The sequence below is a fragment of the Ovis aries genome, chromosome 25 (genome assembly GCF_016772045.2).
Source record: "Ovis aries strain OAR_USU_Benz2616 breed Rambouillet chromosome 25, ARS-UI_Ramb_v3.0, whole genome shotgun sequence".
In the NCBI taxonomy this organism is placed as follows: Eukaryota; Metazoa; Chordata; class Mammalia; order Artiodactyla; family Bovidae; genus Ovis; species Ovis aries.
In genome coordinates, this window is record NC_056078.1 from 38,857,792 (window position 1) to 38,929,880 (window position 72,089).

Below are 72,089 nucleotides of genomic sequence, written 5' to 3' on the forward strand. Positions count from 1 at the left end.
AGGCTTCCCCGCAGGCACTAGTGGTAAAGAACCCACCTGCTAATGCAGGAGATGTAAGACATGTGGGTACGATCCCTGGGCTGGAAAATCCCCTGGAGGAGGGCATTGGAAAACTACTCCAGTATTCTTGCCTGGTAAATCCCAGGGACAGAGGAGCCTGGTGGGATATGGTCCGTAGCGTCACAAAGAGTCAGACACAAATGAAGCGACTTAGCACACATCATGCATAGCCAATTAATGATGTTATGGTAGTTTTTAGTGAACAGTGAAGTTACTCAGCCATACATATACATGTGTTCATTCTTCCTCAAACTCCCCTCCCATCCAGGCTGGCACATAATATTGAGCAAAGCTCCATGTGCTATATGATAGGTCCTTGTTGATAATCCGTTTTAACTATAGCAGTGTGTATATGACCTTCCAAAGCTCTCTGACTATCCTTTCCCCTCAGCAACCATAAATTTGTTTTCTAAGTCTGTGAGTCTCTTTCTGTTTTTAAGGAAGTTCATTTATCATTTCTTTTCAGACTCCACATAACAAGGGCTGTCTTGCAATATTTCTCCTCCTCTGTTTGACTTAGTATAACATCCTCTAGGTCCATCCATGTGGTGCACGTGGCCTTATTTCATTCTTTTTAATGGCTGAGTAATAGTCTGACGTATATATATACCACTCTTCTCTTTCCATTCCTCTGTCAATGGACGTTTAGGTTGCTTCCATGGCTTAGCTACTGTAAATGGTGCTGCAATGAACATTGGAGCCCATGTATGTTTTCAGATCATGGTTTTCTCCAGATATATGCCCAGAAGTGAAATTGCATCGTCATACAGTAGCACTATTTTTAGTTTTTTAAGGAAATTCCATACTGTTCTCCATAACTGGCTGTACTAGCTTACATTCCCACCAACAGTGTAGGAGGGTTCCCTTCTCTCTGTACCCTCTCCAGGATTTGTTGTTTATGGATTTTTTTAAAATGATAACCATTCTGGCTGGTGTGAGGTTGTATCTCACTGTAGTCTTGATTTGCTTTTCTCTATTAACTAGCACTCTTGAACATCTTTTCATGTGCCTGTTGGGTATCTGTATGTCCTCTTTGGAGAAGTGTCTGTTCAGGTCTTCTGCCCATTTTTTTGAATGGATTGTCTGTTTTGATGCTGTTAAGTGTAATAAACTGTTAGACAATTTTTAGTTTTTAAACTTTTGTCTTTCTTTTTGTTCTGATTAACTGATTTCCATTATTCTCTCTTCCAGATCATATATGCATTTTTCTGTATCACTTAGTTTACTAGTCATTCCTTCAAGCGTGTTGTTTATTCAGCTATTGAATTTTTCTGATTGAGTATTTTTTAATTTTCTGATTCCTTGCTAAAATTCTCGGTGTGTTCTTTTATTCTTTTCCCTAACTCATTTCCCCCTAGTTAGCATATTTATTTACCATGTGTTGAGTTGCTTATCTGATAAATTTTATTTCTGTTTCATTATTTGTTTTGTCATTATTTGGTATTTCCTTGTTCTTTCAATTGAGAACAGTTCCTCTGTCTTTCCATTTTAATTTTCTCTGTCTCTATGAATTTAGATGAATTTATGTTAAGAATGAAAATTCCTAGTCTCTACTCCCCTGAGATTCTGTTCTATTAATATTTGACCTGAGTAGAGACTAGACATCTACAGTTTAAATAAAATTTCAGAAAATTTTGATTTAAAGTAAGTGATTACCCAGACTTAGAGAAACTTTTCTTTTATGTGGTTTCCAATGCTTTTAGGTCATTATTATTATTATTATTATTATTATTTTGTCATTCAAATGGGAAAAAAATCAACATACTCAAATTAGAATTTCTCTCTCATCCTTCAAAAAGGCAACTTTTGCCTTTACCTTTTAATTCACTAATAAATAAATAAATAAAAAGGCTTACAAGATCAGGAATCGTAATCTCTTGTTTACCTCTGATATACCTGTTTAAAACAATGTGTGGTACCTCTCAGTATTGCTAAATGAATACATATATGCCTAGTAAATGAAAGTTATTATTGTAAAAGGTATTTTTGGAAAGTTATGGCTTCATATGATTCATTTTCTTTTTCCATTAAAAGTCCCCTGCCCCAAGATATTCAGAAAGCATCAGCCCCTCCTTTACTGAATTTGAGATATACATGGTACAACAGCTTCATGGCCTTGACCGTCTCCATAAGAGTGTGAATTTTTCTAAATAAACTCAAAAAAAAAAAAAAAAGGAAAACTCATATTTGATCATGATTGAAAAATCATCTCGTTTACCTTGGTAGGTATCTTATAATAAATGATAAAAAATTAGTTATTTAAAAATAAAAGCTAGATCATAGCACAGTTTGTGAGGATAATATCTCTGAAGTCTTTATTTCTATTATTTACAAATTAATTGTACATCATCATCTTTCAGCTGAGGAGGAAAAAATAAACCACTTGTTATTTGAAATGAAAACACAGTATTCCCAGCTAGCTAGAGTATTGTAGAGAAAGAAATTAAAACTTAACCTTGTCTATCCATTCATAATAGTATACATCACAGACAGACACTGCTCCTCTCTGCTTGTCATAACTTAAAATTTGATCCATGGTTCAGTTTCCTAAACGAACATCTGGGTTCCTTTTTTCAAGGACAAATATTGTTACTATGTGTTTTAGATACATCATAAACATAAAAGAGAATCAATTCAGTTCAAAGGCTCAGGTGTGTCTGACTCTTTGCAACCCCATGGACTGCAGCACGCCAGGGCTCCCTGTCCATAATCAACTCCTGGAGTTTACCCAAACTCATGTCCATTGAGTTGGTGATGCCACCCAGCCATCTCATCTGTCATCCCCTTCTCTTCCCGCCTTCAATCTTTCCAGCATGAGGGTCTTTTCAGATGAGTCAGTTCTTCACATCAGGTGGCCAAAGTATTACAGTTTCAGCTTCAGCATCAGTCCTTCCAATGAATATTCAGGCCTGATTTTCTTTAGGATGGAATTGTTGGATCTCCTTGCTGTCCAAGGGACTCTGAACACCACAGTTCTCCAACACCACAGTTCAAATGCATCAAATTCTTTGGTGCTCAGCTTTCTTTATACTCCAACTCTCACATCCACATGACTACTGGAAAAACCATAGGCTTCATTAGACAGGTGGTCTTCCCTTATAGCTCACTTGAAAGAATCCACCTGCAATGCAGGAGACCCTGGTTCAATTAATGGGTTGGGAAGATCCACTAAGAAGGAACAGGCTGCCCACTCCAGGATTCTTGGGTTTCCTTTGTGGCTCAGCTGGTAAAGAAGCCACCTGCCATACGGGGGACCTGGATTCAATCCCTGGTTTGTGAAGATCCCTGGAGAAGTGAAAGGCTACCTGCTCCAGTATTCTGGCCTGGAGAATTCCATGGACTGTATAGTTCATGGGGTTACAAAGAGTTGGACTTGACTGAGCAACTTTCACTTTCACCTTTGTTGGTAAAGTTTAGTTCAGTTCACTTCAGTCGCTCAGTCATGTCTGGCTCTTTGCAACCCCATGAATTGCAGCACGCCAGGCCTCCCTGTCCATCACCATCTCCCAGAGTTTATACAAACTCATGGCCATTGAGTTGGTGATGCCATCCAGCCATCTCATCCTCTGTCGTCCCCTTCTCCTCCTGCCCCCAATCTCTCCCAGCATCAGGGTCTTCTCCAATGAGTCAACTCTTTGCATGAGGTGAACAAAATACTGGAGTTTCAGCTTTAGCATCATTCCTTCCAATGAACACCCAGGATTGATCTCCTTTAGGATGGAGTGGTTGGATCTTCTTGCAGTCCAAGGGACTCTCAAGAGTCTTCTCCAACACCACAGTTCAAAACCATCAATTCTTTGGCGCTCAGCTTTCTTCACAGTCCAACTCTCACATCCATGCATGACCACTGGAAAAACCATAGCCTTGACTAGAAGGCCCTTTGTTGTCAAAGTAATGTCTCTGCTTTTGAATATGCTGTCTAGGTTGTTCATAACTTTCCTTCCAAGGAGTAAGCATCTTTTAATTTCATGGCTGCAATCACTATCTGCAGTGTTGGCAAAGTTATGTCTATGCTTTTTAATATGCTGTCTAGCTTGATCATAGCTTTCCTTACAAGGAGCAAGTGCCTTTTAATTTTGTGGCTGCAGTCACCATCTGCAGTGATTTTGGAGCCCCGAAAATAAAGTCTGTCATCATTTCCATTGTTTCCCATCTATTTGCCATGAAGTGGTAGCACCAGATGCCATGATATTACGTTTCTGAATGTTGAGTTTTAAGCCTAATTTTTCACTCTCCTATTTCACTTTCATCAAGAAGCTCTTTAGTTCTTCACTTTCTGCCATAAGGGTGGTGTCATCTGCATATCTGAGGTTATTGATATTTCTTCTGGCAATCTTGATTCCAGCTTGTGCTTCATCCAGCCCAGTGTTTCCCATGATGTACGCTGCAAATAAGTTAAATAAGCAGGGTGACAATATACAGCCTTGACATACTCCTTTCCTGATTTGGAACCAGTCTGTTGTTCCATGTCCAGTTCTAACTGTTGCTTCCTGACCTGCATACAGATTTCAAAAGAGGCAGGTCAGGTGGGCTGCTATTCCCATATCATTCAGAATTTTCTACAGTTTATTGTGATTGACACAGTTAAAGGCTTTGGCATAGTCAATAAAGCAGAAATAGATGTTTTTCTGGAACTCTCTTGCTTTTTTGATGATTCAGCAGATATTGGCAATTTGGTCTCTGGTCCCTCTGCCTTTTCTAAATCCAGCTTGAACATCTGGAAGTTCATGATTCATGTACTAGTGAAACTTGGCTTGGAGAATTTTAAGCATTAGTTTATTAGCATGTGACATGAGTGCAATTGTGCAGTAGTTTGAGCATTCTTTAGCATTGCTTTATTTAACTTGTATGCAGAGTACATCATGAGAAACACTGGATTGGAAGAAACACAAGCTGGAATCAAGATTGCTGGGAGAAATATCAATAACCTCAGATATGCAGATGACACCACCCTTATGGCAGAAAGTGAAGAGGAACCAAAAAACCTCTTGATGAAAGTGAAAGTGGAGAGTGAAAAAGTTGGCTTAAAGCTCAACATTCAGAAAACAAAGATCATGGCATCCGGTCCCATCACTTCATGGGAAATAGATGGGGGAACAGTGGAACAGTGTCAGACTTTATTTTGGGGGGCTCCAAAATCACTGCAGATGGTGACTTCAGCCATGAAATTAAAAGACGCTTACTCCTTGGAAGAAAAGTTATGACCAACCTAGCTAGTTTATTCAAAAGCAGAGGCATTACTTTGCTGACTAAGGTCCGTCTAGTCAAGGCTATGGTTTTTCCGGTGGTCATGTATGGATGTGAGAGTTGGACTGTGAAGAAGGCTGAGCGCCAAAGAATTGATGTTTTTGAACTGTGGTGTTGGAGAAGACTCTTGAGAGTCCCTTGGACTGCAAGGAGTTCCAACCAGTCCATTCTAAAGATCAGTCCTGGGTATTCTTTGGAAGGAATGATGGTAAAGCTGAAACTCCAGTACTTTGGCCACCTCATGTGAAGAGTTGACTCATTGGAAAAGATTCTGATGCTGGGAGAGATTGGGGGCAGAAGGAGAAGGGGACGACAGAGGATGAGATGGCTGGATGGCATCACGGACTCGATGGACGTGAGTCTGAATGAACTATGGGAGCTGGTGATGGGCAGGGAGGTTTGGCGTGCTGGATTCATGGGGTCACAAAGAGTCAGACACGACTGAGCAACTAAACTGAACTCTGTATTCTTGCTTCCTCTTCTTAGTATCTTCTACTTCTGTTAGGTCCATACCATTTCTGTCGTTTATTGTGCCCATCTTTGCAAGCAATGTTCCGTTGTTATCTCTAATTTTCCTGAAGAGATCTCTGGTCTTTCCCATTCTATTGTTTTCCTGTATTTTTTTGCACTGATCACCGAGGAAGGCTTTCTTATCTCTCCTTGCTATTCTTTGGAACTCTGCATTCAAATGGGAATATCTTTCCTTTTTCCTTTGCCTTTGGCTTCTTTTCTTTTCACAGCTATTTGTAAGGCCTCCTCAGACACCATTTTGCCTTTTTGCACTTCTTTTTCTTGGGTGTGATCTTGATCCCTGCCTCCTGTACAATGTCACAAACCTTTGTCCATTGTTCTTCAGGCACTCTATCAGATCTAATCCCTTGAATCAATTTCTCACTTCCACTGTATAATTGTAAGGGATTTGCTTTAGGTCATACCTGAATGGTCTCGTCATTTTTCCCTACTTTCTTCAATTTAAGTCTGAATTTGGCAATAAGGAGTTCATTATCTGAGCCACAGTCTGCTCCTAGTCTTGTTTTTGCTGACTATACAGAGCTTCTCCATCTTTAGCTGCAAAGAATATAATCAATCTGATTTCGGTATTGACCATCTGGTGATGTCCATGTGTAGAGTCTTCTCTTGTGTTGTAAGAGGGTGTTTGCTATGACCAGTGTGTTCTCTTGGCAAAATTCTAATGTAGAATAATATGTAGTAAGTAGCGAAATTCTATAGTGTGAATCACATTTAGTGAACAACAAAGTTCTCAGATAACAAAAAATTTTTACCACAAATAATTCACTGTTATATTTTCCATGATTTTTTTTTTTACTTGCTAAAGGCTTTTGTCAGGTGTATTTTGCCTTATTTTAATCAGATATTGGTTAAAAAAATTTTTTAAATTCATTTATTTTTTATTGAAGGATAATTGCTTTGCAGAATTTTGTTGTTTTCTGTCAAGCCTCAATATAATAGCCATGGGTATCCATATATCTCGTCCCTTTTGAAACTCCTTCCCATCTCTCTCCCCATCCCACCCCTCTAGGTTGATGCAGAACCCCTGTTTGAGTTTCCTGAGCCATACAGCAAACTCTTGTTGGCTATCTATTTACATATGGTAATGTAAGTTTCCCTGTTAAATTTCCGTACAACTCACCCTCTCCTCCCCTCTCCCTATGTCCATAAGTCTAGTCTCTATGTCTGTTTCTCTATTACTGCCCTGTAAATAAATTCTTCAGTACTGTTTTTCTAGATTCCGTTTATATGCGTTAGAATACAATATTTATCTTTCACTTTCTGGCTTACTTCACTCTGTAATTGGTTCTAAGTTCATCCCCCTCGTTAGAACTGACTCAAACGCATTCCTTTTTATGGCTGAGTAATAATTCATTGTGTATATATACCACAACTTCTTTATCCATTATCTGTTGATGGACATCTAGGTTGCTTCCATTCTAGCTATTGTAAATAGTGCTGCAATGAACAAGGGATACATGTGTCTTTTTCAGTTTTGGTTTCCTCAGAGTATATGCCTAGGAATGGGATTGCTTGGTCATATGGAGGTTTTATTTCTAGTTTTTAAGGAAATCTCCATACCGTCTTCCATAGTAGCTATATCAATTTACATTCCCACCAACAGGGCAAGAGTGTTCCCTTTTCTCCACACCCTCTCCAGCATTTATTGTTTGTAGACTTTTTGATGAGGGCCGTTCTGATCAGTGTGAGGTGATATCTCATTGTAATTTTGATTTGCATTTCTGTAATAATGAGCAATGCTAAGCATCTTTTCATGTGATTATTAACCATGTGTATGTCTTTGGAGAAATGTCTGTTTAGGTCTTTTCCCCACTTTTTGATCAGATTCTTTACTTTTCTGGCATTTCTGAATTGTATTAGTTGCTTGTGTATTTTGAAAATTAATCCTGTTTCATTTGCTATTATTTTCTCCCATTCTGAGGGTTGTCTTTTCACCTTGCTTATAGTTTCCTTTGCTGTACAAAAACCTTTAAGTTTAATCGGGTCCCACTTGTTTACTTTTGTTTTGATTTCCATTACTGTAGGAGGTGGGTCATAGAGGATCCTGCTTTGATTTATGTCATTGAATGTTCTGCCTATACTTTCTTCTAAGAGTTTTATTGTTTATGCTCCTACATTTAGGTCTTTAATCCATTTTGAGTTTATCTTTGTGTATGGTGTTAGGAAGTGTTCTAATTTCATTCTTTTACATGAAGCTGTCCAGTCTTCCCAGCACCATTTATTGAAGAGGCTGTCTTTGCCCCATTGTATATTCTTGCATCCTTTGTCAAAGACAAGGTACCATAGGTGCATGGGTTTATTTCTGGGCTTTCTATCTTCTTCTATTTGTCTATATTTCTGTTTTTGTGCCAGTGCCATATTGTCTTGATGACTGTAGCTTTGTAGTATAATCTGAAGTTAGTGAGAGGGTAACAGGCAGGAAGGCCAGAGGTCTCCAAATGGAGAAAATAGGCTGCAAGTGTCAGACATTTTTTATCTCTCTTAAGCAGCAGGAGGAAACAAACTAGTGATATTTCTTTTCCCTTCTCTATACAAATTTAAAAGGAGGTTTCTCTTAAAATACTGGATTGCTATAATGATACCTGGTTCCATCTGAAGTTAACTATTCTCAAACCTTGAGTTAACTAATGCATTTTTCTTATGGAAATGTTTGTCTTAAGCTATGTTAATGTACTACATTTACTAATTAGTACATTAACTAATTAGTACATTTACTAATTAGTTTATGTACTAATGCATTTACCCCAAACTCTGTCTTCAAGTCAGTTCCGCCTAATGGCTCAGAACCTACTTGACAAACCATTATGTTATACTTAGACAATGTTCCCCTAATCTATGTAAACGAAACTATTTGTATGGTAATCTGCCCTTTTACAAGATTCAAGTCAATTGTTTTATGGCATGGGATGACTCGTCTGGTGCCAAGATGATCCCAAAATACATCTTATAGATGAGAGGCCTGGTGCCATTCTGAGTTTTAAGACATTCCTTTCTTTCATTAACAAACTGCTAGTGACTATATAACATCCAGCTGAAGACTAACAGGGGGAGCTACTCTTTCTACTCCCTTCTGATGCCTATGCCAGAAGCTTTCTCTATCTCCTTTATACTTTAATAAAACTTTATTACACAAAAGCTCTGAGCTATCAAACCTTGTCTCTGGCCCCAGATTGAATTCTTCTCCTCCAGAGGCCAAGAGTCCTGGCATCTTTTCCTGGTTCAGCAACAACTTTTCATTAGGAAGGTTGATACCTCCAGTTCCATTCTTCTTTCTCAGGGTCTTTTGTGTTTCCATATGAATTGTGATTTTTTTTTTCTAGTTTTCTGAAATATGCCTTTGGTAATTTGATAAGGATTGCACTGAATCTGTAGATTGCATTTGTTAGTATAGTCATTTTCACAATATTGATTCTTTCTACCCAGGAACATGGAATATCCCTCCATCTGTCATCTTTGATTTCTTTCATTATGTCTTATAATTTTCTGTAAACAGTTCTTTTGTATCCATAGGAAAGTTTATTCCTAGATATTTAATTCTTTTTGTTGCAATGGTGAATGGGATTGATTCCTTAATTTCTGTTTCTGATTTTTCATTGTTAGTATATAGAAATGCAAGTGATTCCTGTGTATTGATTTGGTATCCTGCAACTTTGCTAAATTCGCTGATTAGCTTTAGTAATTTTCTGATACTGTCTTTAGGGTTTTCTATGTACAGTTTCACATCATCTGCAAACAGTGAGAGCTTTCTTCTTCTATTCCAGTCTGGATTCCTTTAATTTCCGTTTCTTCTGATTGTTGCAGTTAGGACTTCCAGAACTATGTTGAATAACCGTAGTGAAAGTGCACACCCTTGTCTTGTTCCTGATCTTAGGGGGAATGCTTTCAGTTTTTCACCATTGAAAACAATGCTTGCTGTAGGCTTATCATATGTGGCCTTTACTATGTTAAGTTCCTTCTATGTCCATTTTTTGAAGAGTTTTATTCATAAATGGATGCTGAATTTTGTCAAAGGCTTTTTCTGCATCTACTGAGATAATCATATGTTTTTTATTTTTCCAATTTGTTAATATGGTGTATCACATTGATTGACTTATGTATATTGAAGAATCCTTGCATCCCTGGAATAAATTCAACTTGATCATAGTGTATGAAAAAAATAACTGAAGTTTTGTTTCAAATTCAGTTTGAGAAACACTGAATTTTTGATTCAATGTTGCTGAATCTGTTTGCAAAAATTTTGTCAAGGATTTTTCATCTATGTTCATCAGTGATATTGGCTTGTAGTTTTCTTTTTTGTTATTGTTGTCTTTTTCTGGTTTTGGTATCAGGGTGATGGTGGCCTCGTAGAATGAGTTTGGAACTATTCCTTCCTCTGCAATTTTTTGAAGGAGTGTTAGAAGCATATGCATTAGCTTTTCTCTGAATGTTTGATAGAATTCCCTTGTGAAACTACCTGGTCCTTAGCCTTTGTTTTTTGGGGGATTTCTGATCACAGTTTCAATTTCAGTCCTTGTGACTGAGTTATTTATAATTTCTATTTCTTCCTGGTTCAATCTTGGAAGATTGAACTTTTCTAGAATCTGTCCATTTCTTCCAGGTTATCCATTTTATTGCCATGTGGTTGTTTTGATAGTATCTTATAATCCTTTGTATTTCTACATTGTCTGTTGTAACCTCTCTTTTTTCATTTCTAATTTTGTTGATTTGATTCTTCTCCCTTTTTTCCTTGATGAGTCTGGCTAAAGGTTTGTCAGTTTTGTTTATCAAAGAACCAGCTTCTAGTTTTATTAATCTTTCTATTGTTTCTTTCATTTCTTTTTCATTTATTTCTGCTTAGATCTCTATGATTTCTTTCCTTCTACTGACTTTGGGGTTTTTTGTTCATCTTTTTCCAGTTGTTTTAGGTGTAAAGTTAGGTTGTCTATTTGATTTTTTGTTTGTTTGTTTCTTGAGGTAGGATTGTATTGCTATATAATTCCCTCTTAGAACTGCTTTTGCAGAATCCCATAGGTTTTGAGTTATTGTATTTTCATTGCCACTGTTTCTAGAAATTTTTTGATTTCCCTTTTGATTTCTTCAGTAACCTGTTGGTTATTTAGAAACGTTGTTTAATCTCCATGTGATTGTGTTTCTTACAGTTTTTTTTTTTGGTAACTGATATCTAGTCTCACAGCATTGTGGTCAGAGAAGATGCTTATACGATTTCAAATTTCTTAAATTTACTGTGTTTTGATTTGTGACCCAAGATGTAGTCTATCCTAGAGAATGTTCCATGTGTACTTGAGAAGAAGGTGTATTCTTCTGCATTTGAATGGAATGTCCTGAAGATAGCAATGAGATCCGTCTCATCTAATGTGTCATTTAAGACATGTGTTTCCTTATTAATTTTCTGTTTTGATGATCTGTCCATTGGTGTAAGTGGGGTGTTGAAGTCTCCTACTATTATTGTGTTCTGTCAGTTTCTCCTTTTATGTCTGTTAGTGTTTGTTTTATGTATTAAGGTGCTCCTGGGTTGGGGGCATAGATATTTACAATTGTTATGTCTTCCTCTTGGATTGATCCCTTGATCATTATGTAGTGTCCTTCCTTATCTCTTGTAATCTTCTTTATTTTAAAGTGTATTTTGTCTGGCATGAGGATTGCTACTCCAGCTTTCTTTTGTTTCCCATTGGCATGGAATATATTTTTCCATCCTCTCACTTTCAGTCTATATGTGTCTTTAGGTCTGAAGTGGGTTGTTTGTAGACAGCAAATATATGGGTCTTGTTTTGGTGTCCATTCAGCCAGTCTGTGTCTTTTGGTTGGAACATTTAGTCCATTTACATTTAAAGTAATTATTGATATGTATGTTCCTATTGCCATTTTAAAAATTATTTGAGGTTGATTTTGTAGATCTTTTTTCTTCTCTTTATTTCTTGACCATATATTTCCATTTAACATTTGTTGTAAAACAGGTTTGGTGGTATTGAATTCTCTTAACTTTTGCTTGTCTGAAAAGCTTTTTATTTCTCCATCCATTTTGAATGAGGTCCTTGCTGTGTACAGTAATTTTGGTTGTAGATTTTTCCCTTTTGGTACTTTAAATATATCCTGCAATTCCCTTCTGGCCTGCACAGTTTCTGCTGAAAGCATACTTTCCCTTGTATGTTACTTGTTGCTTCTCCCTTGCTGCTTTTAATATTCTTTCTTTGTGTTTAGCCTTTGTTAGTTTAATTAGTATACACATTTCTCCTTGGGTTTTCCTGTGTGGGACTCTTTGTGCCTCTTGGACTTGACTGACTATTTTCAACTATAATCTCTTCAAAAATTTTCTTATACCCTTTCGTTTTCTCTTCTTCTTCTGGTACATTTGATATTGTCCCAGAGGTCTCTGAGACTATTCTCAGTTCTTTTCATTCTTTTTACCTTATTCTGCTCTTCAGAAGCTGTTTCCATTATTTTATGTTCCAGCGCACTGATTCATGTTTCTGCTTCAGATATTCTGCTATTGATTCCTTCTAGAGTATTTTTAGTTTCAGTAATTGTGTTGTTTGTCTCTGTATGTTTATTATTTAATTCTAGGTCTTTGTTTATTGATTCTTGCCTTTTCTCCATTTTGTTTTTAGGTTTTTTATCATCTTTACTATCATTATTCTGAATTCTTTTTCAGGAAGTTTTCCTATTTCTTCTTCATTTATTTGGGCTTCTGTGTTTCTTAGTTTGTTCCTTAACTTTGTAGTATTTCTCTGCCTTTTCAGTATTTTTTTTTTTAACTTATTGTGTTTGAGATCTCATTTTCCCAGGCTTCAGGGTTGAATTTGTTCTTCCTTTTGGTTTCTGCCCTCCTAAGGTTGGTCAAGTGGTTTGTGTAAGCTTTGGATAGGGTGAGATTTGTGCTGAGTGTTTTGTTTGTTTTTCCTCTGATGGACAAGGCTGAGTGAGGTGGTAATCCTGTCTGCTGGTGATTGGGTTTGTATTTTTGTTTGGTTTGTTGTTTAGATGAGGCGTCCTGTACAGTGTGCTACTGGTGGTTGGTTGATGCTGGGTCTTGTATTCAAGTGGTTTCTTTCATGTGAGTTCTCTCTATTTGGGTTAGTTCTCTGGTAGTCTAGGGTCTTGGAGTAAGTGCTCCCACTCCAAAGGCTCAGGGCTTGATCCCTGCTCCTTGTAGAAATGAGATGACCCAGAAGCTGAAAAGAGAACCCTTCAGCCCAGGCTGAACACCTAAGACCTCATCTCCCAGCAGGCTGGTGGTTGTCCTTATTTTTTATCTGTTTCAGGCATGTGCTCATATGTGTATGGTTTTACCAAGTACACCTTGGAACTCTTGGGCTTTTATCCTCTTGCACACTTCCCCTGTGGCTGAGAACCCATCCTCAGGGTGAACTGCCTTCCATGAATTTTTTACATAGCTGAGATTATATTATATATATAATTTCACATCCTGCTATTTTCCTGACAGCTTAATTTAAGAATAACTCCTATTAATAAAAACTGTAAACATAGCTTAAGAAATAATAAATATTGTGCTAATTCATATTAAAGTGAATGGTTTTGATGTTATATGCCTCATGCATGCATTAATTAAAATGAAATGTCAAGGTCAATTGCTTTTTGGAGGTACTCTTGGCTTATACTAATTAAAACTAGTGACCATGTTTATCTACCATTGCCATAGAATGTTGTATAATCATGTACTCAGTAGCTTGCAACAGCAAGTATTTAAAAATTTAATCTCAGAAGTGATACACTGTTAATTCCAACTCATATCTATATTGAAAAAATGCCACAGGGTAAGTTCAACTTCAATGGGAACAAAGTAGAATTTCTCCATAGAGGTTGGGATGAGCAGAGTAAGAGAGAATGCTTTCTGAACTGTAATCTTATTTCTATAGTGGCAAATGTATTCTTTTATTCACTTTGACAGGAACATACTCTGAGTTCATGTAAAAGTGGTTTGAAATTATTAAGGAATCAATTTAATAGAGGAGGTGCTAAACATCTCTAATTTATAAAACTCGAAATTATTTGATTTGCCAAAAGGATTTTGCTGCATTCCCAGAATCATGCAAAAAACATTCTGTGAAGATTTTGTAAAAATGGTAATGCAGAAGAAATTATGTTATGTCTGTAGCATTGAGGGGTAGTAATATTGCAAATATTCTAATAGTTCAGATCTATCCATGTGCTGATCAATGGGACATTAGTGTTATTGAAATCAGACTTTTCTTTGATAAGATTTTGAAAGAGGACTCTATATCTGAAAAGAAAACTGGATGTTTGAGGAAATATTTAGCAAACTAATGCTCTTTTAAGGGAAAGTTTTTCCTCTGTGGAAATGAGATAGACTGTCATTTGAGTTGATCTAGGCTGGCTATGGTTTTTCCAGTATTCATGTATAGATGTGAGAGTTGGACTGTGAAGAAAGCTGAGCGCCGAAGAATTGATGCTTTTGAACTGTGGTGTTGGAGAAGACTCTTTAGAGTCCCTTGGACTGCAAAGAGATCCAGCCAGTCCATTCTGAAGGAGATCAGCCCTGGGATTTCTTTGGAAGGAATGATGCTAAAGCTGAAACTCCAGTACTTTGGGCACCTCACGCGGAGAGTTGACTCATTGGAAAAGACTCTGATGCTGGGAGGGATTGGGGGCAGGAGGAAAAGGGGATGACAGAGGATGAGATGGCTGGATGGCATCACGGACTCGATGGACGTGAGTCTGAGTGAACTCCGGGAGTTGGTGATGGACAGGGAGGCCTGGCGTGCTGCAATTCATGGAGTCGCAAACAGTCAGACACAACTGAGCGACTGAACTGAACTGAACTGAGGCTGGGTGATGTGGCAGGCTGAACAACATTCTCCATAGATACCCAGGTCCTACTCTGGAACCTGTGACTGTCATTATATATGGTAAAAAGGACTTTACAAATGTGATTATGGATTTTGAGATGGGAATACTGTGTTATGGATTATCTGGGTGAAACCCTAAATGTGATCTCAAGTGTCCTTATAAAAGGCAGGCAGAAGTGAATATATGATTTACTTCCTAGAGAAGAAAAGGCAGTTTGATTATGACAGCAGAGATTGAAGTGATAACACTTTGAAGGTGGAGGAATGTATCACAGCTGAGGAATGCAGGTGACCACTAGCAGCTTTAAAAGTGAAGGAAATGGATCCTCCTCTAGACCCTCTAGAGGGAACACAGCCCTGCCAGTACCCTGATTTCAGCCCAGTGAAACCCATTTCAGACTTCTGGTCTTCAGAACTGTAAGGGAATACATTTATATTGTTTAAGCCACCAAATTTGTGGTGATCTGTTACTTTGAGACAATACATTTATGCTGTTTAAGCCATCCATTTGGTGGCTTTGTTTCAGCAGCCCTGAAAAAATGGACACACAGATATCAGTGAGAATTTATTCATCACAGCTTTTTACCAAACCATATCATGGACAGTTTCACACTCTCAGGGTCCTCTTAGTTATTAATCCTAAAAGCTAATACCACGAATTCCCTCTGGAATTAGTTTTAATCAAAGTTTTATTTTGATTTTTGTTTATATTTAAATTTTAAATACATGAATTCCTAAGTAACTAATTCTGTGTTTAATTTGGCAAGCTGCCTTGCTAACAGATCTAACCAAATTTTTCTATTTCTATGTCTCTTTCTGTCTGTCTGTCTCCATGTCTGTTTGTGTCTATCTGTCTTTCTCCCTGTCATTATCTCTCTCTTTCCTACTATAACACTAAAGTCCAGATTTTGTGGAATATGGCATAGACTGGATTGCTTTTTAACAGAAGTTGATTGGAAAGGGCTATGAGTGAAGCTTCTCACATGACCCAGTGAGAGCACAGCCCATCAGATAATCAGATCGCAACAGTTTAGTTACAGAGTTAGAAAGCTCTTCATTCCAACTCTTCATTTCCCATTCACCTCTCTGTTCCCCCCAAAGCTGAAACTGAAGTATTTATATCCTCTGTAAGTAGCTGAGTGGGCTCCTTTGGTATGCATCGAGTCTGCTGAGTGTTATTTCTGTTAAGAGGGCTTGAACACAGCTGATTGCACAGGGGCTGAGGGACCTGCATCCTCAAGGACTGCTATGAGGGAGTTCTGTGGGTTGTGCTCCTTCCCCTTGCATCTGTTTCTTCACAGTTCTCTTTTCAGAAGGGCGCCTCCCAGCCTAAGGTCTGGAGGTTGGGGGCTTCCCTCTAAGGAACTTCTGAAACCTGGGCAATGAGGTCTAAGAGGAGGCACTCAGAGCAGCTTTCTCCTGGTAGTGCAGGGAATGAGAGAGGGTCCCTGGCCCACTTACTCCATCTACCTTTCAGAACATGTGGGACTGCAAAGGAGGCTGTGGGAAGGGCTGGCTTTTCTTTCAGTCTCTGGCTCCTAGAGAATTTATTATTGAAACAGAAGCTGGTGAGGTGATGCTGGCTGGAATTAGAGGTGGGCTAGTGAATGATGGGGAGAAGGCAATGGTACCCCACTCCAGTACTCTTGCCTGGAAAATCCCATGGACAGAGGAGCCTGGTAGGCTGTAGTCCATGGGGTCGCTAAGAGTCAGACACAACTGAGTGACTTCACTTTCACGTTTCACTTTCATGCTTTGGAGAAGGAAATGGCAACCTGATCTAGTATTCTTCCCTGGAGAATCCCAGGGATGGGGGAGCCTGGTGGGCTGCCATCTATGGGTCGCACAGAGTCGGACATGACTGAAGCAACTTAGCAGCAGCAGCAGTGAATGATAGAGAGATATTTATTAGTTTGGTTTCTCTGAATTGTGTAAAATTATTGTCACCAGTTTTTAGTTACACCTACTGCTGAGAAATGACATTTTTTGGAAGGTGTAAAGAATAATTTGATGGGATTTAGAGTGGAGAAAGGTTCATGTTGTCTTATACACTCTATCATTGTTCAGAAGTCAGATAATCACAATAGCTAACAGAATTTACCATGTGCCAGATACTGTTCCATGTATTTTTCCTGACATAATTCACTTAATCCTCATAAAAACCTCTTAAGGAGGGTGTTATTATTATAACTACTTTTATAGGTGAGAGAACTGAGTGAGAGAAGGTTTGAGCAACCATTGAGCCTGCAAATTAGAGGCAAATACGGCTTAAAAATTTTGCCAATACAATAATGGCTTTAATGCACTTTTAAAATTCTGGGACCCTCTTTACAACTCTTGCGAATAAGCTGAAAAAGAAAAAGGCTGAGAAACAGTATCACGATCAGACTAAGAACACATTGCCTAACACTTTCTTCCATATCTAGAACATCACTGTGTTTCCTGCACCTAGAACTGGTGTGTGTGTGTGTGTGTGTGTGTGTGTGTGTGTGTGTGTGTGTGTGTGTGTGTATTTGATGGAATCTATTACCAATTATGACCAACCTGGATAGCATATTAAAAATCAGATATATTACTTTGCCAACAAAGGTCCATCTAGTCAAGGCTATGGTTTCTCCAGTGGTTGTGTATGGATGTGAAAGTTGGACTGTGAAGAAAGTTGAACACCGAAGAATTGGTGCTTTTGAACTGTGATGTTGGGGAAGACTCTTGAGAGTCCCTTGGACTGCAAGGAGGTCCAACCAGTCCATCCTAAAGGAGATCAGTCTTGGGTGTTCACTGGAGGGACTGATGCTAAAGCTGAAACTCCAATACTTTGGCCACCTCATGTGAAGAGTTGACTCACTGGAAAAGACTCTGATGCTGGGAGGGATTGGGGGCAGGAGGAGAAGGGGACGACCCAGGATGAGATGGCTGGATGGCATCACCGACTCGATGGCCATGAGTTTGAGTGAACTCTGGGAGTTGGTGATGGGCAGGGAGGCCTGGCGTGCTGCGATTCATGGGGTCGCAAAGAGTCAGACACGACTGAGTGACTGAACTGAACTGATTACTGATTAACATCGTAATAATGAGTTTGTTTTCTTTTTGTATCGAAACTGTTCCCCTAGGACTAATTTATTTATTTGCTTACTTATTCAGTATATACTGATTAAATACATGCCTACTATGCGGAGACTTGTGCTAGTTGTTGACCCATCAGAAAATGAGACACACTCGTACTTTGCCATCATGGTCTTTCCAGTATAGCTGTATTTTGATGTTACCTGCTGTAGTACTAAAGTGAAATTCAGTATTTAAGCACCAGGGAAAGAATAAGAGGGAAGACAAGGAGGAAAATGATAGGCAGTCCTCTAGGGAGCCACCCCTGATGCCCCAGAAATCAGGACCGGGGCTCTGCTGGGTCCAGTGCTTGCCTAAGCTGTTCTTTGTCCTCTTTCCTTCTCTTCTTAAGCCAGGTGAACAGACACAAGTTGTCCCCAATTAGCTCCGTCAAAGAGATTCCCTAAAAGCTGTGAGGGGCAGAACTTGGATGTCTGCTGGGCTCCAAAGGTCACTGGCTTCTTTAGGTAGCTGGTGAAGGGTCCTGACCCTTTGTTGGTCACAGACTTTGCCCCAAGCAGTAGCCGCTGGCTTGTATGAATGCAGATGGAAGGCTTTATTTTTTCTCTCCATCCTCCTCTGAAACACAATTAAAAGGTCAACCCAGGATCCTGAACAAATTGTGTTGGGTTTGAAGGGAAAGCAAGCAGAGGGAGCACTTTGTCTGTGGATTAGCTTGTTTACGACAGAGCAAAAAAACCATTTTGTTTCAAGCAGAGTTGTATGCCTTTGTCAATAAAACCAGGCTTGGAAAGGACAAAAGTCAGCCTGTTTGTCAGAGTCCCCACATGCTTAAGAATCCAGCCACAGCAGAGGGGCTTGCAAATGTCGGTATGCGCAAAGTCACTTCAGTGGTGTCTGACTCTTTGCAATCCCATGGGCTGTAGCCTGCCAAACTCCTCTGTCCATGGAGTTCTCCAGGCAAGAATACTACAGTGGGTAGCTATTCCCTTTTGCAGGACTGAACTCACATGTCGTATGTCTCCACCATTGTCAGGTGGGTCCTTTACCACTGGTACCTCCTGGGAAGCGCTGTGAATGTGTATACCCAGCCCTGGTAGCTCAGTTCATAAAGAATCTGCCTGCAATGCAGGAGACCTGGGTTTGATCCCTGGGTTGGGAAGATCCCTGGGAGAAGGAAATGGCAACCCACTCCAGAATTCTTGCCTGGGAAATCCCATGGACAGAGGAGCCTGGTGGGCTGAAGTCCATGGGGCCACAAGAGTCAGACACGACTTAGTGACTAAACAACCACCAGCCTAATAACATTGCTGCTCTGGTCATTCAACAAGAGGAAGCATAGGATGCTTGTTACAGGGGTCTCTGGAAAGCGAACTGAAGTTCAAGTATTTGTGTCAGTAAAGGATACACCAGTAAAGGACAGAGGTCAATATTTGGCTCAGATAGAGAATCTGCCTGTAATGTGGGAGACCCGGGTTCAGTCCCTGGGTTTGGAAGATCCCCTGGAGAAGGAAATGACAACCCACTCTGGTATTCTTGCCTGGAGAATTCCATGGACAGAGGAACCTGGTGGGCTATGTAGTCCATGGGGTCACAATGAGTTGGACACGACTGAGCGACTGACACACACACAATGAATGAGTTATTACTGTCGGCTGTAGGGGCTCAGTCTGGCTAGGAGTCTCTGGGAGACGGTGTGGAAGTTGCTTCAGAGTTTTCTTACCCATGAAGTGATGGAGCTGCAGTACTTATGCACCAGCTCACTTTGTCATTGACAAAGGACTGTTCCCAAGGGTTCAGATTCTGCAGTCTTCTAGCGGAGCCCTCTTTTGCATGCAGGGACAGCTTTACGACAGAAAACTGCGGTGCGTGCAGTAGGAAGTGGTATGTGCAGAGGGTATATATACAAGACTACCAACCTTATTGCTGCAAACTCTTATCCTGATGGGAGGAGGGGAGCAAAGATCTGGTGATCTCATCACACCCTAAGCCAAATCATCTTGTCTGAGTTATGAGGACCACGGTCCAGGAATGAGTCACTAGTTACCCTCGAACAGTGACCGATGGGAAAAGCCAGACGACCTGAGAGGGCCTGAGAATACAGCTTCTGAATCAGATCTTCCTAAAAGCAGGGTATGCGGAACACCTGTATTAGAGGTTGGAGCCAGCAGCCCACAGGCCTCAAGTTACATTTTGTTTTGCCTGCAATATATGTGATTTGTGTGCTTAAATAAATTGCTTGCCAAATTATACAAATCGAGAGAGTTCAAATAAAATTCTGTATTTCTAGCTTTTATTAAAGAAAAAAAGAAGAACCTGGAAGATCTGACAATGCTGGGATTGCTTTTGTATATGGCCACAATACCCGGGAAATAAACAGCAACTTCCCTCTATGGATGGAAGTGCCCAGTCTCAATCAAGCTGTCCCCGGGCCACTGAGACCAAAAGTCAGTCGCATTTACTAGAGAGTTTGTGTTTTGCTTTCTTATGTCTTGCTTCACTCATTTGTATTCACTACCTGGACACTCTAAACATTTCAGTGGGTAACCCATGATTTTTATAACCTACTCCCTTCACAACCACATTCTATGGGCCACTAATGGACACGGGTTTCCAAGCATTTTACTGGCCCTCTGTGACCCCATCCTCACAGTCAGAAAAGTGTTCAAACTCTTAACTCTCTTATTTAAGACATTCGAGAACCTCTCATTATCTTGACCCAAACTCACTTGATTCACATCTCACCAGTTTCAGGCCAAAAATACATTTTTAGGCAAGCTGACCAAATTGTAATATTTAGATTGCATGATAGGAATTATGCTTTCCTATCCCAAACCAAATTTCTTATTTTCACCCCAAACTTATTGTCCCTTCTTGTAAGTGGCAAATTGTGAAAGAGTAGACTCACTCTCACTCCTCTATGTGACTGAGCACATTCAATCTCTCAGCAGATTTTTTTCAGCATTACCTTCAAAATCTACCTTTGTTCCAAGTGCTATACTCCATATTAAGCTCCAAAGCCATTGTCATTTCTCTTTTAGATTATGCTAATGATCTCCTAAGGGGGCTCTCTGCTTCCACCATTGCTTCCAATAGTCTGTGCTCAATACAGAAGCCAGTATGATTCTTCTGAGACCCAGCTCCTATCACGCCATCCTGTGTTCAAAGCCCCACTGCCATTTCATCTTCCGTCGTCTTCTACTGCCCTTGAGTCTCCCACCCCGATCAACCTGCCCCAGCTGCACTTACTTCCTTACTTGTCTTAGAAAACCCTAGACTACTAATTCCTTGGGCCCCATGCACATGCTGTTTCCTCTTCCTGGCATGTTTTTTCGCTGTATATCTGCAAAACTTACGATCTTCTCTTCTTTCAGGACACATATCAAATGTCATCTTCTGAATGAGGCCTTCTCTGACCATCTTTTTTTTTTTTTTTTTAACATTGCAACCCACTCTCCAACCCCCAGAAATCCCAGTTTTAGTTTATTTCCAGCTCTTACCGCCTTCTGACAATATTTTACTTTTTCGCTCATTCCCTGTTCCCTTGAAGGAATTTTGTCTGTTTTGTTCACAGATGTATCCTCATTTTGCAGAATGGGACCTGACTCTGAGTAGCTAGCTGCTCAATCATATTTGTTAGATGAATCAATCAGTGTTTTTCCTTGCCCTGAACAGGAAATTTCCTCTTAATATCTAAGTCTAACCCCTTTTTAGAAGTTGCACACTTCCCTACATCTTTGAAGAAACCTTTCTGATTATTCTTGTTTAGCCTTACCACTATATTTACTGAAGCTAAAATTATGGATGGGGAAAAAAAAATGATTGTGTTTATCCAGAAAATTAAGGAGGGAATTATGAGGTCTTCCTGGCATCTTCAATAAGTATATGGAGCAGAGAGGGTGACCATAAAAAAAAAAACAAACCTGTGCTATCCTTCCATCTGTGCTGCAAAGCTGTTCTATCTGGGTTTGCAGCGCCTTTCTCACAGACTCCACCAGGCTGGAGTTAACATATTCAGGGGTTCATTGAATAGTGAAGGCAGACCAAGATGCAGGAAAAAAAGTGAAAGAAAGTGAAAGTGAAGTTGCTCAGTGGTGTCCAACTCTTTGCAACCCTGTGGACTGTAGCCTACCAGGCTCCTCCGTCCATGGGATTCTCCAGGCAAGAACACTGGTGTGGGTTGCCATTTCCATCTCCAGGGGATCTTCCCAACCCAGGGATTGAACCCGGGTCTCCTGCACTGGAGGCAGACGCCTTACCGTCTGAGCCACCAGGGAAGAAAAGAAAAGATGAAATAACCATAGCTTTTAGTGTATTGGTTATCTGTGACTGCATAACAAACCGCCCTGGCACTTAGTGGCTTAAAACACCAAGTGTTTATGATTGATCATAGATCTATGAATGAGCAGTTCTTTCGATCTGGGCTGCATTTACCTGATGTCTGCTGGGTTTGCTCAGGTGTTGTCATCAGCTAGTGGCCTCACTCTCATTTCTGGTGGTTGGCTGGAGCATGGGGAAGATTGGGTCATGTGTTTTCCAGCATGGGATTGTCCACTTGGGGGTGCCAGCGTTCCCAGAGTGTGCTTGGAAACTTGGGGGTGGGGAAGCTTTCAGTTGGGCCATGTTAGCATATATATTGCCCTAAGAGTTTGCATTTTAATATTTCAATTCTCATAGAAAAGTTTGAGACAGAAGATTAATTGTAACATGAGCCTTTGCATTTTACAGATGTATTAGCTGCAACCTTCAACTGTAGAACAAAAGAACACTAAAGAACAATATCCTGCTTTGCTTAGGAAGGGCTTGGAATGCATTTAGCCACCTTCAAGCTCAAGAAAGGAAATCATGAGCGTGCGTAGCAGTCTGTTTCCCTCATTAGTCAGAGCCCAGAGGGGTCTCCAGGTTCTCTAGATTCCAGGCTTGGGGTAAAGAAAAGGCTATGTCCTGTCCTTTGTGCAGTTAGGCAAAAGGAAGGGACTGGGATGAACACAGGAGAATGTGACATGAACAGAGGACTGCTAATGGACTTGAGGACATTTCGGAATGAAGAAATTCAGTGCAGGTCAGCTGGTGAGGGAGGAAGTAAGGTTGAGCCCCAGTATGTGCAGAGCTTTTTGGTACTGATGCTACTTGGTCTTGCTCTGTGAAGATATTGCTGAAACACAATTGCTTATTCTACATCAGTGGTCCCCAGTCTTTTTGGCACAAGAGACTGGTTTCATGGGAGACAGGTTTTCCTCGGACTGGGACTGAAGAATGGTTTTGGAATGATTTCAGCATATTATGTATTTTGTGCACATTATTATTATATGAAGATATATACTGAAATAATTACATAACTCACCATAATGCAGAATCAGTGGGAGCCCTGGGCTTGTTTTCTTGCCACTAGTTGGTTCCCTCTGGGGGTGGTGGGAGATAGTGGCAGCCACTCCCCACTGCTGGAATTACTGCCTCAGCTCTACCTCACATCATTGGGCGTTAGGTTCTTATACGGGGCACACAACCTGGAGCCCTCACATGTGCAGTTCACAGTAGGGCTCCTGCTCCTCTGAGAATCTAATACCGTGCCAATACTGGTATGATAGGCGGCAGAGCTCAGGCAGAAATGTGAGCCATGGGGAGCAGGTATAGATGCAGATGAGACTTCATTTGTTCACTGCGGTTCTTCTGCTGTGTGGTCCAGTTCCTAACAGGCCGTGGACTGCTACTGGTCCATATCCTGGAGTGTGGGGACTTCTGTTTGTCCCCAAACTTTGTCAAGTGGGGCCAAATCCTAGGTGGTAGAGTAGGATCCTAACAGGGTGAATTTGGGAAAAGGTTTTCCCTCTCTTTCCCACACTTGAATGAGTATTTTACCAAATTGCTTGCTATCAGTAGTTTAATTTTCTTCAAAATTAGCATGTTTCACTGTGTTTTCTTTACTTACTGTTTTGGAGCCTGCCTGGTTAAAACCTTCCCACTCACTAAATTGCTAGTCAAAATATTTTAGGAAGGAAGCTCAAACATTCATTGTTTGCCTTATTAAAAATTAACTCAGCCAGATGGAGAAGAAGACAATGTGTGTTCTTCTCTGACACCTGCTTGTTATCTTCCCCTATGTTCATCTGCATACCAGGTCTCACACCATGTGGCCCATAAGGCCAGGCACAAGAGTGCTCTTACCTGCATTTTACAGGACGAGGCTGAGGTTAAATGTCTCGCTCACACTTGTGTGAGATGAGGAGTGAAATCAGAGCTAGAACAGAGGCTATTTGGGCAAGACCAGGCAAGAACAGTGTTGTTCCCAGAGAAGGCACTGGTGACCCACTCCAGTGCTCTTGCCTGGAAAATCCCATGGACAGAGGAGCCTGGTGGGCTACAGAGGAGCCTGGTGGGCTATAGAGGAGCCTGGTGGGCTGTAGTCCATGGGGTCGCGAAGAGTTGGGTACGACTGAGCGACTTCACTTTCACTTTTCACTTTCATGCATTAGAGAAGGAAATGGCAACCCACTCCAATGTTTTTGCCTGGAGAATCCCAGGGACGGGGGAGCCTGGTGGGCTGCTGTCTATGGGGTCGCACAGAGTCGGACATGACTAATGTGTCTTAGCAGCAGCAGCAGGTTCCCCAGGTACCTTAGAAAGGCCTCATAGTTTCTTTTGCAGAATATACCAAAATAGCCTGTCTACTGTAAACCCTAATAAGTGTTCTAGAAACATGGGGAAAAGAGATCAGAATCCAAACTAAAATCAGAAACTTGCCTTTCTTGTTACTCTGCCCTCCATTTCTAAAAACACTGTTTTGTGTATTGTCAACACAATGCGTTGACATATATATATATAGTGGAATAATACCATGGTAAGTTTAGTTGGCACATTCACCACCTTACATAGTTACATCATGTGTGTATGTATGTGTGATGAAAACTTTTAAGATCTACTATCTAGCTACTTCACATGTATGATATAGTATGGCTAAGTACAGTCACCATGCTAAATATTACACGCTCAGGGCTTATTTATGCTGCGAGTTTATTCCCTTTGACTCTCTTTCCTCACCTCTCCCAGCCCCCTTCCTTTGTTTCTGACAGCTACCATCTTCCATCTGTTTCTATGAATGTGTTTTTTTTTAGACTCCACATATAAGTGATTAAAGAGAAGTTGTCGTCTCTGACTTATTTTATTTAGCATGATGCCCTCAAGATACAGCCATGTTGTCATAGATGGCTAGATTTCTTTCCTTTTTATGGCTGAGTGTTCATATGTAGCGCATCTTCTCGATGCCCTCACCCATCAATGGACACTCAGGTCACTTCTCCGTTTGTTTTTGGGTCTCTGGACTATGGAGTCCCTTGGACCTTTTGCTTTAACTCAGTCATGCATTCATTTCTACAAAGGTCCATTGTGCCAAACTTTCTCCTGGTGGTGGTACAACAGGGAAAATTACATGTCTCCTACCGTCAGAAGTCACAGTCTCGCAGGGCTCTGGATTGTAAGAACCTACTCTAGCGATAGGTTTATTGTGGCAAAACAAGTCCTGTGACGAGGCAAGTGCAAGCTGTTACGGGAGGAGATAGGAGGGCCACCTCACACGGCCTAAATTATTAAGATACTGATGCTTGGAAACATAACTCTCATTCTTACCTTTAGCAACTTTTTCAGTTCAGAAATTGGGAGCACCTGGAAGGCTGAAAGATGATTGGAAAAGAGACCATCACCCTCCAGTCAGAGTTGGGTGAACCGCTGAGCTGGCTCAGACTACCCCAGACAGGCCTAAATGGGATGCAGCCTAGAATCTTGAAGCTAAATATTTTGCAGGGAGATCAATCTTGAAAAGAAAAAAAAAAAAAGGCCCCATATTTTCCACTCTCATCCACACATTCTCATCTCCTCCCCAGAAATGCCAATCTCCACTTTATTCCTCATGATCTTAGAATAGCCAGGATTATGTCAGCCACTGTGTTCAGGAATTTCAAAGACTTGTTATCATTTAATCCTCCTGACAGTACTCTGAAGGAGTTATATCTTCACTCATAGATAAAGAAACTGAGATAGGTGTCAGTTTGTTAACTTGCCTAAGGCCACACTACTTAAAAATGACTGTACATTCTTTAAAAAAGCCTAGGAACCATTGGGCTAGCATGGGTTAGTGTTTGAGAGCAAGGGGTTTTCCCTAATAGGTATGGGGAAAACACCAGGACCCCTGGGGTATGGTGGTAACAGGCAGGGAGGTGTAGTGACGTGGCTCTACTAAATTCATTTCTATCGGGGACAAATGGAACCAGACCTGCCATGCACAGGAGAGGAAAGAGGGGTGGAGAGGACAGTGAAAGCCAAGAAGATGAGGGGGCTTGGAGACATGTTCATGGCAGGAGTCCAGACTCAAGAATACCTGCATGCAACTGGACTTGGACACACCTGGGGTGTCTGGTTGGAAGGCTGTCCTTCTATCTGTTGAGGTCCACTGAAGACCCATTCTAGGCTCACCTGCCTGGTAAGGAGTCTCTGAACAGACAACCAAGCCTTCCTAACTTTTCTGTTAGAAAAGTTAGATATGACACTAAACTTGAACTTCTTATCCTGGCACTGGCACAGGTTGTAGTCCATAGACTGTAAGTTGCCAGTGCCCAACTTTTGTGAGACAGAATCCAGTGTCTCCTTACAGGCGATGCCCCTGGTTGACCACTGCCCGATAATTGTACTCCCTTTCTGCAAAATGTTATCCCATGGTCAAGATTATCTCTTTCTGAGCAAGAGAATCAGCCCCTTCTGCTTTGCCAGAGACACTGCTTTTGGGGTCCTCTGTTGGTTCCTTGATGTGACCCTGAAGACAGAGATTTCTTGTGCAACTAGATACTTTAAACTCTGACATGTTTCCCAATAATCCCATCCTAAATCTTTAATCTGGATGCTTAGCCAAAGAATCACTTCACAGTTGAAAGTACTTGCTTGGAAAAGACTCACAGTAGGGCTTTGGGTCTGTGCCTCACCTAGTGGCATAAGGATACGAAGATCACAGTGAGACAAGGAGAAACAGACTCATCATTCTTACTTTTAAGGGGGTGAACACTCCTGCTGAACTCTCAGGCTATTTATCCTCTACATGTGCACCAGAGAAGTTTCATAAAGTCCTTTTCCAGGGAATTTTGAGATTCCCTGTTATGCAAAGAATATAGTCCCAAGCCAAAAATACTGTCCAGGCTACTTAGAATTCAAGCCTTTCTATTATCAGCTAATGTTGTTTTCAAATTCAAAACCATTTTTATAGCCTCAGCTCTTTTCCAGTCTCCTTCTGCTTCCTCTGATGCAGTGTTCCCCAAATACTTCCTTGTCCCTGACTATGTCCTTCAGGCTTCGAGCCTCTTATTGTTCATATGGTTCTCACTGCTTGAAAGGTCCTATGTATTTCTTGAAATTTCTTGAAACTTTCTTCCATTTCTTGAAACTGCCGTTCCTTCAGAGACCAGGTTTTACAATAAAACTGTCTTTTATGCCTCTCTGTAACAAGCCTTTATTATCCCCCTTCTCATGGTTTGCTTTTTACTCTACTGGGCCTTTCTCACTAGATCAGGAACTTCTGGAGGGCAGGGGCAATATGTAATTTTGTATCCTGCAATGCAGATCACAGTGTCAGCCCTGAACATAATAATTCAATACATGTCTTGGGGTGGTAACCACAATCTACTACCTGGCTCTTGTCAGACATCTTCCTAGACTGAAGCTGAGAGGGTGGTGAGAAAGATAATGGACTTTGGATTTAGAAAGACTGTGCAATCCTGGTACAATCTCTTACTGGTTTCATGTTACTTATCTCTCAGAGCCCTCAATTTCCTCCTGTGTGGAGCAGGATTATAAATGAGAGAGAGTGCCAGAATCTAGATGTCTGAATACTGAATCCCTGTCCTGGTGTGTCCCTCCACATGGGGGAAGGATGTATGCGTGGAGCGTTGCGGGAGACAGTCTTGTTTTAGAGGCTCTAGCTCCAGATGCTCACACGGTTCCTACTTCTCTGACCTGATCGGCCCTTATGTTGACTAAAGAGGGTAGCTGTTATCTCATTCCAAGATCAGCACATGAAGCCATTCTTCAGAGGCTCATTGCATAGACATCTTTCTCTAAATCTCACTACTGGTGACCCTTCACTCTCCCAAGAAAGAGGCAGAGGGTAGCCATGGGTCCCATCTTCGATACGGGATGCAGAAGATAAGACCCCCCCACCCCTAACAAAAAAAGGAGAGTGCTCTGCAGTCCGATTCTGTTTAGGATCTTCTCAGTTTTCCCAGAAAAGTCCCTATCCCCTGCCCAGACCTGCCTGTTTGACTAACTATGTGACATTTTGTTTTCTACCAGTTTCAAAGCTTCCCTTGGTTAGTGAGGTAGTAGCTGTCTATGTGCTTGGGGGATACATCAATTGTTTAAGCAATAACATCATAACCTAGATTAGGCAGATGTAGAGTGGAAAACAAAACAAAATAAAAAGAAAGAATGTACTGAAATTGGTGTCAGGTTTTGCCTCTTATCAACCATAACACCTTGTAGGTTCAACTATAAAACAGAGACAAACTTATCTACCACCTAGGGAAGGTATGAGCATCAAGTAAGACAATGTGTGTGAAGCTTCTGTCACAATAATTGGTAGGAAATAGGTGTTTGCTAAACATTGGCACCTTTCTTTTCTTCTTTGAAAGTAAACTCAACAAAACATTTCCTTTTTGGCCACAAGTTGTTAGTTACTTACAAGGGAAGCCTAGGAAGTCAGGACCAGAGGCTTGTGCTAATTTTTTTTTTTTAATCACTTTTTGTAATCAGAAGGAAGAACATTACCAACAGCAAATTCAAAATTTTCTATAGAAGTGAATTTTTTATAACCCCATGGAGACTTCCTAGCCTTCTTAGTACCTTCCTGTTTGAAAGCTCAAGTCTCACAGATTAAACCAGGTAGTACCTGCTCTGAGTTGGTCAGATCCTAACAGCTGATTTTTGCCTTATGGAAATTTGTGAACATTGTTGATCCAGAAGGAATGAGCTTCAGCAATTTGTCACTGATTGTCATGACCTGACTTAGCTACCATCAGACCCAATGTGGTGCTACCTGGAATCATAGAACCCAAGTGACCTGCTCCTGGGGGCTGTCTCCCAGATCCCTCCCAGCCATTGTTACTGGAGCAGGGTATCTCCTCCTCTGGTAGCTGGTCTTGAAGCAGAGTTGAAGAAAGCATTCTGTCCAAGGAGAGCACCTTCTCCTAGTTTTAAAAATATGTGTTAGGTAACCACAAGCTTCCCTTGGCTTGTGGCTCAGTGATAAAGAATCCTCCTGCCAACACAGGAGACGTGGATTTGATCCCTGGGTTGAGAAGATCCCCTGAAGAGGGGAATGGCAACTCACTCCAGTATTCTTGCCTGGGAAATTCCATGGACAGAGGAGTCTGATGGGCTATACTCCATGGGTCACAAAAGAGACACGACTTAGCGACTATACAATTAGGTAACCACAGTTTTTCTCAACATGCTCTTGGGAAACAGGAATAATGGGGCAAAGTCAGCAGATTTTTCATTAAATCCAGGAAACCAAACTAAAATCCTTTCATGCCTACGCGCTGACCCCAACAAAAAGAATGATGGGAGGCAAGCGTGGGTAATTCTCCTTATAAGAGAACCAGTGTGGTATCCTTCTCAAAAGCATAAGTTTGAGGATCTATTCACTATAGCCGTAAATCTGAAATCACAGATGTGTGCTCATGGCCCAGGTCCTGAACTTCTCTGTACCTCACTTGACCATCTGTGAAATGGAAATAACAATACCACTCAATTTAGCTGTGATAAAGATTAAAACAGTGCATGTAAAATGTGAGTGGAGGGTTTGAGACTAACTCAATAAATGCTGCAAATTACTTAAGAGTGAGGACCTCCTTGAGTTGGAAAATTACTGAATGACAGGAACCCAGATGAATTTGAATGGGATTGATTTATCAAAGAGAAAAGGAGTAATAGTTTACCTGGAGCAAATGTTAATTAAGTAGGGAGAAAATTGAAAAATTTCCCTTCCTCTGTAAGCTATAGAAAAGCTTTGTTTGTTATAGTTCACAGCTTTCTGTCTCAAATGAGATGTTGGACCAGTCACAGCCAGGAATGGATTGATTTTGCTGATCCGATTTCAGGGTTGTATTTTGTTATCAATTCATTCCTTATGCTGTCTCTGACCTTCCTCACCATGATGGGTGATGAACTCACCAAGACAGGGAGCCAGTTCACTCGCCCCCAGACAGAGGCAGAACTTTCCCTCGGTGGAGCCACTTAAATGGTGTACTGACCTCATGAAACTGCTGCATGCCAATGGCCCGTCTCTTTTTCCTCTGGCTATGATTTATTCCTGTCACACTGTATTATGCCTTGCTGGTGCACAGAGAGCCACGGATCATTATCAGTCGCATACTGTCTCAGCCATATTTATCTGTATGCATGTTTGCCTCCACACATAATACCACACGAATACACAAAATGCACATAGAGACATCCACACAAACATACATAGACTAAGTCAGAATCACTCAGGTAAATATAAATACACGCAAGGAGCCACATGTAATCTTTATGAGAAACAATGCTTGAAAAGCGCTTCGGTTCAGTTCAGTTCAGTCGCTCAGTCGTGTCCGACTCTTTGCGACTCCATGAATCGCAGCATGCCAGGCCTCCCTGTCCATCACCAGCTCCCGGAGGAGGCCTTACAAATAGCTGTGAAAAGAAGAGAAGCGAAAAGCAAAGGAGAAAAGGAAAGATATAAGCATCTGAATGCAGAGCTCCAAAGAATAGCAAAGAGAGATAAGAAAGCCTTTCTCAGTGATCAATGCGAAGAAATAGAGGAAAACAACAGAATGGGAAAGACTAGAGATCTCTTCAAGAAAATTAGAGATACCAAGGGAACATTTCATGCAAAGATGGGCTCAATAAAGGACAGAAATGGTATGGGCCTAACAGAAGCAGAAGATATTAAGAAGAGGTGGCAAGAATACACAGAAGAACTGTACAAAAAAGATCTTCATGACCAAGATAATCACGATGGTGTGATCACTCACCTAGAGCCAGACATCCTGGAATGTGAAGTCAAGTGGGCCTTAGAAAAGCCCTTACCCATGCCTGCTGCTGCTGCTGCTGCTGCTAAGTTGCTTCAGTCGTGTCTGACTCTGTGCGAACCCACAGACGGCAGCCCACCAGGCTCCACTGTCCCTGGGATTCTCCAGGCAAGAACACTGGAGTGGGTTGCCATACCCATGCCTATGCTCACATATATGCACACACATCACGTGTACAGCCTTTGATCATGTGACTAGTCTCTGAAAGTATAGGGTATAGAGAGTACAGCTCTTCTTCCTCTAGTCACATTCTTTTTATTAAGAGCTTTCTATTCTATAGATCCCTCGATCAGCAGGACAATTCCATATCCTATTACAATCTGCCAAGAAGAAATAGATAAATCTATTAGCCTGCTCTTTGCTTGTTTCATCATTGTGACAGCCTCTCATGGATCCACATCCATCAGGCACCCACACCACCTGACAGCCAAGTCTCCACCACCAAGCTGCAGGTTAATAGCTCTTTAATCTCTATTTAATTGCTCATTAATAATTCCAATACTGCTTTCTTCTGTTAATTGATTAAAAACCAGTTTCAGTGGAAGTGCATAATGAAATTTGGTTGCAACCAACTACGGAAGGAGTTTTCTTGTCATCAAGATAATCAAGAAGAAATAGTGACCAAAACACTCCCTGCTTCATTTGCAGATTTTTAGAATGTTAAAGCTGGCAGGGCCTTTGGGATTCAACTATATCAGTGTTTCCCAAACTGTGGCCCACGAGTAATTAGACAGTTTTCTAGGGAAAACAATGATTAAATAAGTCTGGCAGACAAGGTGTACAAATCTCTCTCACACTTTGGAGTTTTAAAGCAGTGTTAGCACATTAGAAGCTCTGACAGTCCAGCTTGAGAAACGTATTTATACTGCTCACTTGATCTTCACCCCTCTTATTTGATAATAAAATCATATTGATATTTAACACCGTTTCAATTTTATATTGCTGTATAATAAATCACCCCCAAATGTAGTGGCTTAAAAAACAACAATGGATTAATTTTTGCAATTCTGTGGATTTCCTGTGTTGGGAACTATAAGACGATCTGGCAACTGATGCTACCTGAAGTACCTCACTCCTCCTCCTCCTCCCCAAAATCTTCCTTCCAAGATGGTTTCAGGACAAACAACAGAAACTATAAGACTTCTTAAGCCTTGAAAGTTAAATAACATTATTTCTTCTGCATCACGTTAAAGCAAGTAACAAGGCCGGGCCAGATTCAAAGGACGTATAAAGTAATGCCCACTATTGATGGAAGAAGGCTTCCCTGGTGGCTCAGTGATAAAGAATCCTCCTGCCAATGCAGGGGACATGGATTCGATCAGCATGAGCCACTGAACAGCTTTTTGAAGACAGTTTAGGAAATGCTACTGTAGAACACATTCTACGTTTTCTGATACTGAGACTCACATATGTGGCATGAGTTGCCCCAAAGCACATTCTTAGTAATCGCAGAGATGAGATTAGAATCTAGACCCCAACCAAATCTTCTATCTTCACCATTGTGTTTCTAAAAGATTCTCAGCTGATATGAATGAATAGAGAGACACCCAGATGCTTACCCCCTGGATTTTAGGAGTCCTGAGACCTGGGTTCGATCTGTGGGTCAGGAAGATCCCCTGGAGAAGGAACTGGCTACCTACTCCAGTACTCTTCCCTGGAGAATTCCATGGGCAGAGAGGCCTGGCGAGCTACAGTCCATAGGGTCACAAAGAGTCGGACATGACCGAGTGACAAACACTGTCTGTTTTTAGACCTTGATCCTGCAAGGTCACCCAGACTTGCCCATTCATGAAAGGGAAAGTCACTCAGTCATGCCCATCTCTTTGCAACCTCATGGGCTACACAGTCCATGGAATTTTCCAGGCTAGAATAGTGGAGTGGGTTGCCTTTCCCTTCTCTAGGGGATCTTCCCAACCCAGGGGTCAAACCCAGGTCTCCCGCCTTGCAGGCAGACTCTTTACCAGCTGAGCCACAAGGGAAACCTGCCAGATTGTGAATAACTCAGTAAACCAGAGACTAAGCACCCTATTTCTTTGTTCCAGGAGTGATGGGCTCTGGAAATAGCCAAACTTGAAGATTCTGGTATGAGCTAAATGAACTATGTCTCAAAAACTTCTTGTTTGGTAAATAATCCCCTCCGTTTCTATGGACCTAATTTTTAACCATATTTTCTAGATATCCATTGAGTCCTGTACATTTATAAAGCACACAGATCTTCACCTAATCTCCCATGTCTCTTAAGCCACAAGTCAGCCCAACCCTTTGACATCTCATATATGAATTTATATAACGCTCCTCTGATTTGGCAACTTAGCCCAAAGAAGCTTAGCCTTACATGTTATTACAACATTTACAACAAATCCTGAAATAATTCTTGCACAGAATCATACTGAACCGGTCAAGATAAGTGTGAAAACTTATCCCAAATTTTATGTCTGCAAATTCAGCTCAAGCCTTCTTTACTTATTTATCAGTATGACTTTGCATACTCGGCAAGATTTTATGGAGTCTACTGACAATTTATCTGTTACTTGAATGTATAACGCCTAAGTTCAGTCTATCTATCCATCCACCTATCTCTCTCACTTTTTTATTTATTTGCCATACGTTTCCATTTACTCAATTTTATTTTATTATAATGCTAGTACTATAACTCTTGGATTTTAAGCTATCTGATGAAGGGACCACTTTTTGCAAACACCTCAGATAAAATCTGCTACCTCAATGCCTGGGGAATACTTAATGACGATAACTTGTTCAATATTCAGTATCTCCATGACACTGGCTTCTAGTAACATTGTTTAAACATTTTGCATTAACTTAGCTTTAAATACTTCAGCTTTCTTTGCTCAGGAAAGCTAATGAAAGAGAAATATTAAAATGAGGGCTAATAACTGGAGAGAAAAGTTATGTGGCACACTTCACAGACAATACGTGAGACTTTAGCTTCATCTTCCTTCTGTAACACATTGTGATCAGAACGCAACCTTTTCCAGGATGTCATTTTCAGCTGATGAGTCACAGCATGAAAGAGTCTGAAGATTACATCTACTTCCCATTCTTAGCTCATCACAAGGCGGGAGGAACAGAAGGCCAAAGGATATTGTTACTGTGTTTTATACATGAGGAGCAAGGATGGTGTTAAGTCCCTAGGCCAACTCTTAAACCTAAAACTACCTGGAAACTAAATAGAAGGAAATAAGAAAGCCAGGCTATATTATAAACACAGCCAGTATCAAATAAACTCTGAAAGATTTATCTGGCAGTGCTGTTGAAATGCAGCTCAAGCCTTTATTTGTTTATCTGTTTTTCACTAAGGCTGAGGCTGGAAGAAGCAGAAAAGCAAATACCCCATGTGGTGTCTGTATTCGAGAACTATAGTGAGGCAGGTTAACTGGTGAAGTTCATGCGTCAAGGAGAAAATCTCCTTTCAGCCACTCCAGATCTTGGGAGGTGCCAATCTTCCTGGGCCCGGATATGAAAGTCCTCTGAGTATGAAACTAGGTCTAGTTGGCAGGAGAGAGCAGCAAGTGATATTTTGGAGACGGGCCTAATCTGATGAACAGTTAAATCACATTCCCCTGAAATTTGCCTTTCCAAATATTGTCTATGTTCGAGTCCAGATGAAAAGTCAAACTGTGAAAATGTACTGGTTGAGAAATGAAACGACCTCTAACATGAATTAAAGGAACCCCCTCTTCACAGTGTAACCTTTCCAGAAATCTGCTGGTGTCACCTGAAACCTTTTTTTTCCTCTGAACTACCTGCCCTCATGTTCACCCACTCTACTTCCTATCTGACTTTCTATTTATTGACTTATTGGTGTTACACATTTGGTGCTATTTCTGTTTCAGGGCTAGCCAGGTTAACATGTAAAGAACTGTGACCTACTTGTAGTCCTCTTGCGTTTGATAAGTCAGGGGCAAATGTGGAAGTAAACCAGTGAGGAGACTCTCTCCTTTAGAGACAGCAAAGTTACTGCAACCTCAAAACAAGGATACATTCATTTCATGGGATATTGGAACCAGTGAAATTCTGTGAAAATGCCATGTTTTATGGAATCAGATGTGAATTGCATCAGAATTGCATATGAATCTACAATCATTTCAAAATGAAAAAGTTTAATTAGGAAAATCCAGAAGAAAAAAAGAATTTTTGTATAAAGCAATTTACAGTTAGAAGACATTAGAAAAATGAACAAAAAGTAAGAGTAAATTTAAAATAAAAATTTTATTATACTGTTATGCTTTGAATATATAACTTTCCAGACATTTTTCTATATAAACATAAATATGAACACATGTATTTTCTTTCAAGTGGGATCATGCCATGTACAGCTTTTATAAACTACTTTTGCAAATTAAATGTATGTGGTAAATATATATTTTATGCCTCTAAATATACTTGTATAATGTTTATTTTTATGATTGCACAATTTCATAGGATGGCTACACCATCAGTTACCTCATAAATGTTCTTCTATTAGAAATTGGGCTATTTTCAATTTTTATGTATGATCTTATAGCAAACATCCTTTTCCATGAGTGATTGTTTAATATTTTCTGTGTCAATGAATATAATATGTTAAGGTGTTTAAGAAATACTGCTTACTTTGTGATTCCAGTGAATGCCTCAGGTCAGGCTTGGTATTGCTAGTCAATTAAGTGATTAATTGTTTCATGAATTAATGAGTAAGATGTTACCAAATTGTTCTGCAAAATGGTCATATTAATTTAAAATTCATGTTTTCCTAAATCTGGACATTATCATTGGAAAGATTCTAGCTTATTTAGGGAAATCATTTCATTATTAAAAGCTACCTATTTGTTTTTAACTAATTCGCTGGAATACTTTTTCAAGTACTGAGTGCCCATGCATGTTTTCTATTTTATGAGTGTAGAGTCTGTGAATTTTGCTACTGCTTCCCTTGGGCAGTTTGCATCTTATATTCAGTAGCTCTTTAGGTAATAATACCATTATGCCTTTTAAATCAATATTATAAATATTTCCCAGTTTATATTTTGCTTTTTAATGTTTTCCACTCACATGCATGGTATATATTGAACAATACTTACCGAGTAGCATACTTAAGAAATAATACTTAGGAGTATGCTTTTTCCTTGTTTTGACTGCTTACTTGTGTTTATTCCTTCCATCCAAGACCTTTTTGTAGCATCTTCCACAATGATAAATATCTTTCTCTTTGAATGCAACTAGATGGGGTATTAAACACAAAACTTTCTTTTTAAATTGTAATATTGCTGTGTTTTAAAATCAGAGTTTAGGATTACAAATAATACACTCCTTAATGTTCTATAGATAATAGTCCTTAAAAATGTAACTAGTAACAGAAAGATCAAGGTGTCCACTGGGATTTTGTTTACTCAGGGAGGCTGTCATCAAATTCAGTTGATAGTCAACATCTGAATCTTTATTAAAAACTGAAAGTGAAAGTGAAGTAGCTCAGTCATGTCTGACTCTGCGACCCCATGGGCTGCAGCCTACCAGGCTCCTCCTAAAAAGGGATGCAGACTGCCTTCAAAAACATATTCCCAGCAATCAAGGTCCTGCAAGGACCTGACTTTCTTCCACAATGGGCAGATGAGTGTTTATGTAGGAGACTGTCCTCCTCTTAAGAATTTTCTCTGTTTCTCTCTCTCCATATATATATATATATATATATATATATATATATATATATATATATATAATTGTTGTTTAGTTACTAAGTCATGTTCACCTCTTTGCAACCCCATGGACTTCCGGCTTCTAGGCTCCTCTGTCCATGGAATTTTCCAGGCAAGAATAGTGGAATGTGTTGCCATTTCCTTTTCCAGGGGATCTTCCCAGTCCAGGGACTGAACCCATGTCTCCTGCATTGGCAGGCATGTTCTTTACCACTGAACCACCAGGGAAGCCATATATATATATATATATACATATATATATGTATATATATATATGTCTCCAGCAATTATAATGCCATTCTCCATGAATTCCTATAAATTAAGACTTGAGTAATTATTATATATATTATACAAAAAACATAGACTATTCCATAGCTCTATTATGAGATAGACGACTAGTATGTAGATTAGAAGGTTGGAAGCCAGGGGCCTCACAAAATTAAGCCATTTTTATTAGGTTGCACATCTCAGAAAGTAGAAACATGGAGCAGATCCCAGATCTTCTGGCTGTAAGGGACTGCATCCAACAGACATGACAATTCTGTTTGCATGGTGTCTGGTACATTGTAGGTGGTTAAAATATATTGTTGAGTAAATGAATAAGTGTCTCGAAGTCTTTGGGTTGTGACCTGATTACCTCATTCTTTTCTCCTCTGTTTTGATCTACTCTGTCAGCCTAGGTATTCAGTTTTTCTCGTGACAAAATCCCTCAGTCACCTTTTACCCCCTTGGGGACTTTCTGTAGTTTCTCCATCAAGCCCTTTACTAGACTTGCCAGGGAGCAAATGTTTTTATTGGAATGGCATGAAATGTGACATTACTCATAGATTCTGGCAGAAAATTAGTGATAGTGAAAACCAGCTCAGCACAGCTGGGCAAGATTGCAGCTTCTCCCTGGGAGCAGTAAGCTGAGGGACTGCGGGGAGCCATAATCATCTAATGATGGCTAATGGTGAGGAAAAGATGGACCCGAGACCCATAAATCAATCTGAACACCAGAATGGCTAATGAAATGCTCAGGAGATGCTTGAGCTCATCTGAGCATTGTTCAGGGGTGTTTGTCTCTTCCTGGACCATACTCTTTTGTTACATAAGGAAAAAGTCTAACAATTTGTAGTTTATGGAAAGTCTCAGAAAACTGAGATATTTGCAAATCAGAAAGTAAATGAGGAATTATGAGGCCCACCTTCATTTCCAGAGCTCCAACTCCATGATTCTTTGATTGTTTAGGGTTTATTCCCCATTTTAAGTATCTGTCAAAATCAAGGATGGGTCCAGCTTTTAGCTTAGCTTATTTTGGGTTTATATACAATGAACAAGGAGGCAGAAGGTTTAAGATAACAAGAGACTAGAATTTGATCAAAGGCTCATGTGATTGCCTTTTCATTCTCCAGTCCAGTCAGTGGTCTAACTCTTCTGATATCACAACATTGGTTTCAGTTCAGTTCAGGCACTCAGTCGTGTCCAACTCTTGGTGACCCCATGAATCACAGCACCCCATGACATGCAGGCCTCCCTGTCCATCACCATCTCCTGGAGTTCACTCAGACTCACGTCCATTGAGTCCGTGATGCCATCCAGACATCTCATCCTCAGTCGTCCCCTTCTCCTCCTGCCCCCAATCCCTCCCAGCATCAGAGTCTTTTCCAATGAGTCAGCTCTTCACATGAGGTGGCCAAAGTACTGGAGTTTCAGCTTTAGCATCATTCCTTCCAAAGAACACCCAGGGTTGATCTCCTTCAGAATGGACTGGTTGGATCTTCTTGCAGTCCAAGGGACTCTCAAGAGTCTTCTCCAACACCACAGTTCAAACACATCAATTCTTCAGCACTCAGCCTTCTTCACAGTCCAACTCTCACAACCATACATGACCACAGGAAAAACCATAGCCTTGACTAGACGGACCTTAGTCGGCAAAATAATGCCTCTGCTTTTGAATATACTATCTAGGTTGCTCATAACTTTTCTTCCAAGGAGTAAGCGTCTTTTAATTTCATGGCTGCAGTCACTATCTGCAGTGATTTTGGAGCCCAAAAAAATAAAATCTGACACTGTTTCCAATGTTTCCCATCTATTTCCCATGAATAGATGGGGCTGGATGCCATGATCTTTGTTTTCTGAATGTTGAGCTTTAAGCCAACTTTTCCACTCTCCTCTTTCACTTTCATCAAGAGGCTTTTTAGCTCCTCTTCACTTTCTGCCATAAGGGTGGTGTCATCTGCATATCTGAGGTTATTGATATTTCTCCCAGCAATCTTGATTCCAGCTTGTGTTTCTTCCAACCCAGTGTTTCTCATGATGTACTCTGCATAGAAGTTAAATAAGCAGGGTGACAATATACAACCTTGACGTAATCTTTTTCCTATTTGGAACCAGTGTGTTGTTCCATGTCCAGTTCTAACTGTTGCTTCCTGACCTGCATACAGATTTCTCAAGAGGCAGGTCAGGTGGTCTGTATTCCCATCTCTTTCAGAGTTTTCCACAGTTTATTGTGATCCACAGAGTCAAGGGCTTTGGCATAGTCAATAAAGCAGAAATAGATGTGTTTCTGGAACTCTCTTGCTTTTTCCATGATCCAGCGGATGTTGGCAATTTGATCTCTGGTTCCTCTGCCTTTTCTAAAACCAGCTTAAACATCAGGGAGTTCACGGTTCACATTGGTTTCAGTCCTCCCAATTCTTGGAAGGTTCTTTTGTTTCAAATAGTCACATTTTAGGAAGGATCAAAATAGAAAGTTTGACTATAACCGCAGAAAGCTGCAAAGGTGGAATCTGTCCAACACTTTTAATAGTTTCCTGTGAAGCAGAAATGAATGGCAACAGTGATACACAATAAAAACTCCATGACTCACTTGAGGCAGCTTCAGAGGCAGCCCTTTCTTTCTGTTCTTTCATAGAAGTATTCAACAAGCAGTTGGCACAGCTTGTACACAGACCTTTCTAATGTGAACTTTGCAAGCATGACATGTTATGTTTGCAGAAATGATATAGAACATCTGGAAAAACGAAGCACGCATATCTTAAGATGACTTACTTGACGATAATGCAAAACAGTGCCAATGTATTATTTCTATTTTTTTCCAAAAGATTTTTTTTTTCTCTTTTGGGGAGAAATGTATGGTGAGAATCAGAAAGTGTTGGATAGCTGACACATTTTCCCAAGGGACTCCTGGAAAATGCCCACATGTGACATTATAACAACTACCTTTTTAGGAATGAAGATGGTACTGAGATGTGCATGAAGGATTCCACTAAAGCCTTCCCTGTGATCTCTGTGCTGATACAAGTCTTTTATGTGGTGTGGTTCCCTGTGTCTTAGAGGAAGATACCAAATGCATGAGCTGTTCCAGAGATTGGAATAGAAACTGAAAACTGGGACAATTCTATGCCTCTTCCAGTTGCTAGAGCAATCTGGTTTTCAGATAGAGGCATTTGACATCATTTCTGTCTTCAACACACACCCAAACACCCATTCTCTCATAATTAACTTCACGGGAGGGTGGAAATAAGTTGCAGCCATCGGTGTTAAGACTAGAGGAAGAACAGGGTCATGATCCACAGAAAAAGGCCATGATTTACCATAGAAACAAAGCAAAGAAGAAAAGTAAAGTCATAGCAGAAAGGAAAATAAGGCATTTGTTTTGACAAAACTCCATTCTCACAGCAATAATAAGTCAGGGGACTGTCCCTGATGCTTCTAGCAAAGTTGCTCCAGAGAAGACCTTTTCATCCCTCCCAAGCCTGGCTTCTGCACTTCAACTCAGAATCATATTCAACTCAGAATCATATTCTGTTACATTGGCTGGTTTTGTTGTGACCCTTTTTCATGCCCAACCATTCAGCCTCAAGCCTACCAAGAATATAATATTAGTCTGACCGTGCATTTTCCTTCAAACCAAATGAAGCAATGGTTTATCTTCATCCCAAGATTTTCTTTATCTTCTGTCTACTACTTACTTATTACCAGAGATAAAAGGAGAAGAGAACTGAAAAAGAAAGAAGCTGAGATTTTTCATTCTAGATCTCCAACTTTTGACTCTACAGTGTCTCAGGAAGAGAGCCTCTGACCAAGCTAGAAAACATTGCTTTGGCCCAGATCTGGGGAGAGGACTTTTAAGGGCAAATAATTTATCTGCTGGTTAGGACTGAAATGAGTGTTTCCCATCTCCTCCTCCAGTCTGTGTCTACCTGGAAAGTTCAACAGATATTTGGCCTTCTTGCTTGTCATTCACTCATTGAAGGGTCAGAGTTAGAAAACATATTATGATTTTCACCATGATATAAGTGAAGATGCTGATTTCTTAAGATATTTGAGTATAATATATATGTGGGAGGACTGGCCTACCAGGCTGAGATTGAAATGGAGTGTGGATCTTGAGAGATGCTTGATGGATTTATTGATGAATATATACATTTCCCCTCACAGAGGGCTAAGGTTTTACTAGAAGGAACCCAAAGACTTTCTCTGAAACTTAGATGCAATCAAAGAGTGAAAACTGAATAGGCAAATTTTCAAAAAAAAAAAAAAAGTCTTACCTTTGATATTTACTTTAGGTTTCTGGTTACTTATCCATATTCAAATGACCAACTAGAAGGTGTCAAAAGAAGAATACGCTTGCCTTCTTCTCCCAAGTAATAAGTTCCTTCTTTGTGTTATCTACTTACAAAGAAATAACTACATAATATTTCTATCAAAGTGAGGTTGTCATGTTCTAACAAATGCCAGGACCATAAGCCCAATATACTCAGAATCTTTTATCCTACCTGAAGTTCCACTCCTCAGTGACCTGGGCCTTGCTCTGAGGAATGTCTGACGAAACTAACTAATCTCTGGAGGTCATAAATAAAGACATTGCTGCTTGCTGAAACACATAGCTCCTTCCTGAAGTAGCTGGGAACTGGTGATAACAAACCACAATGACCCTGAGCTTAGAAAAGGATTTGAATTTTTTTGTGATTATATATTTTGCAATTTTGGCAGTTTTGAAAGTAAGAATGTGTCAAAGGGTAATATGCTCAAGGACAGTCAGTGTTAGATCAATATTAATTAAATAGGCTTATTCTTATTTAACAAAGCATTGGAGTGTGGAGGAAGGGATCTGCTGTGACCATTTTCTTTAATTTTCTTTTGCCATCTGTCAGGTAAAGTAAGACCTCCAAATCCCATACATCAGCATTTTAAAAATATAGCCAATTTTCAGCTTAAGTTACTTACCTAATGATGTGTTTACTATGTCTCAGTTATGATTTACTAGAGATAAAGCTGTATTATTAAGCAGAAAGGAGGAGCACCTATAAAGACAATAGAAGTTTTGAAGCAAGAAAAAGAGTGAGGTTATTTTTAATTAACTCAGAAACCCCAAAGGATGTGACAGCACATAGAAGTGAGATAACAAGCACTGTCTTAGCAAGAAACATATAGGAGAAATCATTTTTGATTTATTATAATATGGAAATATGACTGAATTATGGAAATACGGTTGAATAGTCTTTGTCTCTCCACTTCATTATCTATTAAGGACCGTGGTCATCACTCCATACTTATCATATAAAGCACATGAAGGAGAAAGAAAGTCCCATGAAAAGTAAAAAACCCATTTCGTCAATTAGCTGTATTAGTTCACAAGTGTAGGTATCCTAACGGAATGGTTGGTAGGACCTGAACGTCACTGCATTTTTAATTAATGTTTATTGGAGTGCTGTTGCTTTAGAAGGTTGTGTTAGTTTCCACTGTACAGCAAGGTGGATCAGCCATACCCTTTGGGATGTCCTTCCCATTCAGGCCACCACAGTGCATTAGGCAGAGTTCCCTGTCTATCCAGTAGGCTCTCACTAGTTATCTGTTTTATACACAGTATCAGCAGTGTATATGTGTCAGTCCCAACCTCCCAGTTCTCACCCCTCCCCTTTCCCCTTTGGTATCCATGCATTTTGTTCTCTATATCTGTTGTCTCTATTCCTGCCCTGCAAATAGGATCATCTATGCCATTTTCCTAGATTCCACATATAAGGAATATGCAATATTTGTTTATCTCTTTCTGACTTATTTCACTTTATATGACACTGTCTAGGTCCTCCAGGTCTCTACAAATGACCCAATTTTGTTCCTTTTTATGGCTGAGTAGTAGTCCATTAAATGGCACTTCTGATGAAGATGTTACTAAAAGCTGGGCAGAGTGACGAGGACAAATCTTGAGAAAGCTAAGAACAAAACCCATTGTAAACATGGTTGGTCCTTTTGGCAACCACGGAACTTTAAAACATTATTCTGAGCTTTTTACAGATAAAGTGTATCCAATTAGAACTATCCATGTGGCCCTATCCAGGGTACTGACTTGGATCCTCTCGTCTTACTTGAAACTGTTGGACTCTCTTATTTCAGGGCCTGACTTCCTCTCTCCTTTAACCTTGTGCTCCCAGGATCAAATGCATGCCAATTTTGAACTCCACTATATAACTTTAGAAAATTACCCATGTTGGGACTAGTCCAGGAACTGTTTTTTATGTCCCGGCTCCTATAACCATGGCAAGGAGCAATATGATATAATTGTTACTATCAGTGACATTGTAATCTGACAGGAGGTATCTGAAAATTAAGCAAATAACTATACACACTTTGAGGTGGGTAGAATGTATTGTACCTTCAAGGGAAGATTGTTCTACCTAGGCATGGAAAGAAGAAAGAAAACAGTGTCTTAAACACTCTTTCCAGATACAGGGTTTAAGTCACTACTGAGTTAGTCTTAAAATTGAATGAATACTGAGATAATGGTGTCCTTGTCAAAGCATTAATTTCCACACCTGAAAAATGTTTCTGTAGATATGTCAACTTTTGACATGGACCCAGCCAATGACTTTGTGAGAGTGGTTGTTTAGCAACAAAAGACATGGTACATTTCTTTGAGAAATGTTCGAATATATACCTTTATACCACCATCCCCCAATCCTTACCCTAAGCTACAAAGAGTTTCTAGCACAGAATTGGAGGTATTTAGATTCTGATGAATGCATTGTTTCATTTATAGAGATTATTTTCTCTTATTTTTACCTAAAATAACTCATTTAACTGATCAAGGATAGTGGTCTGTTTTGGAGGGCGCCAACACCCTATGCTAAATTTTATCAGTTCTCAATTTAGAACCAACATTTACTGATCTTATTGAAACCAATATATGTGATAAGAGAGCATCATTTCTACCATATGCATATTTAGTTCTAGCACTGCTTTTGAAGGAGCTCTAGTTGCAAAGGAATTTTGCTTCAGGACAATGAATGAACCACAGGATAAGATTCTATGGGATTTCCTTCCTAAAATTTTTGGAAAATTGAAAGGCTTTATCTTCCCCTTTTTGAAGATAAGACAGGAAAATAACTTAAAATGCTTATAAAAACTTTTTTCTTATGTCATGCCGTCAACATGAAATGCTTTATAATAGGAAATAGATAAGAGAGCCAAGAAGCTGAGGATTTTCTGGCTATTTGAATATCTCATTGGCATTTTTACTGCCATTAAGAAAGAATTTCAGATTTAGCAAGAACCCAGAGAAATGCAGTTACTTGTATTATGGAGTGGTATGAGCATGAGAAACTGTGTTTTGCACCAACACAACCTCCACTAGTTAGATAGTATCATATATGTTGTTCCCATTAAAGGGCCTGGAGATACTAAAGAGACACAGATTCTCAAGCCATGATGGGCATTCCTTTTATCATATGAACTCATGCTATGGACTTACTTGTGTTTCCTCAAAACTCATATGTTAAAATTCTAACCCCCAATATTTTGAGAAAGGGCTTTTTTAGGATGTAATTACAGTTAAGTGAGTCATAAATTGGGATCTTAATCTGATAGGATTGGTGGTCCTAAAGAAGAGCAGGAGGTCAGTCTTTCTCTTTCCACGTGAACACACTGAGAAAAGGCCGCGCGAGCACACAGCAGGAAGGTGGCATCTGCAAGCCAAGAGGAGAACCTTCACCGGAACCCTACTCTGCTGGCACCCAGTCTTGGACTTCCAACCTGCAGAATTGTGAGGAAATAGATTTCTGTTGTTTACACCACCCAGTCTGTAGTATTTTGTGATGGCAGCCTGATCTGGCTAACATACCTTGCCTTAAAAAGCATAGATCCCTTTTGAGGAAATACATTTATACCTGGAGTAATCGCTAATCCAATTTCATGGCATAAATTGCCCTATTTGAAGCAGTACACACCTATAACCCTACAGTAGCCCTGGTAGATTTGTCTTTCTCCTTCATTGAATTTACAATAGCTCAAGTGTGTTAAGCTTATGACTGACTACTTACTGTCCATGAATAACCATTGAGAGACATCCTCACATCCTTACAAGTCTCAGGTAATTGATAAATAGTGTAAAAGTGAGCAATAGGAAAGCATCTTTGGTTGATGCTTGATAGCTTTTCCTGTAAAATATTGGATGGAAAAACCTCTCTTTCTAGAAAATAGTTTGCATCAGGTTGTGAAAACATGTCACACCACCTGACAAATACATGATTTTAGTGGGTAGAAGAATCCACTTGGGAAAATATGGCATCATTTGAAACTTTTTAGAATGTAGTGCATATTAAAAGTAAGTAAGAGCAAATACTTTCACAAGTATTAGAGCAACTTAAATGCTGAGAGACTTTTAAATCACAGTGGAAGTTAACCCTTTATCAAATACATGATTTGCAAATCATTTTCTCCCATTTTTTAGTTTGCTTTTTCATTTTATTGATTGTTTCCTATGCTGTGCAGAATCATTTTAGTTTGATGGAGTCCAATTTGCTTTTTTCTTTTTTTACCATTGCTTTTGCTGTCCGATTAAAAATATCATTACCAAGACTGATGTCAAAGATCTTACCCTTATGTGTTTTGGTAGAAGTTTTATGGTTTCAGGTCATATGTTCAAGTTTTAAATCCATTTTAACTTGGTTATTGTGTGTGGTATAAGATAGGGGTCCAATACCATCCTTTCGCATGTGGCTGTCTAGTTTTCTCAACACCAGTTATTGAAGAAATTCTCCTTTTCCTACTGTATATTCTTGGTATTGTATGACTGGGATTGTTTCTGGGCTCTCTATTCTGTTCCATTGATCTATTACACCAATACCATACTGCCTTGATATAAGGGGTTTACACAAAATATATAAAGAACTCATACAACTCAATAGCAAAAAACTGCCTTCTGATAAAAAAATAGGCAAAGGAACTGCATTGATATTGACATCTCCCGAAGAAGACATACAAATGGCGACAGGCGCGTGAAAAAGGTGATCAACATCATTAATAATCGTAGAAATGCAAATCAAAGCCACAATGAATTATCATTGTTAGAATGGCTGTCATTAAAAAGATAAGTGAGAAAAGTGTTGGCACAGATATGAAGAAAAAGGACTCCTGGTGTATATGTACATTTGTTCAGCCTCTATGAAAACAGTATGAACATTCCTCAAAAAATTAAAAATAGAACTACCATATGATCCAGCATTACCAATTCTGGGTATATAACTGAAGGAAATGAAAATAAGATATTAGAGAAATATCTGCACTTCCATGTTTGTTGCAGTATTATTCAAAATAGCCAAGATATGGAAACCTAAGTGTCTATTAATGAATGTATGGATAAAGATGTGATGTGTGCTTATATATATATGTATGTATGTATGTATAGATCTAAATATTGTTTAACCATGAGAAAGAAGGAAATTGAGGGCATTATACTAAATGAGATAAGCCAGACAGAGAAAGTACAGTATAGTATGATTTATATGTGGAACCTGAAAAAATTTTAAATGTCAAACTGATAGAAACAGATAATTTAAAAGTGGTTTCCAGGGGTTGGGGGTGGTAATAAAGGATGGGAAAAGTTTATGAGATTTTAACTATAAAATGACATGAGGTCTGAGGGTCTGATATAAAACATGGTGATTATAGTTCATAACACTGTATTGCATAATTGAAATTTGCTAAGAGAGTGGAACTTAAATGTTTTCACACAAAAAAAAGTCAAATATGTGAGGTGTAGATGCATTAATTTCAGTGAACTAGATGAGGAGAATCCTTTCACAATAGACACATAAATCAAATCATCACCACAATCTACACTTAAAATATCTTACATTTTTGTCAATTATACCTCAATAAAACAAAGATAAAATTAATTAAGTCTTAAAAATGGCAATGAAGGAAGAAGATGGTCCAAGGTTATTTGATTTAAAGTATTTGATCTGATGATTTATGTTTGAAGAAGTTTCTGGCTTATAAACTGAGGGTAAAACTCAATTTATAAAACAGAGATTTTAGTTTAATCTAAACCTCTGAGATAAATATACCGATCTAGTACTACTAAGAATCTTAAACATAAACCATACTGATTGTCTCTAAATTTACATTTTTAATTATGTCCAGGAGATGCCCTGGATATGAAAAGAACTCAATTAAGGAGATGTCAATGGCACAGATTCAGATGATGATGCCAGATGCTGCTGCTAAGTCGCTTCAGTTATGTCCGACTCTGTGCGACCCCATAGATGGCAGCCCACCAGTCTCCTCCATCCATGGGATTTTCCAGGCAAGAGTACTGGAGTGGGGTGCCATTGCCTTCTCCCGATGCTAGATTAGAGGAGTGGAAAATTTAGATGGAATTTGATCTCAGTTTACCTAGGATGAGGTTTTAAACTGAATGGATAAGTTTTTCCTCTGGTGCTGATTTTCCTTCTTCTGAATTTCTGTTCTCCATCAATTACCTACCTAAAGAAAGCAAAAGTGAAGTCGCTCAGTTGTGTCCGACTTTTTGCGACCTCATGGACTATAGCCTACCACACTTCTCCGTCCATGAGATTTTCCAGGCAGGAATACCGGGGTATTTGGGTTGCCATTTCCTTTTCCAGGGGATCTTTCCAACTCAGGGATAGAATCTGCATCTCCAGCATTGCAGGCAGACGCTTTATCCTCTGAGCCACCAGGGAAGCCCTATCTTCCTGTGTGTTCATCTATTTTATCTAGTGACTTTTCTTGAAAGGTAAAGGAATCTTCATTTTATCCCAGGGATGACTAAGTTCTCTATTTACTCAAATAATTAAATATATCTTTTCTCTGATAATTTAGTTAAAAAGCTAGGGTAGGAGATGCCACTGATACACTTTGGAAAATCCATTCAAGTTCTCTTTTTTGAGTTTATATTTACTTTTTAAAATTGATGCATAGTTGATTTATTATATAGTGTTAGTTTCAAGTGTATAGAATATATATACATTCTTTCCAGATTTTTTAACTTATGTGTGTGTGTTGTGCTTAGTCATATCCAGCTCTTTGTGACCCCATGGACTGCAGCCCACCAGGCTCCTCTGTTCATGGAATTTTCCAGGCAAGAGTACTGGAGTGGGTAGCCATTCCCTTCTCCTTTTCACTTATAGTTTATTATAAAACACTGAGTATAGTTTCTTATGCTATACAGTAGATCATTTGTTGGTTATCTATTTTATATTAATGTATGGTTGTGTATATATGTTAATACCAAATTCCTAATTTATCCCTCTCTTAGGTAACCTTACATTTGTTTTCTATACCTGTGGGTCTATTTCTTTCTTTATGTAGTTATTTAAATAAGAAACTTGCAATCTTAAAATCTCAGTCCCCACGGACATCAGTACCTAAATCTTTTTGATTCCGCATCTCAAATAGTTTTTAGATCACTCTTTACATTTCGTCTACCGTTTACAACCTAACTCTAGACTACCGTGATCTCTTGTCCTACATCCATCTCCTTACTAATTCTATCCATCTCCTTACTATCTATGTCTGCTCTTGTCTCTCCATTCCAATCTTTAAATCTGAGCCAGAAAGGTAGTTTGACTGATTAGATTGCTCCCATGCTGAAGACCTTTTAATGTACTCTCAGGGTGCAATTCAAAATTCTTAACATAAGTTACTAGGTTCAGAATACCTCACTAGCATCATTCTAAGTCACTTGATATTTTTGCTGGATTCAGTCACATTGGCCTTGATAATGAGGGACTTGAAAGGGCTTCAAAAGTATAGCTAGATGATTAAGTTACTTAAAACAAATTATTAGGTGAATTAAAATGAAAGAATGCAGAAGCTGTTTCAGGAAAAGCATAGAGAGCATTGATTCAAAGAGTCCAGGCCTGGCTTTCTATGAGAATGAGACGCGTTAGAGAGAGGCAAGAAGGAAGTAGACCTTAAATATTCTCACCACATAAACACATGAAGATAATTTGAAGTGATGTTAATTAGCTTGATTGTGATATTTCACAATGCATATGTGTATCAAATCTTCAGCTTGTATAACTTATATAAATATATGCAGGTTTTCTTTGTCAATTATACCTCACTAAAGCTGGAACAAAGACAAAAGTGGTTAAAACAGTTAGAAAATAAAATTAATAATTAATGCATGGAACTTGGGGAAACTTTCAGAAAAAGTATAGGGGGCCTAATTTCCTAATCTTTGATAGCAGGGAGACAAACACTAATGTCACAAACTTAAATATTAACAAACAAGTAATGACTTCAGCTTCATTTTTTTCAAAATATTATTTCTTAAACCAAAAAGAAGATTTTTATAAAATCATACTCTGTTAGTGAAGAAGTAGTTGTTTGAAGTTTGGCAAGCTCAAGGAAATGGCAACCCACTCCAGTATCCCTGCCTGGAAAATCTCATGGACAGAGGAGCCTGGTGGGCTGCAGTCCATGAGGTCGCAAAGAGTCGGGCACGACTGAGCGACTAACACTTGATTTCACATTAGCATATTTTTTCCTATTAAGTTCGAGTAAAAAAGAGAGTCTCCGTCTATATCTACATTAATGCAAATAGACATCTGGAATGACAAGAAACTAATATTAATACTGGTTTTATGAAATGTAAGTGTTGTCAGCTCTTACAGAAGGAATGGAAATGGATAGAAGACAGCCTTTTCTTTTCATTCTCCAGTTTCTAAACTCTTTGAATGTTCTTATACTTGTACTGTGTCAATATTTGTCAGCAAGGGTTATCTGAGCAGGAGCTCATAGCCAACTTTTTGTTCTTATCTTTGTATGATTTGCCATATTTGTATACATTAATCAGTCATATTTGAATTAGAATACTTTTTAAAAGAGATGTAAATATAGGATATAATTTAAAATAAAAGTAATAAATCAAAAATTAAATAATACAATAAATATCCAAAGGTTTAAAATAAAAGGTTGACAGAGTAACACAGGTCTTACATAGTTAGAAAGAATGAGTGAAGGAACATTCAATATATTCTAAGAATGTAGGAATTTAAAATCTCTTTTAAGTTACTCATATACAAATGAATAAATTGATCAAAGTACAGAAACATATAATGTCAAAATAACATGTGAAAGCAGATGTATAATTAAAATATATTAAAATTCAAATGGAATAAGGGCAAAAAAAAAAAAAACCAAAACAAGACCAAAACTCTAAGGATTACAAGCTTTATAAAACAAAGAGTTAAGGTAAGCTAAAACAAGTAAGAGGAAAAATGTTTACACAAAGAGTACATTACATATTTACACAAAGAGAAGAATACATTTCCTTAAAATAAAATAGAAAAGTGTTAAGAAATGAAAAATTACTATTAAATGTAAAGAAAAGACTAGATCAATATGGAACATACAAATAAAATATGATAAGAATACTAAAATTATGAAATGGCATGGAAGAGAATGATTAGATAAAATCTAAAAAAGAAAATATAAAGAAATAGTCTAAGATTACATTTTTATTGATTGCTAAAGTTAGCTAAATGGGAACAAGATCCCCAAATTCCCAAAATGTTTGGATAATACATATACTAGCTGTTTGCTTTCCATACTGATAATAAATGAACACAAATTCAATTTGAACACTTTCTTCTGTGCCTCAGTCATTCCAAAATACAACGAAACAGAAAGTATGTATAAGGGAAAAAATTTTAAAGCAAAAACACAAGCAACAACAAAAATCAATGATTATTTCTATGCTAATTCTGGAAGTCCTGATTCAGGTTATAACAATACTCTCACCAGAGTGGAAAAAAAGGAAACACGCATAAGAAAAATAAAACAATATTTCTAAAGTCAGTAATATGGTGAAGTATTTTAAAATGCAAAAAAATCAATCACAAAGGAAATGAGACAATGACAGAAACATGAAAAATAAGTTAAATTACTAGAAATCAAATAATGGTAAACAATAAGCACTTAAAATTAAACAGGCAACAGGTGGTTGAAAGCAGAACATTAAATGAGGCAGCTGGACAACGTCCAAATTCTAACAGTTTCCTAGTATGAAAATAACAAGACAAAGAATGTGTTATTTTATTTTCCCTTCATTTCTGTTAAGGTTAATGGAAACCATGGATATGGACTCTAGGGATTAGGGGAGCGAGGAGAGAGCTTAGTTTCTTGCAATAAGATAAGGGGTTTGGAAGAACAGAGATCGGAGCCTGAGGCCCAAAGTTGCGTGGGAATTCTAGTTTCTAGGTTGGGTGTTCCAATAGCAGGTGTCTTAAACACTAGCAGCCACAGAAATATTTGGGGGGAGAACAGATGTATCTACTGTTAGGTGTTATTGAATTGCATATTTTGTGGTGTGACGTAAAAGCCACTTGTCTTTATCTTGAACAGACACATTCACGCACGTACATAGCCACACATGTGGACACTAAAAATCTGGATAATGCATGTGTTTGGAAAAACTCACTGAACACCCAGTGCTCATTGAAACTTCACTTCAGCCCTGAGGATAGTGATCATTACTCTGCCCATTCCGCAGATCAAGAACACTGAGTCACAGGGAGGTTAAGTAATGTCCCCTTTATAGGATTATAGAGTTAGAGAGTGGCAGAACCCTACTGCAGAACCACGCAATTTGTGCTGCGCACTCTGTCGAAATAGCCCATGCTTGGGGATGCTTAGAGCCAGAGGCTTCCTGTGGCAAACCACTCATATCAAGCTTATAACTAAGAATTTGAAGCTCCCTCTGTCTTCCCTTGGGGTCCCCACATGGCTCAGTGGTAAAGAATCTGCCTGCCAAGCAGGATATGTAGGTTCAATCCCTGGACTGGGAATATCCCATGAAGAAGGAAATGGCAACCCACTCTCGTATTCTTGCCTGGAAAATCCCATGGACAGAGGAGCCTGGCAAGCTACAGTCCATGGGGTCACCAAGGGTCAGGCTCAACGGAACACACGTGTACAGCATGGCATAGCGCTGAGAAATGTATCACACTCTTCTTTCTGACAGAGCAGTAAGTAAGATATTCGCCCCAGAAGCTGAAATGTCTGCTTAATCATAAACAGAAGATTTGGAAAGATGAGAAGGATTGGGCACTGAGGTCCCTGATGTGCTAAGGACTAACTAGTGATGCTGTTTTTGTTAGGACAGACAAGAGTCAGGAGCCCATGAGGCATGCAATGACGAAGTTCTTTCCCACCATGGTCTAAGTAGAGTTGTCTGAGTTAGATAATTTCATAAAACATATAATAGAGAACTGAGAGATATTTGGAGCTAAGAGGAGGGAGAAATACAATGTTTTAATTACATGTGAAGATTTTTTTCCCATTATTTTAATGGTCCTGTGATGTAACTGTGTCTGTAGGATACGTGCACGGGTACCAGAGAAGGCACCATTCTCTTCTCCATTTTTCTTACTCCTTTCACTTCTGTGTTACTTTTGGATTGATATTTAGAAAAGAAATCAGAAGTACTTTGCCAGATGTGTCAATACACATGAGGAAGTTGGAAAGTGGGTGATTAAGGAGGAAAGTGAAAAGGGGTAAACGGCCATGGGGTGAGTTCAGGGAGGGCTCTCGGGAGCATGATACGGTTGCTGCCCTGGAGTAGCTCGGGGATTTCTGGGATAGAGGACTCTGGGTTCATCAGAGGCACTGCTATGAAGTATTAATATTACTTGCTTTCCTTTTTGTGTTCTTTTGAGAGAGGCGAAGGAGAATTTGGAATCACTTTTGTAATGACTTTGATTATTCGTGACTTCAGAAAAGGGAAGCGCTTCTAGGAGTCTGACATCTGTTAGGATTACATAACTATTCTGAAGTCATACCACCCAGGACCCCTTGCAAATAATAGCATCTTGCTCTGGAAACCTGGACTCATATATGAGACTTCCCGTCAAAGGGTGATTGTAAGCATATTAATGTTGAATGTGTGTACTTTCCAATTTCAGGCGCAGTCTCATATTTTGGAATGCACTGGAATTTAATTTTAAAACCTCCAGGGTCTTCCTTCTTAGCTAGTAGTGTATGGGATGACTTTAATCTCTTTGAAGATCTTTTTGCCTATATAATATTATGCTAACTACCCTCTCCCTGTCAACCTGATGGGGTTTTCATAAAGATCAACAATGCAAACCTAAAATATATACAGCAATGTCACAGTGATGAGCTAGCAATTTGTTACATAATTAATCATCTTGGAGAGGTGATTGGCTGTGCCTTGTGACCTATGGGTTTTGCTGTATGAGAGAGTAAATGTATACCAGTAACTCACAACTACTCCATCTCCAAAACAGATACTGTACACAAAAAATCAGAGTACAGGAAAATTTGCAAAAGCAAAGCCATCTGTGTATATGACAATTCTGTGCCCCGGATTGGAGAGTTTATTGCAGGATAGTACTCTGTGCACACTTATTAGCAGACTTGGTAAAGGCTTCGCCCTCCCATCTAGACACTGATTGTACCCAAAGAAATGCTGTAAATTACTCAGGGTGACAAAGGGACCAGTGTGAAGCATGAACTCAAGCAGCTGCCCCCACGGTGGGCATCTTCTCCCTGGAAGCAAATATCTTGCAGAGAACGAGGGGCACGCAAGCCAGGGAAGACAAATCATCCTGTCAGGGAGGGATATGACAAGTGTGAGATTGCTTTATTTAAGAAGAAAACCTTCCTTGTTGGAGGCATCTTATGTTCTTGGGACCCAGACGAGATAAGCATACAGACTCTATGGCCGTTAATACTCTTGGAATGAGAAACGAAATGTTTCTTTTGAGTGATAATTCAGGCCAGCAGGTGCGTTTGCACGTAGATAAATGGAAAGCCTGGAGGGAGGGCATGGGAAGTAAGGAAAAAGAATTCAAGTAGAGCAAAAGAAAGACCAAAAAAATGTCAGGGCTGCCTAACTTCTGAGGACAGAGACAACTGGGAGCCACGTATGCTTCCAAATAATGGTGCACTAAGATGTCCAGATGAGCTTATGGAGGAGAACTACGTCTGTTCTCCTGGTTGCTGACTGTTTTGTGTTTTAAAATGCTTTAAGGAATTGATAAAAAAAAAAATAGTAAACTATGGAAACTTTTATTCACGGAAAAAAATGCAGATATTTATACATGCCAAACGTTTTGCATAATTTCCATAGTGGTGATGAGACTGTGATCCTTCAGTGTACCTCTCTCAGAGCTCCATCCGGACTTTCTTCCTCATCTGTAGGATGTGATAGGATGGGAAGTGTTGTGGTAAGATGTGTTATCATAGAATATAATGTGATATGGTATGATGTGATGTGATGTGCTATTATATTAAAACAAGGAGAGGGATTTGGTTGAAAGCAGAACTCTAAAGTACATGGATACAGGGAAGTGAGGCCTTTTTAGGGAGACTTTGCTGAGTCCAGACTCCTGATTCATGCTCACAGTTGGGGGGATATATTTTAGAGGACACAAGGATATCTGTTGCTCAGTGGTATCCAAATATCAGGTATCAGTGAATACCCTGGATCCCAAATATGCAACAGCCACAGGCATCCCTCTGAGGGTCAGAATTTCAGGGACACTATTAATACCAAATGGTGTTAATGTGAATGGTAGCTCCTGGGGTAGTTGTAAATGGTGGCCTCTAAAAGAAGGCCACCGTTTGGAGCTCCGGGATGATCTTCTCACAATTATAGGTGGACAGGAGGGCTATGAAGGACACAGGGGTGGTTTGTCTAGTCCTCAGGTATAGGCTGGGACAGAGCAGCATGGCCTCACACAGAGATATCCAACCAGAGCGTGGCTTCTCCTGCCAAACAGGAGTCACGAACAGATCTTCTGAACACTCACAGAAAAGGAAAATAACTTTGTGCTGAAGCCAGGACAGTAGCCAGAGGGAAGGTGCATGTGGCTTGGGGGCTTCTATTCCCATAGCTGTGGGTTATTGGATGAGGAAAACATATAGGACACTTGGCATTAATATAAGCTGCGGGGCAGTCAGTACTGGCCCCTCTCCCTTCCTCTAATGTCCTTGGTAGAGGGTGGACAGGACACATATGGGCCCTGTGCCAGGTCATCTGAGTGAGAGCATGTCTACAGTTCTGGCCTGAAGTCCGGTGTCCATCCATCCAAACCTACCAGGAAGCAGTTCTTTCAGGGTTCTCATCTTTCTGACAAGGGATTGCTTCCATCTATGGAAGTTTTCATGGTGCAGCCTGCCAGAAATTGTAAGGTTAATGACCTTGAATTTTCATTTCTCTTTAACACCTGGATCATCTGGGGCTAATTTCATGTCTCTGGAGTGAAGACACTCCTCTCCAGAGCACCTTGCAGATTCCTGGAGTTCCTAAGATTCCATCCACAGCTTTTTCCTGTCACCAGGATAATTGCATCGATATCTATTAGACCAGCCAAGGTTGGATTCCATAATACTATTGAGGATCTCTTTGGAAGTGAAGACAAATGAGAATGTATTGACCACCTGCAGTGTAAGGCTTCCGCCTCCTCCCACGCTTTCCCATAGTCGTTGGAACATCATTTGTCTAAAGGGTAACTCTCCATCACTTCTTAAATCAATTGCTCTCGATATCACTAGCCCCTCTCCACTTATGGGCATTTTTGGGCATTCAAACCTACATGCCAGGTTCATTGCGTAGAACAATTTAGAATAGTCAGAGTTTCAAAGAGACGTGAGCAGGTTGAGTGTTGGTTTCAGTGACATAGCTGTGCACAATGTCAGATTTATGTCAAGGATCTGAGGCACCGGACCCTCAAGGTGTCTATTGTTGTCTGCTGTTCCACAAAATGGATTTTATGCCCATTTTACATTGCCCCCCAGAGAATAATAACAGAGAGCTAGAAGTTACCCCAGCAATGGCCTGGTTACCAAGCACAAGCCTTTCTCTCAGAGTATTCGAAAGCACAGGACCCTGGGCCTCTCTTTTGCCTACATGATTCTATCTTTTCTGCCAAGTTACCAATGGCTCCTTTCACTTACCCATTCCCTTGGACATCGAGACAATCTTTACTGAGTACTGTGACACCCTGCCCTCTAGAGCTTATAGTTCATGGGTATAAACACAAATAATCACTGTACAAAGGGACAAAGAAGTGATGAGAAGACAAACTCTGAGTACTGTGTGACTCACAGTAACCACCCTAACTACACCGCAGGGTGAAGGAGGTCTTCCAGGGGAGGTCATGTCTGAACTCTTATGATTGCAAAAGGAAAGTTTTCCCTGTAAACACAGTAGGGTAAGGGATCTTAGAGGGCTGGAGCATCGTGAGACGAGGCTAGAAATGTAAGGGCTGTCAGGGAGCTCCATGAAGGTGGAGTCAGGGTTTGTACACAGATTTCTGGAGCCCCTTAGATTTCATCTACTGCTTTTTGAGAGAGAACAGGAGGTAATTCCGATCAGGTATGAGAGATAGTGTATCAGAAAGTCTTCTGCCTTCAGCTTTGGTTACATTGTCCTTTTCCTTTGGGTCAAAACACACCTTTTACCGTGAAATAAAGGAATGGAGAATAAAGTGTATTCCTGCTAAGTCGCTTCAGTCGTGTCCGACTCTGTGCGACCCCATAGACGGCAGCCCACCAGGCTCCCCTCTCGCTGGGATTCTCCAGGCAAGAACACTGGAGTGGGTTGCCATTTCCTTCTCCAATGCATGAAAGTGAAAAGGGAAAGTGAAGCCGCTCAGTCGTGTCTGACTCTTAGCAACCCTAAGGACTGCAGCCTACCAGGCTCCTCTGCCTACGGGATTTTCCAGGCAAGAGTACTGGAGTGGGGTGCAATTCTTGTTTTGTTTGAAAGAGCTGCAGTTTTCTGAATGATAACATTATGTGAATTGAGATATATTTTGTGGTAGACAGTGGAAAGAGCTTCTAAGGCAAAAAGAGAGCTTTTCTATGAAGACCAAAAAGGAAATGGAATTTGACCTTTCTGGATTATGTTACAGTGAGACCTGTATGGAGGCATAATTCCAACAGAACTGACTCTGCTTCTTCACTTTTGATTAATATGATCACATTTCTCTAAAATTGGTAAGATTTGAATATTGACTTCACTGGGCTATTGTACAGAATAAGTGAATCACCTATGAGAAATTGCCTATCACAGGGTCTGGCACTTGATATAGAATCAGAAAATATGTTTCTCTTTTTTCCTTTTCTCTCCCTCCTTTCTTCCTTTCAGATTTCTCTTTCCTTGATTGTTTTGATGGCAAAAGGAAATATCAATCTAGCTATAGTATTTCACAAGCAAGCTGTTGAATTTTATCTCCCAAAACCCATGCATTGAAATAACAGTGACAGGCTCTTTCCAATTTTTCCAGGTCATTCTCACCCTTGTGATTGTTGACAGCAAACCCATGGAACTGAAATTTGTTTCCTGACCACATTTCCCCTCCTTTTCACACATGGAAGCCTTTATTTGCTGGGAGAACCTCTTCCTAAGTCCATTACTGAGAAGGCTGATGCCCATGTGGGAGGAAAACAAAAACCAGCCCTTTCCTTTGAAAATGAAAGAAGGCATGTGGTAATGACGTCTCCAGGGGCCTGGGAACTCAGTATATCGTCTCAAAGTCTTTTGTTTTTAATTTTTAAATTTGCATTTTATTTTTGTCTGCTGTGTCTTGGTCACTGCGCAAGGGCTACTCTCCAGCTGCCGTGTGCAGGCTGCTCATTGTGGTGGCTTCTGCAGTTGTGGTGCACAGGCTTAGTTGCCCCACGGCATGTGAAGTCTTGCCTGACTGGGGATTGAACTCGTGCCCCCTTCATTGGCAAGCATATTCTTAATCATTGGACCACTGGGGAAGGCCAGTCATGGAGTCTTGAACACTTGTTTTTCTCTGGGTCTCTGTGAGGTAGATTCCTCCAGGCCTGGCAGTGATCAACCAGATGGAACCAGATGCTCTACAGAGAACTGAAATTGCTGACCAACGAGCTTGCACTTTCAAAGGAGCACTTGATTAAAATACAAGAAACTCAGGAAATACGGTTGTTTCAAGAGAATGAACTCTAACCGCTTGGCATTCTCCCAAGCAAGCTGCTGCCAGAATTGTTTCTAAAACATAGGTCTGATTATGTCATGCCTATATGCACAAACCTTCTTTAACTGCCCATTGACTTCAATATAAAGTTTTAAATCGCTTTTCATGGATTAGTGAAACTCATGCATTTCAAGTTACTTCTGAGCACCTAAGACTTCAATTTTGACTTCCCCTTAGCCTTCTCTGGGTCTGAGATGTCTGTGTACTGCTGCAGCAAAAATGGAATAGCTGATAACTCTAGGAGAAAGATTTCTGAAGAGGAGGGTTATTCATCTATCATCATGAGTGCTGTCCTCATGGTTGGCTTATAAGAGGGACCTGTGAGGAGGTTCAGGTACCCTGCAACAGTTACTCTGAGGTTCTTAGAGCCCTGGGAACTAGGATTCAGGCTCATGTATTCCCCAACTTGGGCTCTGCTCTGAGAACAAGCCTGGCCAGCTGTCTTGTGTCCGGGTCTCTGTTTCCTAATTACTGGTTAGCTGACTCCAAAGGTATATTTTTACCTCCTCTTTCTCACACCCTGCTCAGCTGCAGGGTAATAAAACTGTGAGTAGAAAAAGTCAAAAAAGTCCTCTCAGTCTTGGTTTTCCAAAATTACCACCTAGAAGAAAAGATACAATTTCTAGACAGAATCCTGGTTCCTAATTGAGCAACAAATATATTTTTTCAGCCCCCAAAACATTTAATAATGGATATCATGGAGAAATAGAGGAAGCACAGCCATTGTTTAAAAGCCAGAAGTGGGCAGTGGACCAAGTCAGGAGCTGGTGGAATACAAACCAATATTGTCTCTTTGGCCCACAAACCACCTGGAGGGAAGCAGCGTTCTTGACCAGTGGTTGCTAATACAGGTTGTTCACACTGTAAGAGTGCTCAAGATCATTCAATGCAATATGGGTTTCAAAAAAACAAGGGCTTCTATGTTAATAGTTTATCAAAAAGAACAAGAAAGAAGTTCTACTAATATTTTATGGACCGACACCGGTGTCTTCACCTGATCCACGTGTCACGTGGTCCCAACTCAAGTTTAGTTGATGAAATATCAAGGTTCTAAAACAGGGAGGGCTTGACAGTGGTGCCTCACACTTCATTTACTTTTAGTATAGGGTAATGCTTTCTAGTTTCTGGGTGTCTGCTTACATGGACTTACCCCTTATCTCATTTTAACTAGATCTGTTTTCCTTCTGTGTTGAGTGTTTCTCATGGTATATAAGAACCTCCATGAGATGAGCCAGTTGGACAATTCCATACATGCCCTGGGAAAAAGAGGACTTGATGAAGCTGTGAAGTTTTCAGGGCTGCTTTGGCTCCCTTTCCATCAGGAAAGGAAATGATGAGCTTCAGTGTGAATGAATAGAATGTGTTATGTCTAATGACACTTCACATTAAGTTACATTAAACGGTGAGCTCAGAGATATTGGTTTCAATCAGGAGCTGAGACACAAAACTCAGAATAATAGTGCTTTGTGGCAACCTTAGTTCAATATGCTATAAAGACCAATAAAGCATGAGATTTTGTCAAGAAGGAGATTGAAAACAACTTCTGCCTTTAAATCTTGATTCAGCAAATCGTTGATTGAATGCTTGTTATATGTCTTCATGTTAGAATGACACAAATATGCCTATTACAATTTACAATAGACTCAGAGTTGAAAAACTCCAGAAAGAAGCAACTAGAATTTTCATTGTAAACACTCAAGTAGAGATAGAATATAAGTAATTATAATTCCTTGGAAAGGTAATGTGGAAGGAGGGGCAGAGACTTAAGCTAAAATAACAAAGAACAACAGACCCTTTGTTAGAACCATTTTCTGATTTCTTTGCTTTGTTAATAAGATAAAGAACAAGGCAAGGGATTGGGTTGTGGGGAGGGAGAAGAGTTGTAAACCAGTTGAACCAATTATGTTTCAGTTCAGTTCAGTTCAGTTCAGTCGCTCAGTCGTGTCTGACACTTTGTGGCCCCATGAATTGCAGCATGCCAGTCCTCCCTGTCCATCACCAACTCCCGGAGTTCACTCAAACTCACATTCATTGAGTTGGTGATGCCATCTAGCCATCTCATCCTCTTTCGTCCCCTTTACCTCCTGCCCCCAATCCCTCCCAGCATCAGAGTCTTTTCCAATGAGTCAACTCTTCTCATGAGGTGGCCAAAGTACTGGAGTTTCAGCTTTAGCATCAGTCCTTCCAAAGAACACCCAAGGCTGATCTCCTTCAGAATGGACTGGTTGGATCTCCTTGCAGTCCAAGGGACCCTCAAGAGTCTTCTCCAATACCACAGTTCAAATGCATCAATTCTTCAGTGCTCAGCTTTCTTCACAGTCCAACTCTCACATCCATACATGACCACTGAAAAAACCATAGCCTTGACTAGATGGACCTTTGTTGGCAAAGTAATGTCTCTGCTTTTCAATATGCTATCTAGGTAGGTCATAACTTTCCTTCCAAGGAGTAAGCATCTTTTAATTTCATGGCTGCAATACCATCTACAGTGATTTTGGAGTCCAAAATGTAAAGTCTGACACTGTTTCCACTGTTTCCCCATCTATTTGCCATGAACTGATGGGACCATGGCAAATGCCATGATCTTCGTTTTCTTAATGTTGAGCTTTAAGCCAACTTTTTCACTCTCCACTTTCACTTTCATCAAGAGGCTTTTAGTTCCTCTTCACTTTCTGCCATAAGGGTGGTGTTATCTGCATATCTGAGGTTATTGATATTTCTCCCAGCAATCTTGGTTCCAGCATGTGCTTCTTCCAACCCAGCGTTTCTCATGATGTACTCTGCATATAAGTTAAATAAGCAGGGTGACAGTATTCAGCCTTGATGTACTCCTTTTGTTTGCCTGAGTGATAATTTCGATAGATAAATAGCCCAGTCATATTGTTGGAAATGTAGGGTATTGACAGCAATACTCCATTCATCTCTGTGTCCCCAGAAGAGCTGACAAAATCTTCACATGTCTTATTCTCCCCCAGCAGCTGCTTCTTCCTAAACCACCTTACTCACCCTCATCCCAGTACTATCCTTTTGCTAGTTGGGACTGGATCAGGAAAGCAGAAAGCGCTGTAAGATTCAAAGCAGGAAACTATTTCATGTAGAAAACTCGATACCAACTGATTGACTGAGGGAGTGATAGGCAGAGCTTCTAATGGCTCCTAGGAAATCAATATGTGAGGGAAGAATCAGAAACCACCATTTGCAGGAAGCACCTCACCTGCATGAAGCACCGGAGTGAGCAATTCACTCAAATATGCTCCAGGCCCCTGGCACGCCTCTGCCAGCTGATGGAACCCATGCATCTGTGTGTATCTGCCACAAAAGCAGTATGACTTCACCTTCTTATCCATCTTCCATCTCTAAGTTGTGTCCAACTCTTTTTGCGACCCCATGAAAAACTAGCCAGGCTCCTCTGTACATGTGATTTCCCAAGCAAGAATACTAGAGTAGATTGCCATTTCCTCCTCCAGGGGATCTTCCTGACCCAGGGATTGAGCTTGCATCTTCTGCAAGCAGATTCTTTACGACTGAGCCACCAGGGAAGCCCCTTCGACAGATACTGTATCACTAATAAAATTACATGAGCTGATATCATGTTTTTAATGGAGTTAAAGTCTAAGAAGAAAAGGCCTCCTCTCTTGCTTTAGGTGGGGCTTCCACACTCTCTGTGCGGATGTCATACTACCACCCAGAGAGATCTCTGTTACTCCTCTCTTGCAAGGGACTATCCACAATTCCCCTGCTCTCACTTCCAGCATTGTTTTGCTCCCATTAGCAAGGCTTTTTTTGCTGTTCTTCTGAGATGGCCGGTGAAGAATATACCTTTGTCACTCAGCCACAAGGCAGGCTTTGCATGCAGACTTTTAGAGTGAAAACCTAAGAATTATACCACTGAATTTGATTCAGTCTTTCATTTTATCCCTGGATAAAATGAACATCTTCCTTTAAGACTGAAGATACTATGAAAGAAAATGCCCTGGGTAAAGCCCTAAATCACTGGTTAAGGACAAAACTGGTTTTCGAGGACTTACGACTCCCTAGGTGGTGTGTGTGTGTGTGTGTGTGTGTGTGTGTGTGTGTGTGTGTGTGTGTGTGTGTCTTGTGGGGTTTGGGAGTGGGAGTTGGGAAGGACACAGTTTCTTATCTACTTTAGAATTAAAAGAACTGTATTTATTATTCTCATCCCCTTTGTCCCAGACTCAGGGCAGGTCTTCAACTGTGATTTTACCATGTCCTTACAGTAGGGTGAAGTGGATACCGTGATGTGAGCCAGTGCTAACCACATGAGGAGACAGGTGCAGGCCTGCCTGAATTTAGGCAACAGGCATGCAGCCTTGCTCTCTTTTGGTGACATCTATTGCATCTCAACAAGGAGAACTGCATTAATGCTTTGAACATGAACATTAAAAAATACAAACCTAAAGATATTTATTTAAGCCTCAAAGTTAGAGAAGTTGTACATTAAGACTCCTCAGTCAAGCCTGAAATTGTAACTTGAGGCATGGAACAGTGGTAATCAACTCTGTCTGCTTTTTCCCCATTCCCTGGTAGTCCCAAAGGCTGGCAAGACCCTGCTAAGTGGGTACTCTCCTTAGGGCAACATCGTGAACTTTTCCTTATTAGCCATTGCAGACCATCACCACCAAAGACCCACAGGCAAGAATAAGGAAACTTTGTGGGTTGTCATACTTTGTACATTTCTTCATAGAGCACTGGAGTGTAATATTGATCCAGGAGACAGTGGTCACCACTGACATTTCTTTCCACTAAATTAAAAGAGTAAGAGAGAATTCTGATGAATTGAACAAAGCCTATATACTTTATCTTGCACTGACATTTTGATTTTTTAAGGAAATGCGTGTCCTAACTGTATCCTGCTGATAGATAACTCCATTATTCCACTTTGTTGGAATTGCAGAAAAACTAATCAAACTTGCCAGCATGCTCATATCTTAGACTTTTCAGTGTGTCATAATTCATGCACTCTGCCATAAGATCTGCTGGGAAAGCAAGAAGGGGAGCCTAGAGAGAGGAGAGCAAGCCAGAAGGGGACAAAGCTAAACCCCAGGCATTCATGTATTTGTTGGAACTATATCTGAGAGACAGTGGCCAGTAGGCCAAGTTGAAATGTCCAAATTGATGACCAGAAAGCCATAACATAATATCCCAAGACACTGGCCTAGAGGTTATATAATGTCCAAGGGGGATGATAACAAAACCATTTCATCATGTCCAAAGTGGCAGTCAGAAGGCCATTTTCTAATTTATAATGTCCTGAAAGGGTGTTCATTTCCAAGGCAAACCATTCAATATCACAGTAATCCAAGTCTATGCCCCGACCAATAATGCTGAAGAAGCTGAAGTTGAACAGCTCTGTGAAGACCTACAAGACCTTTAGAACTAACACCCAAAAAGATGTCCTTTTTCATTATAGGGGACTGGAATGCAAAAGTAGGAAGTCAAGAAGCATGTGGAGTAACAGGCAAATTTGGCCTTGGAGTACAGAATGAAGCAGAGCAAAGGCTAATTGAGTTTTGCCAAGAGAACGCACTGGTCATAGCAAACTCCCTCTTCCAACAACACAAGAGAAGACATTACATGTGGACAGCACCAGATGGCCAACACCGAGTTTGGATTGATTATATTCTTTGCAGCCAAAACTAGAGAGGCTCTATACAGTCAGCAAAAACAAGATGGGGAGCTGACTGTGGCTCACATCATGAACTCCTTCTTGCCAAATTCAGACTGAAATTGAAAAAGTGGGAAAACCACTAGACCATTCAGGTATGACCTAGATCAAATCCCTTATGATTATACAGTGGAAGTGAGAAATAGATTTAAGAGACTAGATCTGATAGAGTGTCTGATGAACTATGGATGGAGGTTTGTGATACTGTACAGGAGACAGGGATCAAGACCATCCCCAGGAAAAAGAAATGCAGAAAAGCAAAATGGCTGTCTGAGGAGGCCTTACAAATAGCTGTGAAAAGAGAAGCGAAAAGCAAAGGAGAAAAGGAAAGATATACCCATTTGAATGCAGAGTTCCAGAGAATAGCAAGGATAGATAAGAAAGCCTTCCTCAGTGATCAATGCAAAGAAATAGAGGAAGACAACAGAATGGGAAAGACTAGAGATCTCTTCAAGAAAATTAGAGATACCAAGGGAACATTTCATGCAAAGATGGACTCAATAAAGGACAGAAATGGTATGGACCTAACAGAAGCAGAAGATATTAAGAGGTGGCAGAATACACAGGAGAACTATACAAAAAGATCTTCACAACCCAGATAGTCACAATGGTGTGATCACTCACTTAGAGCCAGACATCCTGGAATGCAAAGTCAAGTGGGCCTTAGGAAGCATCACTACAAACAAAGCTAGTGGAGGTGATGGAATTCCAGTTGAGCTATTTCAAATCCTGAAAGACGATGCTGTGAAAGTGCTGCACTCGATATGCCAGCCAATTTGGAAAACGCACCAGTGGCCACAGGACTGGGAAAGGTCAGTTTTGATTTCAATCTGTAAGAAAGGTAATGCCAAAGAATGCTTAAACTACTGCACAATTGCACTCATCTCATACACTAGTAATGTTCAAAATTGTCCAAGCCAGACTTCAGCAATACGTGAACCATGAACTTCCAGATGTTCAAGCTGGATTTAGAAAACATGGAGGAATCAGAGATCAAATTGCCAACATCTGTTGGATCATCAAAAAAGCAAGAGAGTTCCAGAAAACATCTATTTTTGTTTTATTGACTATGCCAAAGCCTTTGACTGTGTGGATCACAATAAACTGTGGAAAATTCTGAAAGAGATGGGAATGCTAGACCACCTGACGTGCCTCTTGAGAAATCTGTATGCAGGTCAGGAAGCAACAGTTAGAACTGGACATGGAACAACAGACTAGTTCTGAATAGGAAAAGGAGTATGTCAAAGCCATATATTGTCACTCTGCTTTGCCGGGGTCCAGCCCCAGTGGATCCAGGGTGATTTGAAGGTGGGGATGGAGTCGGCGTCCTTGGAAATAATTTATTTAATTACAGATAGAGAGGGATTAGAAAATTAGCAGAGAAAAAGAGGCTGAATAATTTGGTTTACATGGAATACCAGTCACCACCTACGTAGGCCGCAGGTGTCTTCCCATTCTCTCGAAGGAGAGGAGGCACTGAGGCCCCCCGGTCCAATCTTAGAAGCCCAGGCAAAATTAGCAGACTTGGTGGGTACCCATGAACCAGATGGGAATTTGGCCAGAAAATAGTAGGAGAGAAAAACAGGCTGAATAACTTGGTTTATGTGGGATACCAATAAAATTCCAAGACAAGGAATTTGCACCATCTACGTTAGGCCACTGGCACCACTTGAATATCGGAAGGTGCCCCTCCTTGGGCTCCTTCTCGCATGGGCTTGAAAACCGGGGCAAGTAAATAGACATGGCAAGCACCCATGCTCCAGATGGGAATTCAGCCAAAAAGTGGGGAGCAAGAAAGAACGGCATGGGGGAATCAGATTTTCCGGAAACTGATCCAATTTCTCTATTTTGGGGTTTGCTTATATACCTTTTGTTACACATAGGAATGAATACAGAGTCACGCAGGGGTCAGAAGTCCTGACCTTTATCATAATCAGGTGCTTTACATGAAAAAAGATCTTAGGGATTTTACGTCATCTTCTGGCCATAAGGCCTGCTGACATTTTACGACCCTTTCTTTCTGATAACCAAAACACTTATTTTTTTTCCAAGGTGTTTTTTCTTAAACCAGGCACCATCCTCCAAAAAAAGTTGCATTCCTATAGGGTGAGGGTGTAGTGAGTTACAATCAAGAAAAGAATTTATTTAACCCAAGGTTAACATGATTAATCTTAAAGGTTAATACTTATTTGTCCTATATGTTAGTTATATTCATTATAAGATCAGGGAATATGGAGATTTAGCAGCAAACATCAGCCCAACAAATGAAAATCCTTTCACCAATGTTCCCCTTAAGATCTATTTAGTCTTAAGACAGTGATAAAGTTACATTTTTACTTAACAAGGACACAGTGATTTATAACAAAGCACAGTGATCTATTACAAAAGAGAAAATTCATTAACTCAAAAAGTCTAGTATTGCTAACCTTAAAAACTACTATATTTCCTTTTCTATATTCCAAATACATTGCTTAATATATTCCCAGGTGCCTAAGGATATGGAGGCCTGGTGGCAATCATTGACTCAACAGTGAGAAAAGCCCTATGCTAATTAAGACTTTTAAAATACTCCAAACTCTCTGTGCTGTTTATGGTTGAGAGGTAGTAAACAATCATGTGCTTGGCAGGAGTATGGATAATCCTGTCACACAAACTAGTCTGCAGGCAGAGAGGTTTGACCTGAGACACCCTTGTCACACCCAGGGCAGGGAATTAGCAGCAATTATTGGCACAACAAATGAAAAAACCCTTCACCAATATAATTCCTAACCAACCCACTATACTAATAATTTCTAACTTCCCAAAAGAATTTGCCTTTAGTAAGTCTAAAACATCTCGTGCCTCCTACGTTGGGAGACTGTAAACAATCACATGTGGCTGGACGAACCTATACAGGCAGGATAGGTAACCTTCAGAGGAGTCCGTAAGCTGAAACACTCTTGTCATGCCCAGGAATTTTTATTGACTTGGAGCTGCACCTTTACTCCTTCTCCGAGAGAACCGGTGGGGAACAGCCCCCCATAAAGTCAGAGGTGTAGGCGAGAGCATGAAACAGTAAAGTAGATAGATTCTGGTTTTGGGGGTAGATGCTCAGGAACAGGGGGTTTCCTGAGGCTTGATCACGCCTTTGCGTATGCCAAGCCTCCTTCCTCGTGACCTTTGCCATGGGCGGAGTTCCTCACGCTGGCCCCCGGCACTGCTTATTTAACTTCTACGCAGAATACATCATGAGAAATGCTGGGCTGGAAGAAGCACAAACTGGAATCAAGATTGCTGGGAGAAATATCAATAACCTTAGGTATGCAGAGACACCACACTTATGGCAGAAAGTGAAGAACTACAGAGCCTCTTGCTGAAAGTGAAAAAAGAGAGTGAAAAAGTTGGTTTAAAGCTCAACATTCAGAAAATAAAGATCATGGCATCCGGTCCCATCACTTCATGGCAAATAGATGGGGAAACAGTGGCAACAGTGTCAGACTTTATTTTGGGGGGTTCCAAAATCACTGCAAATGGTGATTGCAGCCATGAAATTAAATGATTCTTACTCCTTGGAAAGAAAGTTATGACCAACCTAGACAGCATATTCAAAAGCAGAGACATTACTTTGCCAACAAAGGTCCATATAGTCAAGGCTAAGGTTTTTCCCGTAGTCACATATGGTTGCAAGAGTTGGACTATAATGAAAGCTGAGCACCGAAGAATTGATGCTTTTGAACTGTGGTGTTGGAGAAGACTCTTGAGAGTCCCTTGGACTGCAAGGAGATCCAACCAGTCCATCTTAAAGGAGATCAGTCCTGGGTATCCATTGGAAGTACTGATGCTGAAGCTGAAACTCCAATACTTTGGCCACCTGATGTGAAGAACTGACTGATTTGAAAAGACCCTGATGCTGGGAAAGATTGAAGGCAGGAGGAGAAGGGGATGACAGAGGATGAGATGGATGGATGGCATCATTGACTCAATGGACATGGGTTTGAGTAAACTCTGGGAGGTGGTGATCGACAGGGAGGCCTGGTGTGCTTCGGTTCATGGGGTCGCAAAGAGTCAACAAGACTGAGTGACTGAACTGAACTGATAGGGTATGGAGAATGGATCATAAGACTACATTATAAAGTCCAAAACTGTGATCTTAATACTATTATAATCTATTAGGTATGTTTATGGGAATCAAATGATAATTTCAAAGAGTCGAAGCCAAAAGACCGTATTGTGATGATCAAGAAGGTACTCAGAGGCCATACATTATAACGCCTTGGATTGTGACCAATAAAATCCATTTTTTTAATGACCAGTAGGTTGTCTATCTGGTTACAGTGTACTTCTCGAGGATTGGGAAGTATTACCTTCTGAGTTCTCTGGTTTGTGGACAAACGTAGAGAAACACAGATCTGTGAGCATCAGGGGTGAAATTACTTACTAGTCCAAAGGAGAATTTGTTTGGGTTGAAGTAATCCTCTTTATAATTCATTTGAGAGTCTTACAGAGCTGGGCTGGGTGGAACAGGCAAGAGCCAACAGTAAGTCTACTGACAAATCTCAGAAGTCATGTGTATTAGTCTCCTTGGGCTGCTGATACCAAGTACCAACGGTTGGGTGGCTTACCCAACAGACACTTTGCTTTTTTTCAGAGTTCTGGAGGCTGGAAGTCCAAGGTTATGGTGTCATAGATTTGGTTTCTAGTGAGATATTTCTTGCTGACTTGACAGTCACATTCTTGCTGTGTCCTCCTATGGCCTTTCCTCTGTGCTCTTATGGACAACAAGTTATCTTTGGTGTTCCTTCCTCTTCTTATTAGGACATGAGTCAGATCAAATTAGGGTCCCACCCTAACGAACTCACTTAATCATAATGACCTACTAAAAACCCTGTCTCTAAATATAGTCACAGTGAGGCTTAGGGCTTCTACATTTAAATTTGGGAGGGGACACAACTCAGTTCATAGTAGTGTGTCACTGGCATTGTCGTGTATCCCTCAGTCGTTGATTGACCATGTTGGAAGCTAGTCCTTTTAACCCTCCTTCACTGAAGAAACACCAGTGCTCTCCGAAGAATAAATTCTAAGAAGGGTTTGAATAAAGCTTCTGCTCTAATTCATAACACTTTATTCAAACCTCTTACAATGCTTCTTGTAAGTCTTCATAAACTAGGTAGTTGCTATTTATAATTATATTCATAGCTACTTTTATATATTTTTTTTATTGCTTTCTGTTACTTTACAGATCTACTTTTCTCTCTTCTCCATCTGATTTTCTGCCTTGGAAAGTGATCAGGTACAATTCTCTTGCTGTTCTCTGAGTCTGGGAGCTATAGCTGGAAGTAAGCAGGTAGAAGAATAGTAAGAGCTGGATATTAATTCTTGTAGCTTTCTCCCTATAAGTTTTACTAAGGCTGCTTGTATTTTCCAATGGAAAGTCTCTGTTCCTCTCAAGGAAGCCCTCTCTACATGATTCTCTCCACTTTCAGTCTAGTAACTACTTTCTTCCCTCATTCTTTTGGGCTTAGAGGTGTGTAACAGAGTCCCTGATGCTAAGCCCAAGACATTATTCTGCCACGTGTAGTTCCTTTAAACTCAGCTGATGCATTTCTGAATAGTTCATTTGTTAATAAACCTTGAAAATATCCTAGAAATCCTGTGTGTGTCGTAGAAAGGCACACGTGATAGATAATGCGTTATGAAGCCAGCTTTCCTCCTTCACATATTCTGCTTGGGACTCAACTTACATGCACATAATTTCCCAGGAAAATCACTCGTACTGGCTGGAATGACTTAGAGAGGCTTAATCGCAAAGCATTCTAGGAAATCAGTACTATGTAGGGAAGCTGGGATGACTGGGGGCACTGGGCTCCACTGGAGTGTGGTGTGGGAAGTCCAGTCACAGTGTCTAAAAGTACAAGTAGAACCTGAGCCCTATCCATGCTGGGGCTGGGATCCAAGGATTTGAGAACTTCTTCCAAATCCCATCAATTTCAAGACAACAGATTGGAAACAAGCCTCTTGTATTAAGGCAAAATGTTTTCATGATGCTAAATATTTGAATTTCCCCTATGGGATTCAATGCCATTTTCTTTATTTTGAATTAATAAGTAATACTTCCCTCAATCCTCTATTAGCCTCCCCCTCCAAATCACTCTTGTGCTAAAAAGCTGCCTATCCGAATTCTAAGCAGTTATGTTAATCAAGAATAGTCACCACATGGTGGTCTAAATCTCAGACTTTAGAGCCAGGAAGAGCTACACTTAGTCTCCATCATGTCGCTGTAGTTCAGTCACTAACTTGTGTCTGACTCTCTGTGACCCCATGGACTACAGCATGCCAAGCTTCCCTGTCCTTCACTATCTCTTGGAGTTTGCTCAAACTCTTGTCCATTGAATCAGTGATGCCATCCAATCATCTCATCCTTTGTTGCCCCCTTACCCTCTTGCCTTCAGTCTTTCCCAGGATCAGGGTCTTTTCCAATGAATCAGTACTTTGCATCAGGTGGCCAAAGTATTGGAGCTTCCACTTCAGCCTCAGTCCTTCCAATGAATACTCAGGGTTGATTTCATTTAGGATGGACTGATTTGATCCTTGGTGACAATATCCAGCCCTGATGTTCTGCTTTCCCAATTTAGAATCAGTCTGTTGTTCCATGTCTGCTTCTAACTGTTGCTTCTCGTCCTGCATACAGGTTTCTCGGGAGGCAGGTAATGTGGTCTGAAAGAAAGTGAAAGTGAAAGTTGCTCAGTCCTGTCCTACTCTTTGTGACCCCATGGACTATATGGTCCATGGAATTCTCCAGGCCAGAATACTGGAGTGGGTAGCCGTTCCATTCTCCAGGGGATCTTCCTAACCCAGAGATTGAATCCAGGTCTCCTGCGTTGCAAGCACATTCTTAACCAGCTGAGCCACCAGGGAAGCCCAGGTGGTCTAGTATTCCCATCTCTTTTAAGAATTTTCCACAGTTTGTTGTGATCCATGCAGTCAAAGGCTTTAGTGTAGTCAATAAAGCGGAAGTAGATGTTTTTGGGAATTCCCTTGCTTTTTCTTTGATCCAGCAGATGTTGGCAGTTTGATGTCTGGTTCCTCTGCCTTTTCTAAATCTGACCTGTACATCTGGAAATTCTTGGTTCACGTACTACTGAAGCCTAACTTGAATGATTTTGAGCATTATCTTACTAGCATGTGAAATGAGTGCAATTGTGCAGTAGTTTGAACATTCTTTGGCATTGCCTTTCTTTGAGATTGGAATGTAAACTGACCTTTTCCAGTCCGGTGGCCACTACTGAGTTTACTAAATTGGCTGGCATATTGAGTGCAACCGTTTAACAGCATCATCTTTTAGGATTTGAAATAGCTCAACTGGAATTTCATCACCTTCACTAACTTTGTTTATAGTAGTGCTTCCTAAGGCCCACTTTACTTTGGACTCCAGGATGTCTGGCTCCAGGTTAGTGATCACACCATTGTGATTATCTGAGTCATGAAGCTCTTTTTTGTACAGTTCTTCTGTGTATTCTTGCCACCTTTTCTTAACCTCTTCTGCTTCTGTTAGGTCCTTTCTGTGTCTGTCCTTTGCTGTGCCCATCTGTGCATGACATGTTTCCTTGTTATCTCCAATTTTCTTGAAGAAATATCTAGTCTTTCCCATTCTATTGTTTTCCTCTATTTCTTTGCACTGTTCACATAAGAAGGCCTTCTTATCTCTCCTTGCTATTCTCCAGACCTCTGCATTCAGTTGGGTATATCTTTCCCTTTCTCCTTTGCCTTTCACTTCTCTTCTTTCTCAGCAATTTCTAAGCCTCCTCAGACAGCCACTTTGCTTTCTAGAATTTCTTTTGCTTGGGGATGGTTTTGGTTACCATCTCCTATATGTTATGAGCCTCCCTCATGTGGTAGCTGTCATTGATAACTGGGGGTACTATTAGTATTTATCGTGGTGTTGTTACGAGACATGAATAAAATTCTTTTTGTAAACGTCCTAGCTCAGTTCCTCACAGATTATAAGCATGGAATAGATGCTGGCCACATTCCTCCTCCCCTGACTCTCCCTAGCCCCTCAACATCTTGCAGGGTTTGCTTCATGATTCTGAATGGCGAACTTGTCTTAGGAGCCTTCTCAGCTTATTTTGACCATCATAGAGGATGAGGTTCAACCACATGGAAAGGGCAGCTTTGCAAAAGAGTACGACTTCTTCAAATGCGGGACCCAGACCTAGCCCAGTTTGAGAAAGGTGGCTGGATGAGAAAGCTGAGGACAATAGGAACCTCAGCAAGCCCACAGGGTAATGGAATTTAAGAGCATGATTTAAGTGGGATGGGTGCCCATCCTTGTCAGGATTGGTTCTGCGACTAGGGCAGGGAGTTTCAAGGCCAGCCCTGGAGCTCAAATGGGGGAGCATAGAATTAACAGCCAAGACATTGGGGTAAATTCTCCCAACTCTAATATCCTTTGTCACTGAGTAGTGGCTGAGTGAATAGAATGCTCTCCACAGGGTCCCAGAGTCACAAAAATTTTTATCAAATGGTGGGGGGGGGGGCGGGGGGATGATGATCTGTAATTAGATGTTTTCTATTTGGTATTAGGTGTTCAAATGTATCAGAAAAAATTCTCTTTTCCTAGTTACTATTAATACTAT